We start from the raw sequence: 72,089 nt of genomic DNA, 5'->3' as shown, positions 1-72,089 counted from the left end.
GGGGAAGTGAATCCATTAATGGTCATTCTAGCTTTAGGATTCTGATAGAGCAACGAAACCTGCTTGATAAACCTTTCCCCAAAGCCGAAAGCCTGTAAAACTCCCCATAGGAAAGGCCATTCCACCGAGTCGAAAGCCTTGTTCGCATCAAATGATGCGATCATTGCTCCCGACTCTCCCTGTTCCGCCCTTTGCAGGTAGGAGTAGGCCCTGCGCAAATTAATCATTGTAGATTTCCCCGCCATAAATCCCGTCTGATCAGGGTGGACTATTTGCTCTATTACATTCTTCAATCTATTTGCTAATATTTTGGCATATATTTTAGCGTCGGATGATATTAAGGATATAGGCCTAAAAGAGTCCACCCTGGTCGGATCTTTTCCGCTCTTCGGTATTACAATTATTGCGGCATCAGACATCAACAGGGGTATACTTTCTTCCATTTCCATGTGCTGAAAGACACTCAATAACTGGGGGGCCAGCTTATTGACATATTTCTGGTAAACCTCCCCGGGCAGGCTATCCAGGCCTGGTGCTTTCCCCCCTGGGACTAAGTTAATTACTGTTATTACTTCCTCCAGTGTCAGTGGGGCTTCTAATAAATCCCTAGAGCTTGGCAAGAGATTTGGCAAACTTATCCTCCCCAGGTATTCCCCAATTTCTTCTTTACTACAATTTAGTTTTGATCTATACACCTCTTCAAAATGTGTGGAGAAAACTTCCGCTATCCTAGGGGTTTTTATTACCTCTTCCCCTGAGTCTAGCTTAATCATGGAGATTATATTAGACGGTCTATCCTGTTTCATCAAAAATGCTAGAAATTTCCCTGTTCGGCCAGAGTTTGAATACCATTTATGAGCCCCTGTGACCAACCTCCTTCACATCACATCTTGAAGGTGCTCCACCCATTCTTTTTGGGCTGTCTGCCATGTGGAAAGAGCTAGTTCTGATTTATTTAAAAGAAAATTATTTTCTAGGTTAATCATCTCAACTTCCAATTCGTTCATCCTTTTACGGTTTGTCTGCTTCAGAAAGGCAATTCTTTTTTATAAAAACCCCTCTTAAGAAGGCCTTAAAGGCGTCCCACACCACAGTATTTAATGATGAACCTAAATTCTCATCAAAAAACTTTTCCATCATAACCTTTATTTCCTCCTGTTCCCCCATGTGTGCCAGCCAGTATGGCTGCAATTTCCAGTATCGGAACCCCGTCGGGGTCTCTAAGTCGATCTGGATGGTTACCGGTGAATGATCCGAGATTCCCCGGGCTTTATATTCCACCTGACTGATCTTATTAAGACCCTTCTCAGAGACCAGGATCATATCGATTCTAGAAAATGCTTTATGGGAAGATGAATAACAAGAGAACTGTTGGAGGCCAGGATTCCTCAGCCTCCAAGGGTCCCTCCACCCTATCGCCTCTATAAAATCTGCAAACCTATTACCTTCCTTAGCAATTTCTTTTTCCGTCCTATTCCATCTGTCTAAACGAGGCAAAAGTACCTTATTAAAGTCGCCCAGACAGATTACCATACTGTCTGGAAAAGAGGCAGCAAATTCAACCGCCATTCTTATTACATCATAGGAGAACGGGGGTGGAATATAGACTGTGAGAATACAAAAAAGTGTATGTTCAATAGCACATTCCACAAATATATATCTCCCCCCAGGGTCTATCTTCAGAGAACCAACCTCAAAAACCACCGACTTCTTAATCAACATTGAAACGCCCCTGGAGGTTGAAGAAAAAGGGGCATGGTAACTGTGACCAATCCAGGGACGTTTCAAAGATGCTAGACGTTCCCCTTGCAGGTGGGTCTCTTGCAAGCAGATAATATCGGCATCTGTGTTCTTGCACTGCTTAAGAACTAATGCTCTTATTACCATACAGTTCAGGCCTCTAACATTCCAGGACATTAATCTGACCATCTAGACTGGACATAATGGTAAGGCGGATATTTAACATTTACCCAGTGTTCTGCCGGGCATTGGACATATATACCAAAAGCGGTTCTTATTGCTGAGTATTCCAAGTTTATCGAGTACATGCTATGGGACAATCTTATCATATACTTGCTGTGAGCAAACAAAAACAAACACACATATACACACCCTACCTCCCTCCTCCCCCTCCCTGTATAGCCTATTTCCCACGGCATACCTGTATCCCAACCCTCCCCTCAACAAATACCCCCCTTTACACTATCGCCAACTGGATTAACTCATGGAGCAATAAACTAATGGCCACCAAAAGAGGGTACCCCCGTCCTCCCCCGTGCTCTCACCGCCGCCTAATACATTTTATTACATCATAATGATTCCAGTCCCTCCCCCCATGTTTACCGACAAGCAGAATTTCCCCTTGTTCAGAGACAAATACCAAAGACAACAAAATATGGCACATAGCTTAATGGAAACAGCAGACCAATCTGAATTAAAAGGAAAATATCCTTTCAATTGGACAGTTTAACTGGGAGACATGTTTTCTTCCAGGATATGTGCCGTCCAGCCAACTCGCCGCCTCCCCAGGAGTGAAAAAAAACTTTGCAGCTCCCACCGCCACTATTCTCAATTTGGACGGATAGAGCATAGAATATTTTAAATCCAACTCCCTAAGGCGGACTTTAATGTCCTTGAATTTTGCTCGGTCCTTCTGAACCTCTAACGGAAAGTCCGGGAAGGCAGAAATCCTCCTGCCGTTGTAAGAAAAGTCCGCCTTATCCCTAGCCAGTCTCAGCACACAGTCCCGATCTTTGAATTTTAAAAATTTAGCTATTAGGGTACGAGGTGGACCACCTGGGGTGGGGCGGCCTGGGATGCGATGAGCTCTCTCAATTGCAAACTGCGCGGAGAAGGCCTTGTTGCCAAACATCTGAATTAGCCATTCTTCCAAGAATTTTTCCGGAGCTCCCTCTATACGCTCCTCAAAGCCGATAAAACGAATATTATTCCGTCTAAGCCTCCCTTCCATGTCAGACATTTTTTGGCGCATGTCAATCATTTGACCACTCATAGATTTCACCTGTGTTTGAAGTGGGGCTATCTTCCATGGCCGAAATGCGATTTTCCACCTCAGTTACTCTTTCGGGGATTTTTTGCGCATCATTTCTCAATAAAGTAATATCTGACTGTACTTTATTGATTTGTTCAAGGAGGCGAGTTTCACAGGTATTAATCGCCTCAAGGACTTGCTGCAATGTTACTTCTGGAGGTGGCGGATTTTTACTCTCCTTGGTGGGAGTCGATTGAGGGGTACCTGTCTGGGAGCTATTACCTGCTTGAGACCGAGCATACTTCTCAAGTCTGGCCGCCGCAGTATTTTGGCCCGTTTTACCCATAGCGTTGTATTTACTTGTGCAGTTAATAATCAGAAGAAAGTCCCTGTGAGTAAGCTCACACTTAGTCAACTGTCCTCAGAGCCTAGTGCACCTTGTCCTCTTGGCCTAAACTAAGTGTACCATATAGTTTAATGCACACAGTTCCTGTGGGGTAACCACTTGTCTCTTTTTGGGATATCAGGGATCACATATAGCACACAGTTGTTTTTAGCTGCACTATTACAGTTCTGCAATTGGGCTTTGCCCAGTGAGACTCACCCACAGGCTTCTATGTCCAAGCTGCCCTTCAGGGAAGTCAGGCCATCCTCCCTCTCCTTTGGCTCCCCTGGCCTGCTTCTTGGTGGGTAGGCAAACAAGTAGGCACACAGAAGGTCCACCCGGCGCCTCTTCTTACACACGTGCCCGGGCTGTTTTTTCCTGCAAGCTGGGATCTGCTGTGCACCCGACTTTGCTGGCTCTTAGAGCCTTCTTCCGGACCGGCACTGTCACTGGGCGCACACTGGAGGACCCCTTTACATCAGCTGGGATCTGTCTCAAAAGAGACTGTCTCTCATCAGATATTTGAAGCAATACATGCTGATATCAGACAGCAGAACAGTCACCGCTGACTAATATCTCTGAATCATTTCTGAAAAGACAGGGATATAGGCAATCCCTGTCTCCTGTGAAATTTCCACAGCAAGGCACTCTCAGTCAGATAGCCGAGCATATACCTTGCACTGCTAAATTGAACAACAAGGTCGCTCTGAGCAATCAAAATTGACAAGCAGAAGCCAACCCTGTGCTCTTATTCTAAATCTAGTGTATGGAAACACTATATTTCCTCTCTCTCATCTAGCATCTGATACTAACTTATGATGCTAGAAAGCAGAAGAGGAAGTTAGTGTAACAAAAACACACAATCTCAGCTCTCTTTCTTATAAATTCTTCTAAAAAAAATCTTTGAAAGCAGGTATTGAAATATACATAAGGAAAATAATTGTGGGAAGCGAGCAGGAATTGCCTAATAAAGACTTGATATAAAATAAACGCAAAGGGGGGGCGTGGCTTGGCGGCCATTCTGGGAAGAAGCACCTGAACGGAGCTCCGGGCGACGCTGACCTAAAAACCCAGCTAACTGCCCGATCCAGTACAACCGGTGACTCCCACCATCTCCGGAGCATCCCCAGAGCCTGCCGAGCTAGCCGCAGAGCCGGGGAGGGTATAAAATCCCTCCTGCAGGCTGCGACGCTCGAGGCCACCCAGCAGCGCCCGCCATCTTGAAAGGCCGCGACGCAGACGGCAGCACCTGAGAAGGACACAGCCTTCTTGTAAGAGACGCGTGAGGAAGCACAAAATCGAGTGGGGACACATCTCTGCACTCCTATCACCCAGCACAGCCGAGCAGCAGGAAAAAAGGTACTGAACATCGCCCTCCCTGCAGTACTGCAGGACAGATACGTGGGACCAGCTACCACACGCGCAGACACACTGACGCTGAGGTTACAAGCACCTTAGCAGACCAGCTGAGGCTTGGAATAAGGCTGATTCAGGTACCTTTATATAAAAGACCAGGCACAAACACCTACAGACGAAGGTGCAAAGCACCCCTGAGGAAATCATCTCCCCCCACAGCACCTCATTACCTCACTACCTCAGTGCCTCAGTACCTTATTTATTTACCATCTAACATTAAAAAGCCAGGACCAAGAACTGTGCACCGGGCTATAAGCAAATAAACGGATGCAGAAACTTGTCCCTAACAAAGTTAGTGCTGCAAACCCCTAACATCTGCTCCTCTGATCCTTTGGATGCCCATAGCAGCTCAATAACAAGAGGTAAATACAAACCATCAGAAAGGAAAAGGTTCAGTCAACCCTTTGAGTTTGGCATTTAACAGTACTGACATGGAATCGAAATAAACACCATCTAAAATCCCATCCGGAATTGGCTACTAATTACAGATATAAGCGTAGACACCGACTGACATCCACTATACCCACCCCCCCCCCCCCTCTCCCCCAAGACGAATCTGTCATGGAAAAAATCAAATCAACTCCCTCGCCTCAACGCTCAGCGCAACAGAGCGGGATTCAAGTTAAGAGAGGCCCGGGAAACTCTAAATTCTCTGAAACAGAGACATCCTCCCCTGCACAAAAAAAAGCTATTCCAGACAACCAAGAAGAAGACACAGGAATACATCAATCTTCCAATCTGGTACCATTAACCTATGATGACATGGTCGATGCAATCACATCAACTATGGCTCCATTACTGGCTAAAGCAGTGAGTGACATTACATCTCAGCTCCAAAACCTTACACATAGGGTGGACACTGTAGAAAATAATGTGGGAGCCATAGCACATGATCTGGCTGGAGCCATGTGCGAAATTAAGAGATTGGAGAAGGAAAACTATAATATCATTAACAAACTCGAGGAAATCGAGAACCGGTCCAGACGGAGTAATCTAAGACTAATAGGTCTCCCCGAATCTGTTAAGGGCCCGGCTCTTGACCTTTTTGTTGGAAACACCCTCCCGCAACTACTTAATGTCAAAGAGGAGTGCAAATCAATGGTCATAGAAAGGGTACACAGATTAGGCCCTCCCCCACGTCCTGGGGATACTAGACCTAGAGTTCTGATATTTAAATGCTTAAGTTATGTACACAAAATGTCACTATGGAGAGCTTCAAGGAAAATCTCTAATCTACAATGGGAAGGCAATAACCTTCGATTGTTCCAAGATTTTTCGGCGGAAGTGACTAAAATGCGTAAAACATTTTCCCCAATCTGCAGCAGACTGGTTGCTGAGAAAATCAAATTCGCTCTTATGTACCCCGCGAAGTTGAGAATTTTTCACAAGGACTCTCAATACGATTTTACCTCGCCAGCAGATGCCATTGACTATCTTCGGAGGGAAATACACAACAATGGGGACAACATTGCCGATACTCCCTAACGTTCCCTTACACAGGGATAGTATCCTTTACTTTATGGAAGATATCTGAATATATCTGGACACCATTATTAAACCCGGTTATCTTCCAGGAGAAACCCAAATGTTGAATAAAGTTCGGCACAATTATTCTGTGCAATTACCAGTTATAATAGTTATAGCAAAATGTATAACCTTGTTCTCTTCTGCTTATCACCACCCCTCCACAAATATCTGACCTTTTCTCCGTTCCTTACTCTCTATTATCCATACCCAACCCTCTCCCCCCCCCCTCCCCCCCCCCCCCCCCCCTTCCCTTCCCTCCCTCCCCCCCCCCCTTTCTCCTCTTCTGACCTATTCCCTCTACATGTGAGGCAGACGGTTAGCTTTACTTAAGTTCATGTTCAAGCCATTCCGGAGGGAGATTGACTCCGGATTTATATGATTAAGTGTGCAGGTCACACTTTTGTTCTCTATATAATGCTGTTTTTGGGCCGTGGCCTGACAGGTGGCTTTAAGAAGGTAGCTAGCTCGACTAGCGAGCTCCAATTGTTTAAATGTAAATGTAATTATACTTTACTCTGTTGTCCTGTCACCCCCTCCCTTTTGTGCTCCCCCCTCCCAAGGTGTAGCGATGCATCCAAAGCCAAAAGAAGACTACTAAGCAGGTATGTCAACGAATCACCTCATCACTTACACGCAACATGACAGAAATAAAAATCGGAACCATTAATGTGGGCGGTTTCAACTCCCCCGCCAAAAGACGAAAAATTTTGGTGTATGGAAATAAATTAAAATTAGACATCATGTTTATTCAAGAAGCTCACTTAGTTCCCTCAGAAATGGTTAAGCTGCAAATGCTTGGATGGAAATTGATAGCCGCAGCAAGCTATAACTCAAAATCTAGAGGAGTAGTTATTCTAATCAGAAAGAATATCCCATTTGAATTAATTCACAAAATTGAAGACACGGAGGGAAGATATGTTATAGCCCAGATATCTTTACACACACATATCTACACTTTATGCAATATTTACGCCCCCACGACTTATAAAAAAACCTTCTTCCACAGCTTAGTCAAGAATCTAACCCCATACATAGATACTAAGCTGATACTATGCGGAGATTTTAATCTAACCTCAGATACGCACTTAGACAGATCCAACCATAACGCACGGGCTTTATCGCTCCCTAAACTAGGTGTCCCACAATTAGCATCCACACTAAGACTCATGGACATATGGAGGGTGCTTAACCCTACAGCCAGAGAATATACCTGTCAATCGGCGGCCCATCATACATTTTCAAGGATCGATTATGTTCTGGGGTCGGAGACCTTGCTCCCGAGAGTCACAGCCACAGAGATCGAGCCAATAGTAGTATCTGATCACTCACTCGTCTGGTTTAGGGTCTTAGTAACAGAAGAGCCTTCAACTAGATCTGCCTGGCGATTCCCGAATCATCTTCTTACATCTACCACCTTCACTGACAAATTGAGGAAAGACTGGGAAGATTATTGTTCAAATAATTTATCACATGCCGATTCAGACCCAGCTCTGTTCTGGGTCACTGCTAAAGCGGTACTGAGAGGGAATATCCTATCTTACGTAGCCAAATTGAACAAAAGTTACTCATCCGCTTTTATATCACTCCAGCAGAAATTAACACTAGCATACACTAGATATCAACAAAACCCCACAACAGGTAACCGCCAACTCTACACATCAGCCAACACACACTTAAATGAATACCTACACAATAGAGGCAACAAATACTTATACAGCATTAATTATCGCTATCATAATTTTGGAAACAAAACGGGCAAATTATTAACAAATATGCTTAACGGAACTAGAAACCCAACCGTAGTTCAACCCCTTAAGCTTCCTAATGGACAACTAACTACCTCCAACACTCAAATAGCTCAGGTCTTAAAAGACTTTTATTCGCATCTATATGCAAACAACCCCCCTACCAAAATAACAGTAGATGTACAGGAGGACTTACCCTCTTCGCTGTACACGTCAATAATATTTCCCAAAATCCCAGCTGACAAAACCAACTCACTCCTAGATCCCATCACAACAGAAGAAGTGGCATTGGTAATAAAAAATCTAAAGAAAGGCAAAGCACCGGGCCCAGACGGATTTGGGAACAGCTTTTACAAAATAATGAAAAACCAGGTTATACAACCCCTGACCAAGGCCTTCAACCACATACTACAAACTAAGTCCCCCCCTTCACTTTTTAACGCAGCTTTTATTAAAACGCTCCCAAAAACGGGTAGAGATTTGACAAACCCAGGGTCTTACAGACCGATCTCTTTGTTAAACTCCGATTACAAGATATTAGCAAAAATACTGACTGATCGTTTAAAACCCCTAATGCCTTTAATAATCCATCCTGATCAGACAGGTTTTATAATGGGCAGGCAATCAGTAGTGAATGTGCGCAAAACAATAACAGCTATTCAAAAGATGCAAAATACCTCAGATACCCTTCCACCAGGCATAGTTATCTCTATCGATGCAGAAAAGGCCTTTGACCTTGTATTGTGGCCTCACTTAATCAAGACAATGGAACTTTTTGGTATTCCCAAGGAGTTCATTGAATATGTAAAATTACTGTATTATAAACCAGTCTCCCAAATAGTAACCAACGGGCAGATATCAGAGTATTTTCAACTTTTTAAAGGAACCAGACAAGGCTGCCCCCTATCCCCTCTTTTGTTCGCCATAGCCATTGAGCCCTTGGCCCTCACCCTGCGTCAATCCAAAGATTTCACTGGAATCCACATAAATAGACATGAACTAAAGCTATCACTTTTCGCTGATGATATGATCCTCTACGTCACAAACCCACAAAAATCAATACCAGCAATTCTCTCCCTAATTCGTCAATTTAGTCTAATATCGGGATATAAAATCAACTTAGATAAGTCGGAACTACTGTATGTAGGAAAACACACAGCAGACACGTCCAAAGACCCCATCTTCAATAAATTCAAACTAGCTCAGACCCAGATAAAGTACCTAGGGGTAAACATCACAAACAAAACCGAAAATCTATATAAAGCAAACTATTCACAAATTATTACAAAAACCTTAACACTTTTAGAAACATGGAACCAAATGCCTCTCTCGCTACTTGGGAGAGCAGCGGTAATCAAGACCATTATATTCCCTAAAATATTTTATTTCATACAACTCCTTCCCTTGGCCCTTAAACAAATAGATATACAAAAAATAAACTCAGCACTCACTAAATTTTTATGGAAAGGGAAAAGAGCGAGGATTGCACTTTCTAAATTAATGTTACCCAAATCGCATGGAGGACTCCGAGTACCAGATTTTAAGGCTTATACTGCCTCGGTTCTATTCAGATATGCCAGTGACTGGCTGTTGGAAAAATCTATATACACCGATTATAATCTGGACTGTGCAAATTTCTATCCATTTTCCCCAGCAGCATTGCTCCACCAAAAATATGCTAACATACCGAAAACACTGTTAGATAACATTATTTTCAAAGATACGTATCTCAATTGGATCTACTTACACAAGAAACTCAAGCGAGACCCACATACTTCCCCTTATATACCACTATGGGGCAACCCTAGCTTCCCCCCCTCATTGACTAATGCTACGATCTTGAAATGGAAACAAAGTGGCTTGTCTCTCGTGACCAAGGTCTTCGACCCGGGAGGAGGGATCCTACCCTTCAACACATTGGCACAAACATATGCACTACCGAACTCCCAGTTTTATCTATATTTACAGGTAAGACACTATGCACAAACATTGAACCTCACACCAAGCAATAGTACGCCCCCCCATCCAATTCTCAAAATTTTAACCTTCAGAACTACAGGGAAATACAGATTAAATCTATTATACCCCTACCTTGTCGAAACTACCACTACACTTGAAAATCAAATTAAAAATCTAGAGAACAAATGGCAACCCGAAATAACTTTTGAAAGGGACATGCCGACAAACACTATAGAAAACTATTGCGCACTAACCAGATACTTGACTTCGGCATATCTTCAGGAAACACATTTAAAATTTATATACAAATCCTTTATTACCCCAGCTCAAAGGAAATATATGGTAGCAGATGACCCAGGACATTGCTATAAATGCTCAATGAGCAACGCAAAATTTATCCATTGCTTTTGGGAATGCTCGAAAGTGCGCAGATTCTGGTATAAAACCATCAAATATACTAATGATATACTACAAACTTCAATAACAATGACTCCTGAGGTTTGCCTTCTATTAGACTTCCAAAAAGCTGGGGTAAACCACACTTTAAACGCTACCTTAAAGCAATATACTCCGATATTAGTACTAATATTCACCTTAGCGAAGAAACTTATTTTAAAGCATTGGATAAAAAAGACAGCACCCAGTATTCAGGAACTAAAATCTTTATTACTTCAATATTTGTACTTCGATCTTAAGTCTACAATGGTACAGGAAAATAGTAACATACATAGATTCCAATTAAAATGGCAAAAATACATATTATCCCTGGATCAAGATTCCAGACATACCATTATGAATTACTTTGAAACTTCCTCATGGAACAGAGTCAATCCCTTGATCACCGAAAGCATAGCAGGGAATTGAAGTCATAATACCATTTCCTAATGGCGTGTAACTTGGAGCAACAGCAAGGACTCAGAACAGCTTATTTAGAACCCTTCAAGGTAGACGAGCTTCTATGATGAGTGAGGCCTATGGTGGGGAGAGATGACAAGAGGACATGATGATAAGTTGACATACAGACTTAAGCTGGCAAACTTGGACAGAATATCTCAGTCCATTATTAATACATGTTGATTCCTGCTACACACTAGGAAAAACTACTCTAGGCGAAAGAGACACTGCTACCCCTTGCATACCCCCCCCCCCCCACCCCTTTCCCCCTCTGTCTTCGTCAATGTCAATTGTATGTTTATGTATATGTTATGTCTATACATGTAGTAGCTCAACACATAGGTGTCAAATACTCAGTTAACTAACATGGTGAACATTGCGAACTAAATTCTAACTTGAGAGGCAGCAAGCTTCTAACCTGATTCTTCTCCCAGATAAGTTAATAGGTCTGGAAAAAGTATTCTAGAAATTATCTACTTAAGCTAATATTGAAGTTAAACCTGCATTATCCTTTATTATCTTTTCCTACCCATGATTGAAACTTAGATAGACAGCAGTTCTAGAGCCACTGACTAGTTAAAGTGACAATACTCATGTATAGCAGAGAAGGTTGTAATGTCTTATATATGCAAGTTCCGAAAACAGAATATGAAACAATATTGTAAAGAGCATTCTAATGTTTAACCAATGACCAACAAATGTACAACCAATGTATAACCATGGTCAGACACTGTTCAGAACGACACTATTGTTTTTTGTTTTTTTCTTGTCGCATATTGCTTTGTATTACTTGAAAGAAAAACTAATAAAAAGTAATTAAAAAAAAAAAAAATAAACGCAAAGGGGGTATCGTTGATTATGTCACAAACCCCTAAAAGGCTACTTCCTTTTTGACATCTGATATATGTTGATAAATCTTCGCCAATGGGGGAAGAAAATGTTTTCTGTGTTTAATAATTAATGAGCATATTTGTATCTAAATGATTAATGCAGATATCTGTGTGTCATTTTTTAAGTAATTATAGACTAGCACCTGAATTTGTAAGGTGCAGAATAGACATTGGGGATACGGATACCACTTAAATCAAATATCCCCAACCAAAGTGACAATTGTCACCCCTCCGTTTAAGCAACAAGAATTAAAAGTTACATTTTAATAAAATACAATAACACAACATACATCTAATTAAAGTGTGCCCCAGGTAAGACTGATTCAGTCTTTTCTTGCATCTTACCGCAAGGCCCCTCCTTTTCCAGTAAAGTTCTCTGAAACTTGTTCTGGGAGCACCACCAACAGGTTATACCAAAAATCAACCTTTAATGACAACAATGTTCGTTTAACAAATAACTAACAGCTTCATGAGATTATGTGCGGATTCAAACAAACCTTTCCTTAAAATTTCCTAAAATACATCTGTGTGCAGAAACCTGTGTGTCCTTGTATCTCTTCTATTGTTTTAATAATTGTTTTAATTAAAAACTATTTTGATATGATATACAGACAGATCTAATCTATAAAATCAGTGTCTGAATTACAGGGTAGCAGCCCCTCTATTGTCTATATCACATGTTGTAATATCATGTATATCTTTCCTCCTGTTGTCGGCCATGGATCAGACTATGGAACAGGATTTTAAATATGGCTGTGCGTTCCAAGAAGGTTTAGTATGCGTTCCAACATCGGCACAATAAAACATAGTCAAATGTATATGTCACAGCATTAATATTAGGAACATGCATTATTTTCATACATACTAGTTATATTATATGTACACAAAAAAACTGAATAAGATCAATTGCATAAAACACTGAATAAAAAAAAATATTATTTAAAATAATAAAATTGTATAATAATATAAGCTGTGCTGCCGCAAAATGAAGGTGTGTGCCAGTGGTGTCCAGGTGTGCACTACTGATGCATCACCTCTCCAGGCACCCTTCCATCCATCAAGGTGATTGTACACTGGAGCTCCCCTGACCCCACCACCATTAGTTCTAGTAAATAGCAGGCGGCAGGCTCGGGATGTTCAGCGCGGCTCGGGTGGACTCGGGATTTCAGGTGCCCGAATCCTCCCAAGCCGCCCTGAACAACCCGAGCCAGGCACATATTATGATCGTGGCAGGGGCTGGGGCAGGGCACAGGAGCTCCGGCGTTAGGTGCCGGAGGAGACATGAGGGGGGGGGGGAGATACAGAAGAGTGGCCCACAACTCTGTGGTGGGTTTTGCTGGAGCAGGACAATCCTGTCCCGGTAGGTTTGTCCTTCCCCAGCAAAACCCACTGCTCAAGGGGTTAATAAGGTTTATATCTTTAGTAAAACACTTGCTGCACTCAGAGCATGGATATGGCTGATCCCCTGTGTGATTCCTTTGCCGTATAACAAGTTTTGGGGGTTTTATTCTAATTGTATTGCAAGGTTGGGAATTCGCAGCCTTGTGAGTCCACCAAACCTTGCCTTCAAATCCCGGGCTGCTCACCCCAACTTGCAGCAGGTGTTCCCACGCACAGGCTGTGAATGGATGTTTAACATAAACATCCATTCGCAGGCTGTGGGGAAACACCTACATCATTTGGTGGTCACCGACCATTGAATGATGTGGAAGGCACACGCACATCTAAGGTTACTCAGAGCAACCATAGATGTGTGTGCATTCTGAAGGAAGTGGACAGGCAGCTGACATCTGGTGCTAATGCTTCATCATTAGCATGAGAACACCCAGCGTTCTCATGGGATCACCCATGAAGCGCTGGGTGTTCCCATATGAAAATGGACCAGTTTGCGCCCCCTGTCTCCCCCAGGTTGTTCGCTATGGTTGCACGCACCCAGCGTCTGCACATGAGAAGAAATTACCCTGCACAAGTGCAGACACATAACATCACAGCCACCCGGCTCTGCTTTAAAATGTCATCTTATGCTATGCCAAAAGCAAAACATCGGACCATTGCGAATGAAGGGGTCGAGGAATGGACATGAATAAGGTCCCTTGTTTCTTAGTGAAACACTTGCTACATTTAGAACATTAATGTGTTTTTATCCTGTGTGAATCCTCTGATGAAGAAGAAGATTTCTCTTTTCTGTAAAACACTTTCTGCATTCAAAGCATTGAAACGGTTTCTCTCCTGTGTGACTTCTCTGATGTTCAGAAAGATGTGATTTCTGGGAAAAACACTTTCTGCATTCAGAGCATTGAAATGGTCTCTCTCCTGTGTGACTCCTCTGATGGATGAGAAGATGTGATTTACGTATAAAGCATTTGTCACACTCAGAGCAAATAAATGGTCTCTCTCCTGTGTGAATCCTCTGATGTATAATAAGAATTGACTTACAGGTAAAACTCTTGCTACACTCAGAACATGTAAATGGCTTCTCTCCAGTGTGACTCCTCTGATGTCTGAGAAGATGTGAGTTAGATGTAAAGCATTTGTCACACTCAGAGCACAGATGTGGTCTCTCTCCTGTGTGACTCCTCTGATGTCTGAGAAGATGTGAGTTAGATGTAAAGCATTTGTCACACTCAGAGCACAGATATGGTCTCTCTCCTGTGTGAATCCTCTGATGGATGAGAAGCTGTGATTTACATGTAAAGCGTTTGTCACACTCAGAGCACAGATGTGGTCTCTCTCCTGTGTGACTCCTCTGATGTATGAGAAGCTGTGATTTATATGTAAAGCGTTTGTCACACTCAGAGCACAGATGTGGTCTCTCTCCTGTGTGACTCCTCTGATGTCTGAGAAGCGCTGATTTACATGTAAAGCGTTTGTCACACTCAGAGCACAGATGTGGTCTCTCTCCTGTGTGAATTCTCTGATGGATGAGAAGCTGTGATTTATATGTAAAGCGTTTTTCACACTCAGAGCACAGATGTGGTCTCTCTCCTGTCAGACTCATCATGTATTAGATAAGATAGAAGTTAGCTGTGGAAGGTTTCTCCCATGCAGAAAATGAGAATGTCTTTAGTGAATCCTTCAGAGGTGTATAGAATAACACTGTGTATAGTTGGCTTTATCAGAGAATTATGTCCATTCATCGATGTCTTCTAATGTTCTTAGAATTTCTGTATTTTATCTGTAACACGAAAAAAATCAATATTTAAAATATAGAAATGACCGGTGTAGATCTAGTTATTTTTATTTTCAAATAAGCACGACATGTAATAATAGATTATTCAATGCATGTGAGACTGATATATATCCATGGCAATAGGCAAACATCCAAATGGTATATTATAGCAAATACAGTGGGTAAGAAATAGCACAATATAATAGTCAGTAATGTCATTCCATTAATATACCACATAAATATGATGCCGCTTGTCATAAATGAGGAATAAATACATGAAAAAACTTCCAAGAAACCTTTGTGGAGATAATAGCAGTATTGCTGTCCATAAATATATCATAAGCCAATGCATGAGAAGATAAGAAAGGGGCAGGGGGTGAGAGGAGCCGCACATGAGAAGGCTGAAATTACCCCCTGTCATATGTTGTATCATGTTAATCATAATATATGTTAATAGTATTTTATTGCAATAATCTTAGTGAATCATCATTCCTTTATTATATTTGTACAAACAAAAAACTGAGAATTATATATATATTATAATAAATATGTTTTTTTTTTATAGAAAAATAATATATTTTTTCCAAAATGCAAGTTATTTGATCTTGTATTATCTAATTATATTAATGTAGAATGTATAATAACAGTATACACTTTGAAAACACTGCCCTGGCATAGAATATAGAGGTATTACACATATGAGCACACAGCAATTAGAGAAATATATATACATATATATATATATACACACAAGTAACTAGCCAATATAACAATAATGTCAGCTCCCAAACAGGGCAAAACGTGAAGCTCCATTGGGCGCCATCTAGTGACTGCCAGCATGCACAACACTCCAATTCCCCCATAAAGGTGAGGAGCAGCATTATCCTTTTATTGTGTCAGATATATTATACAAATGATCCCACAGTATGATAGAGAATATATAGATATAGTCCATATGGTACTTATACATGATATCATAGAACTGATGAAGAACACATAGAGATATATATTGTACATATTACTGATTATATATATTGTATCACATATGGTATTATACAGTATAATTATGTGACATCTAAATGATTCCTGCCCCTACATTACTGACACATACAATTGTGATGTAAAATGATAAAGTCCCTTTAATATATTTATATATATATAATGTGAGCTTTCATGAATTTGTATATTTATTTATGAATACTTAACTGCAATGTCACACATAGAATATGGCCATATTATTCTATTATATAGTAATATTAACTAATTATATATTGGCCGAATAAAATGTAATTACTAATAACAAGGCAATATTCACAAAAGAATTGTAAAACTGATTGTGTAATTATCAGCATAATCTTATGTATAATATAATTACCTTACTCTGGGGATCCTTCCTCTGTCTCTCTCTTACTCCTCCGTCCTCCCAGCTCTCCAACCAGTAACTGATCCAGCAGCTCCTCCATCAGCTCCCAGTGGCCTGATACAGCCTATTTATAGTCACTCCTCCCCATCTCTCCCCAGTAGTTCCCAGGATGCCCTGCAGGAATTCTTACACTGAGAGGTGACATGTAAATTAGGGTCACATAACACTAGTATACAGTCATTCACCACAGCAGCTCCTCCTGCCCAGCTCCTTGTCTTGTAAATGAGGTGTAAATATTCCTAAAGTCACTTACTACAATGGAAAATGCTAATTACACCCTGGCAGGGTAACACCTTGTATTCTAATTAGATCACAGCAGCCTCTGGCATCCTGTTATGTCACCAAAGGGGCCTTTTGTTTAGGAGTCACCTATTGTCTGGCCAGAGTTTCAGCAGAAAGACTTGTTCTACATATCAGTAATAGAAGGAAAAGCACTCTCTTTTTATTTGGGCACTTTTTTAAATGTATCTCCTCTATTCACATAATAGAAGATATCATTTATACTGCAAAACCAGTGTGATATTGCAGTGTAAATGATTGCCACTTTAAGAAAAACTGGAGATCTATTACCAAATCTCTCATTTTCTGAATCTCTCACCCTATTACATTTCACCCCTATGTATCACTTATGCTGTGTACACACGGGGGCGATAGGGGCTGAAATCGCTGGGAATATGGTCGCTGAGCAACCATATTGCCAGTGATTGGAGTGTGCACCAGCGATAAATCACCGGGTGCGCGCTCCCGGTTTCAGCCCCTGAATGGTCGCTGGACAGAGGAACATACTCCTCCGACCAGCGACTTCCATTGCCTCTTCTCCCGGCAGTGTGACATTTTCATCTGCGACCATCTCTGGTCGCAGATGAAAACGGGACACTGAGCAATATGATAATATATATAGTTAGTTTCACAGTCTGTACAAAAGTGAAACACATATATGTTACCAGTGATAATCTAATTAGGTATAAACAGTGTGTTTATAGTACATCACATACGGGCGGGTGGCAAAAGACAATGCTAAGAACACTTCAGCAATAATAATAGTCTTATTTCATGTTTGAATGTTGCCTTCAGCCCGAGAGTAGTCACGTGACTTGATATGAGAGCACACAATTACTGGTGTAATTATACAATTATCCCAGTGAATGTGCTTTTAGATGGAAACATCACATTTCTAGTGCAAGACAAGTAACTATGACAATATCGGGATATAATCTCACACTGTACTGTCTGCTGTAGGTATATCTTTTTCCCAAGATTGTCAATCAGTGACTAGTATAATGTAAGATGATTAATAAAACAATTTCACATCATTTGTATGGACAATTTGTATGTTACATATCCATAGAGGCAGGTAGCCAGGGAATATATTGTCAGGTAATGCAAGAGGTATAATGGCGTCAGTGTCCGCCTTATTAACTGACAGCAGCTTTTATATAACACAGAGTATTCTGTACTGTTCTTCATGGCAGGTAACTATCCATACATCTGTGTCTTATTGGTTCAAGGTATGAATAACTGTCTCCCCTTAGTAAATTAATAAGAGACAGTGTAGTTATAGGAGAACAGTCTCCCCGGTGTGACCCTAATTTACATGTCACCTCTCAGTGTCCAATGTATCTCCTTATGGTCTCTCTTCCACTTTTCAACAATGAATCTAAAACACAACTTGTGCAATGTAAAAGACATAAGGACCTTATCTAACCCTTTACCTAATAGACAAATGATCAGCATCTATCACCCAGAACACTTCCTTCTGGCCCCAAATCTCTGATTTACTACATAACCAACTGCTAGCACACACTTGTTTTCCCAAATTAAGGTCATCCATCTCTGCTTGGACCAGACCAGGACCAGTATGGATGCAGTTTTTATTGGGACTCCGATATTGGCATTGGGACTGTTATTATTATATATAATTATAGGATCGACCATCATTTACATCACAAACATCACTAAACTTATCCCCACGTGGTTATATACTGTAACAACATATGCTTGGACTGTGCTTCTAGGAGTCAGACACCATCGGTTGTCCCATAAAATCGGTCTGGTGAGAATCACATGGACAAGCAGAGACATTTCCTAATATACATCTGTGTGCAGGAACCTGTGTGTCATTTTATCTCTTCTATTCTTTTAATACTTGGTTTAATAAAAGCTATTTAGATATGATATACAGGCAATCTATTCTATAAGTATTCTATCAGTGTCTGAATTACAGGGTAACAGCCCCTCTATTGTCTGTATCACTGGGTGATCACATGTTGTAATATAATGTATATCTTTCCTTCTGTTGTCGGCCATGGATCAGACTATGGAACAGGAGCTGGATCCCTTGTTTTATCTCCCTATATATGAGACCAATGTATGTCTCATATGTATTGGGTAAAAGAGTGAAAGGAAGACATATATTAGTGTAATGTCTTAGTGACACAAGGATATATACGAAGGGGAATGAGATGGTGAATTCCTGGGTATATAGGAGATCCCGTACCCTCACTCACTCTAAGTGTTTGTTATGCAGTCACATCAAGGTATCTTTAGATTTTTTCTCTTGGGACACCACTGTGCTCAAACAAAGAAGGAGTCAGTGCGTACCGTACTGACATGTACGAATATAATGCCTCTCCTATCAAGGTATCTTTTGGTCCACTGGCTGTCCTTGAGTCCCCTTTATATCAAATGGTGCTCATGCGTTCCCAGTGGTCCCAAAGAAAGGAGGAGAGTACAGATGGACTCAATAATAAAGTTTTATTTAGGTGACAAAAAATGGGTGCATCAAAACAAACTGCCCCCAAGCTGGTAGGTTAAAGGATTACCTGAAGAGACGGTGCGTGGCCACCCACCACTAACCAGGCAATTCCAGGGGTACAGATGTAGTCAGCACAGGTCCTCTCCACCAACGCGTTTCGACAGACAAGCTGTCTTTGTCAAGGTTGGAGGTTAACTGTGCTAGGTGGTGGTATTTATACCTGTGGCATAGATCAGCAATGATAGCTGGAAGTCCGCCTCAAAAAGGGGAGGGGGAAATACCGGAAGTGTACATAATCAGATTAAACTACATGTTCCGAGAGGTATACGCAGATGGACACACGCAGATGGACCGCATGTGTCACTTCCGCCTTCCTATATGTGCCCAGGCTTATTTGGGCACATATAGGAAGGCGGAAGTGACACATGCGGTCCATCTGCGTGTCACCCGCAACTTCCGGGACCAATACACATTGCCACAGTATGGGAGGCGGCGGAAGTGACGTTTATGCATCTTGGATGCTTGTCACCCGCCGCATCTTCCGGACAGCACTTCCTCACAATGTCAAAGTATGCGAGGTGGCGGAAGTGACGATTATGCGCTCTGGACGCGCATCACCCGCTGCCTCCTATGGACAGTCCTACACAAACGGAGGTATGCGGAAGTGACGTTTGCGTTCCAGATGCGCGTCACCCGCTACTTCTGGGTACGGAGAAAATGCTTAAAAAGCATTCTCCACATACACTATATATTTCAACTAGGTGATTCATCGCGCCCTCCGGGCGCTCTTCACACCGTCGTGAGGGGCTTTGCCCCATTAGAAGTAGGAATATATGTGAGTGTGAAATGTAGTGTAATTTGCTGAATAATGTGCTTACAGTGCATTTGAGAGCATAAATGTTTTTTAATGAAAGTGCATATAAGGTACGGATGTGTGTGTGTGTGTAGTTGTGAGTATAGGAGGCACGGAGGGGTGTGTGAGTAGTTGTGAGTAATGGAGGCATGGATGGGTGTGTGTATTTTTGAGGCATGGATGGATGGGGGTGTGTGTGTGTGTATTTGTTTGTATTAGAGGCATGGCTGTGTGTGTGTGTGTATAGTTGTGAGCATTGGAGACATGGATGTGTGTGTGTATTGGAGGCATGGATGTGTGTGTGTAGTTGTGAGTATTGGAGGCATAAGTGAGTGTGTGGCTAAACGCACACTAAATAGTGTGCAATGAAATGTTTAAGGGAGCAGAGCTGTGTTTGAAAAGGCGTTGGTGGTGTAGTGGTATGGGGTGGTGGGTGGTACTTACATATGGTGTTGGACAGTGAAGTTTGGTGGCAGCAGGTTGTGGAGAGTGTAAATAGATGTGGGGATGTGTTAGGTGCAGTAGTGCGAGGTGCATGCGTATTGCAGATGTGAGTGTAAAATGTGAGGTTTAGTGAGTGGTGTAGGGTGCTGGAGTTAATAGAGATATAGGGTAGGTAGTGTGAAGGGTGTGTGATGTAGGTGGGAGTATTAGAGGCATAGATGTGTGTGTGTGTGTGTATGTAGTTGGTAGTTTTGGAGGCATGTATGGTTATGGGTGTGTGTGTAGTTGGGAGTATTGGAGCCATGAATGGGTGTGTGTAGTTGGGAGTATTGGAGGCATTGATGGGTGGGTGTGTGTGTGTGGGTGAGTGGGTGAGTGAGTTGGTAGTATTGGAGACATGTATGGGAATGGGTGTGTGTGTGTTTAGTTGTGAGTATTGGAGGCATGAATGGGTGTGTGTGTAGTTGTGAGTATTGGAGGCATTGATGGGTGTGTGTAGTTGTGAGTATTGGAGGCATGAATGGGTGTGTGTGTAGTTGGGAGTATTGGAGGCATTGATGGGGGTGTATATGTGTGTAGTTGTGAGTGTGTTGGAGAGTGAAGATTGGTGGCAGCACGGCGTAGAGAGTGTAAATAGATGTGGGGATGTGTAGTGGTATGGGCTGCTGGGTGGTACTTACATATGGTGTTGGAGAGTGAAGATTGGTGGCAGCACGGGGTGGAGAGTGTAAATAGATGTGGGGATGTGTTAGTTGAAGTAGTGTGAGGTGCATGTGTATTGATATGTGTGTGTGTGTGTGTGTAGTTTTGAGTATTGTTGGCACGGATGGGTGTGTGTATAGTTGTGAATATAGGAGGCATGGAGGGGTGTGTGAGTAGTTGTGAGTATTGGAGGCATAAGTGTGTGTGTGTGTGTGTGTGTGGCAAAACGCACACAATATAGTGTGCGATGAAATGTTTAAGGGAGGTTGTGTTAGAAAAGGCGTTGGTGGTGTAGTGGTATGGGGTGCTGGGTGCCATAAGCCTACCCAAGTAGTACATGGTTAGTGAGAGTGCAGCGTGATCAGGTTATGGAGGGTGGGGCTGACCGGCACCCCATAGATAGAGAGGCGTTGGTAGTGTAGTGGTATGGGGTGGTGGGTGCCATACGTCTGCTAAAGTAGTAAATGCAGCACGGTAATGTTTAAGGGGTAGCTGCTGTTTTACTACTTTAGCACACATATTATGGCACCCACTACCCCATGGTGGTGTAGTGGTATGGGGTGGATGGCATAGTACTTACAGTCTTGTGCAGTGGTGGTCAGCAGCAGTCCGTGGGTCCGGGAGAGTGCTGCTCTGCGTCATCTATGGGCGGCTTGCGGTGTAATTAAGGTGGCAGTGGCGGGCGCACGGCAATGTAGTGTGCGGCTCTGTAGATCCTGGTGGGTGTTGGGAGACGGGTCTTCCTCTGGAGCATGGCAGTGTACGGGCAGCGGCTGGCGCATGGCAATGTCTTGATTTGCCGGGTATGTGGAGACGGCAGTGGGTGGGCAGGGGCGGGTCTTGTGGCGTGCGCACGGCAATGAGCTGTGTGTCTGTGACAGATGCGGGCGGGTGTGGGGGGACGGCTCCTCCGACAGAGCGAAGGCACTGGTTGGCTGGCTGGGTAAAGAAGGTGCCAGCGGCGGGCGCACGGCAAGGCTGTGCGTCTGAGTGATGCTGGCGGGTGTGGGGGACGGGATCTTCGACAGTGAGGGCAGGGGGGGGGGCAGCTAGTATCAGGGCGTGTAGTGCTGGAAGGGGTGGTGAGGACGGGCCGAGGGAGATGCAGGCTTATTGGTGAAGGGGGTGCGGGTGTGGGCGTGCTGTGCTTTGGTGGGGCGGGGGGTATGGCGGTGTTTGTGCTGAGAGGGGGAGTGGTGCTTGTTAGCAACTACATCTGTTATGAGAGTGAGGGGGAAGGGGCGCGCGGTGTGTAGCGGGGGGGGGGGGTGGTGGCAGTGTATGGTGGGGGGGAGCACGGTGTGTAGCCTTGGAGCTGGCCGTGTATGGGCGGCCATAGGGGGGGTGTTGGGCTTGGAGGGGGTGGGTAGTGCATACTTGCCGACTTTTGAGCTGGGCTTTGCGGGAGAGAGCAGCTTGTTAGAGGAAATAGGGGGCGTGGGAGCTCTCAAACGTAATTTGGATAGCTCCGCCCATGGTCCCGCCTCATTTACGGCATGTAAATGGGGCGGGCCATGGGCGGAGCTATGCAAAGTACATTTCAGAGTGTACATTATAGGTACATTTTGCAAATTTGAAAATCTTTCCTTCTTCCCTCCCTCCCTCCACGACGCTGCTGCTTTATAAAAAGAAATGTTCCTCTCCTCCTGCACCTTATATGTTATAAGGTAGTGGGGACTGGGGAGGGGAGCAATTTTTATGAAGCTGCAGCGGCAGCGGCAGCGTGGGGGTCTGTAGCGAGGGGGGGGAGAAGAGACAGCCTGAGCCCGAGCCCTATTAAAGAAAACAGCGGGGAGCAGAGGGAGAGAAGCAGGAGGGAAGCCTGCCGCTAGCTTACCATGTACTCTGCGGCGCTGCCCTCTGCTGCTCCCGTGTCTGCCCCATGCTGTCACTGTGCTGCCGCTGCCAGGGCTATGACGGTGACCTGACCACGTCCGGTAGTACAGAACCCCAGCCGGCATGTAATAGGAAAGCCGCGAGGTCACCGTCAGCCCCTGCGCTTTGTAACTTGCGCATGCGCAGTCACTGGGGTTTTTTTTTTTTGACAGGCAGCCTAAAAGGCGGGAGGATCCCATAGATTCCCGGGAGACCGGGAGAAGGGATCAAAAAGCGGGATACTCCCGCTAAATGCGGGAGGGTCGGCAACCCCATACCCTCCAACATGTGAGGGTCAGAATTCGGTACAAAAAAAAAAAAAAAAAAAAAAAATCCGGGAGGGGCGTGGCTTCGGGAAAAGGGGCGTGGTCTTGCCGATAGTTTCAATACCCACCGTGTGTGAGTTGAACATAATAATTTACCTGCCCCGCTGGTCCTCTCCTGCTGCGCTGCGCATCGATCAGGTCTCTGACTGACAAACAGCATGCATAAGTGAAGTTCTTCTCCCGTCTATCCCCGAGCAGGAGGAGACCGTGTCCTCCCTTGGTGCACCTTGGGAGTTGTAGTCTGGTTCGGCGGCTCCCCTTCAGGCTTCCTGGGGAATAGCCGGCAGTCTGAAACTACAACTCCAAGAGTCCCCCTAGCCTCCTCGGCTGAGACAGAGAAGTGCAGGAAATGGAAGGAGGCGACACGCTGCAGCTGAAGCCTGAAGGCTAGAAAACCGGTACAATAGGTACAGGGTATGCAACCCTGGGGTAGTGTGTGAGGTTGTGTGCCGGCCGGATGATGTGTGTGTGTGTGTGTGTGTGTGTGTGGGGGGGGGGGGCGCGGTGTGTAGCCGTGGGGGGGGGGGGGGGGGCGCGGTGTGTAGCCGTGGGGCGGGGTTAGTGGCCGAGGAGGGGGCGGATTGTGTGGAGAACAGAGGCCAAGGGGGGTGGTGTGTATTACGGAAGTGGCCAGGTTTTGCAGTGTGGCTGACGGTGGACGGGCCTGTCAATCACCCGTGTAACCCCGCCCACCGTTTGCCACACTGCTTTGAGTGACGGATCTGGCTAAATATATAAGAGATATCTAAGTGTAGACGTTTGGGACCCCAACATAGACCTGCATTATTTCAGTTTATTTGTATACCTCTCGGAACATGTAGTTTAATCTGATTATGTACACTTCCGGTATTTCCCCCTCCCCTTTTTGAGGCGGACTTCCAGCTATCATTGCTGATCTATGCCACAGGTATAAATACCACCACCTAGCACAGTTAACCTCCAACCTTGACAAAGACAGCTTGTCTGTCGAAACGCGTTGGTGGAGAGGACCTGTGCTGACTACATCTGTACCCCTGGAATTGCCTGGTTAGCGGTGGGTGGCCACGCACCGTCTCTTCAGGTAATCCTTTAACCTACCAGCTTGGGGGCAGTTTGTTTTGATGCACCCATTTTTTGTCACCTAAATAAAACTTTATTATTGAGTCCATCTGTACTCCCCTCCTTTCTTTGGGACCACTGGGGATGCATGAGCACCATTTGATATTAAGGGGCCTCAAGGACAGCGAGTGGACCAAAAGATACATTGGGGTAGATGTATCAATCTCCCCTTAACGTTTGTATTTTAACGTTTGCCACTTCTCCTGGCATAACGCTTAGGAGCAGGGACAGATTTCACCCTAATGTATGTAGCTGGCGCTACTGAGTATCGTTAATCGTTAACTCACCTCCTCATTGCCTTGTCAGACGTTAAGCCGCTGCTTGTCTTCGCCAGCCCCAGGCTGGCGTTAGGTTGATTTTGTCCTTTTTTTTTTTAACACCTCCTCTCCCCCCCTCCGATCCCGCCAGCATGCCGACACCTTGCTCTCCTGTCAGCATGCTGGCTCTGTCGGCTTCCCTGCTCCTCTCCGTCCGTTCTTTTTTTTACTTGTTTTTTATTTTATTTTTTACAGCTCCTTTCCACCCCTCCAATCCGGCCAGCATGCTGACTCCTGCCTCTCATGTCAGCATGCTGGCTTCGGCGGATTCCCCGCTCCCGTCCCCCCTTCCATTATTTTTTTTCCTCGTCTCCTCTGCCCTCCTCCGATGCCGACCAGCATGATGGCACCTGAGTAAGTAGACAGCATGTTTCTGATGCTGGCTTCTTTTTTTTTTTACATCTGCTTTCCCACCCTCCCCCCCAACCCCCTTCTAATGCCACAAGAAATCGGGCCGTATAGAAGAAATTTTTTCCCTATCACTGAAGGGACCCCGCCGAGTGAAATCACTTCACTATAGGGACCCTCAGAGCAGGGATCCCGGTGGGGGTGTAGGCGGGAATCTTATTCAAAAGACCGGCCGCCAGCTGATTGGTTGAGCGCTCAGCCAATCCGCGGCCACTCTGACTTTTTAAAAAGGATGCTTTGTACTCTCCCGCCGCTACCATTAGCCTGATCTCTTCCCCGTGGTCCCCTCCAGCAAGCGGGAGAATAGAAACCATCCTTTTCAAAAGACTGTGCTGCAGCTGATTGGCTGAGAACTGAGCCAATCAGCTGATGGCCAGGCTTTTGAAAGAGGGTCCCTCTTACTCTCCTGCCGTGCCACCGCTCTCCGTGGGACCCTGCAGCGTTTCATTTTAAGGAAGGTACATGGTGAAATATCCTTCCTCTCCTCCTCCTCCCTCTCCCTCCAAATCCACCAGCATGCCAAGTCTTGCGGCTATAGACTTGCTGCCACTTTCCCGTACCTCTTTCTTTTTTGTTTTTTATTTTATTATGGGCAGGCGGTTGCCCCACTCCGCGACCCCCCCAGACGACACTTGTCTCTACTGTCGGCATGCTGGCTCCGCTGGCTTCCCCGCTCCAGGTTAACATTTTTTTGGCAGCGCATCTCCCCCCCCCCCTCCTCCGATCCCGCCAGCATGCCGGCAGTAGAGACAAGTGTCGGCATGCTGGGATCGGAGGAGGGGGGGGGGGGAGATGCGCTGCCAAAAAAATGTTAACCTGGAGCGGGGAAGCCAGCGGCGCCAGCATGCCGACAGTAGAGACAAGTGTCGGCATGCTGGGATCGGAGGAGGGGGGGGGGAGATGCGCTGCCAAAAAAATGTTAACCAGGAGCGGGGAAGCCAGCGGCGCAGCATGCCGACAGTAAAGACAAGTGTTGGCATGCTGGGATCGGAGGAGGGGGGGGGAGATGCGCTGCCAAAAAAATGTTAACATGGAGCGGGGAAGCCAGCGGCGCCAGCATGCTGAGTAAAAAACAAAGGGGTAGGCATGCTGGTGATATCGGAGGAGGAGGGGGGGATGCGCTGCCCCCCCCCCCCCCCAAAAAAAAAACAGGTATAAAAAAAAGAGGGGGAAGGGGAGCGGGGAAGCCGGTGGAGCCAGCATGCTGACAGTAGAGCAAGGTGTCGGCATGCTGGCGGGATCGGAGGGGGGAGAGGAGGTGTTAAAAAAAAAGGACAACATCAACCTAACGCCAGCCTGGGGCTGGCGAAGAGAAGCAGCGGCTTTAACGTCTGACAAGGCAATAATACATTGCCTTAGACGTTAAAGCTTATAGCTTCAAGCCGGAGGACAGCGCCTGAACGTTAAGTTCAGGGCTGCCTCAGGGGGACGTTAAAAGTCCCATTCATACATTTAAACAAATCGTAAAAAAGTCATTTTACTAGCGTTAAGTGCTACATAAGCACTTAACGGTGGTTAGTACATCTGCCCCCTTGATAGGAGAGGCATTATATTCGTACATGTGAGTACGGTACGCACCGACTCCTTCTTTGTTTGAGCACAGTGGTGTCCCAAGAGAAAAAATCTAAAGATACCTTGATGTGACTGCATAACAAACACTTCGAGTGAGTGAGGGTACGGGATCTCCTATATACCCAGGAATTCACCATCTCATTCCCCTTCGTATATATCCTTGTGTCACTAAGACATTACACTAATATATGTCTTCCTTTCACTCTTTTACCCAATACATATGAGACATACATTGGTCTCATATATAGGGAGATAAAACAAGGGATCCAGCGCCCATCTTACATTGGTTCTTTCCAAAGAATATCGACTACCAGAGGATTCCGGTGTTCCTCATCTTCCACTATACGGCAGCAGGATCCTGGCTTTGCGCCTTGGGACTATACTTTTCTGTCTTTCCAGTATATGGAACAGGAGCGTCCATGTACTATCAGTGACAGCAGTAGCGCTGATTCCAATTCTAATATTAAAATAAATATGTGGGAAAGTGTAATATAGGACAATACAGGATCAGTGTTGGATAATCTCATTGAAGCCCTAAGCTCAACCTATAATGCTGCTTTCACACTGCAGAGACAGGTAAAGACCCGGCATTCTTAAACGGCACTTTAAAAAGGGTCTGAGCCTTAACACCTTTCACATTGCAGGTGAAACCCATTTTTAAAAAACATTTAATAGAATTCACACATTCAACCCCCAAGGGACACGGTTCAAGCCATAGAAATAGAGCCTTTCACACTGCCAAAAAATGACTCTTAAATGGGTAGAACCCTGATTTTTACCTATTTAACAAATACCGGTATATGTTAAATGGGTAAAGCCCCCTGGAGCTTTCCCACTGCAGCTCTACCCGTTTAAAAAGGCTAAAAAAAGGCAATTTACCATTTAAGAGCTGCAGTGGGAAAGGGGTATGAGCAGTCGGTTGATGGTGAGATGTGTCTGATGGTTAAACATCTCACCAAGAATCTCCTCTTTTATATGGGACTGGTCTTGCTGGTATATAATGCCATATACCATGCTGTGCTACTTATGGTTGGACAAACGCCATAGGCAGGCTAGATGGTGGTGGCTCCATCTGTATCTCTCATGTTCCCATCTTCTAATATGTAGAACAATGTACAAAAGGATTTAATACTTATAAAATATATTAGATCAGCAGCCAAAAACAGAATCATATCATTTATAAGGATCATTTTTTATTCAACAACAAGTATTATGGGGATAACTGTCAGTAACATAAATAGTAGTTACTGATATTGTTTGATTATAATCACTAAGTAATTTTAATTATGTTCTTGATTTAAAACGGGTCTGAGCCTTAAGACCTTTCACATTGCAGGCGAAAACCATTTTTAAAAAGCATTTAATAGCATTCACACATTCAACCCATTTAACCCCCTGGGACACGGTTCAAGCCATAGAAAAAGAGCACTTCACATTTCCCAAAAAATAAATGGTGGGATAACTATCAGCAGCGCCACTGTGACGCACAAATGTTTGTTTGCGGGGTACTTGTTTCCTAGCACGGCCACAATCGCATTGATCTTGTGCCCTTAATAGTGGTATGCGATGGCCCCCGACGCGATGGACCCGATTTCCCATTGAAATGCATTGAAAAGTTAAAAAATCGCGTCGGTCGCGTCGCATGCGGCTAAATAAGCATTAAATGGTCCCGACGCGATGCCCCCGATTTCCCATAGGGAACAATGTTAAATGGCTCAATTTACCCAAATCAACAGGGAACAATGTTAAATGGTCCAGAAACCCCCAAAAACACCCCAGAACAGTGAAATGGCCCCCCAAAATTAGTTAACGCCACCCCACGATCAACGTGAACCCAAAGCGTGGTGAGCGCAGCGAGCCCGCGAGGGGCGGCGGTACGCGTCCTCCGACCTTTTCATACCCCCACTATCCACGTCGGCGTGGAGTTGAGAATAGAATAGTGTGGCGAGCGCAGCGAGCCACCGAGCCCGAAGCGTGGCGAGCGCAGCGAGCCCCGCGAGGGGACGCGGATACCTTCACAGGTAAACGCGTCCCCTCGCGGGCTTCACAGGTGTCCGCGTCGCCACGGACACCTGTGAAGCCCGCGAGGGGACGCGTATAACTGTGAAGGTATCCGCGTCCCCTCGCCACGCTTCGGGCTCGGTGGCTCGCTGCGCTCGCCACACTATTCTATTCTCAACTCCACGCCGACGTGGATAGTGGGGGTATGAAAAGGTCGGAGGACGCGTACCGCCGCCGCTCGCCACGCTTCGGGTTCACGTTGATCGTGGGGTGGCGTTTACTAATTTTGGGGGGCCATTTCACTGTTCTGGGGTGTTTTGGGGGGTTTCTGGACCATTTAACATTGTTCCCTGTTCATTTGGGTAAATTGAGGCATTTAACATTGTTCCCTATGGGAAATCGGGGGCATCGCGTCGGGACCATCGCATGCGATTTTTTAGCACGCATGCGATGCGACCGATGAGATTTTTTACCTACGATGCCCCCGATTAGAATCGGTGTGGCCGTGCTAGGAAACAAGTACCGTTTGCGGTCTTCAAAGCAAAGACAGAACATCCTCTATCTGTGATAACTTGATCTGTTCTTAATCTATTTTTGAGTTTTACATCAAGTTTTATATCAAGAAAAGATATCTTAACATACATTTAAGACCCAACATATCCTTTTATATCATTGCTGATTGGCATTAGGCATTTACAGTCAAAACTGTTTATAAATACATTGCAGCTCAACAATTCCTAAAATTTTCTTATTTTTATATGAAAACAGAATGTTTATGGTTTTGTCTATAACTGTTATCATTTAAAACACTGTCATTTTCCTGCTGTTATGTCGAACAAGTTTTTCTGCTGAAACTCTGCCCAAACAATAAACAAAAGGTTCAATAAATCTAATTAGAATACAAGGTGTTACCCTGCCAGGGTGTAATTAGCGTTTCCCATTGTAGTAAGTGACTTTAGGAATATTTACACCTCATTTACAAGACAAGGAGCTGGGCAGGAGAAGCTGCTGCGGTGAATGACTGTATACTAATGTTATGTGACCCTAATTTACATGTCACCTCTCAGTGTAAGAATTCCTGCAGGGCATCCTGGGAACTACTGGGGAGAGATGGGGAGGAGTGACTATAAATAGGCAGTATCAGGCCACTGGGAGCTGATGGAGGAGCTGCTGGATCAGTTACTGGTTGGAGAGCTGGGTGATCGGAGGAGTAAGAGAGAGACAGAGGAAGGATCCACAGAGTAAGGTAATTATATTATACATGATAATATACTGATAAATATACAATCATTTTTAGATATTATTTTAGAGATTTCTTCTTATCAGTAAGTCATGTTTTATTTGACCAATATATAAATAGTTACTATTACTATATAATAGAATTATATTTAAAAGTTGGATTACTGTGAACGTTGGACCTAATTCAACATGGGTCACTATTTATTATAATTGCAATCCTACCGATTATTGAATAACTGCGCATGTGTAGCATCCACATTGCACATTGCCACATGCAGTTTGTGAATAAATATCCATATACATAGCCGTCACAGATTGATTGAAAGGAAGACACTGTTTAGCAGTGGAAACATGGGGTTCTCTGGTTGTGCTTGTGAATATGCTGGGGTGGCAATGTGATTCTGTGGAGGGTCTCTGATGTCAGCGATGACCACTTCCAGCCTGGCTCTTTATCATATTGTTGGAAGCTTTGGGCAACCCATACAATAGGGCAATATCACATACAATCCTTCGATTTTGATCGCATCTGTGCGATAAATCGAAGGACAGTATGCAAAATAATGGGTCCCTCCGGTTGTATGTTGCATCGAAAAATATTATGTCCTGCACATAATATTTATTAAAATGCATGAACAATGTGGTTTTTAACAAACATTGTTCAGGTAGGTTATTGCTTTTAATTCAACACCAAAAAATATTTTGAAATATTTTCAATAGCTCCTATTTCACACCCCGTATATAGCATTTATCAAGTATGACATCACATAACTGTCTATGGTGTAAGGTTCCTCAAGTAGACTTCCTCCATTATTTCTGGTCTGGTATTTTACTAGGTCAGTTGTGGCTTTGAGTTAGGAAGTTCTCTCTAGGTTACCTAGTCAATTATATTCCATACACAGCTGATGGGCAATCTTTGGGATAATACCTACTACACATAGGACAGCTAAGGTTTGTAGAAAACAAATATTAGCAATTTGTGCTGCTGCTGCCCAGAATTAAATATTACATGTTTTCCATGTTTTCTCCATCCCCCATCCAACAGGGGATCTTGTTGGTAAGGCAGCCCCCCAAAGCAAATATTTATTCAACTGGGAGCACGAAACAAGGGTCTGTTCTACAATATTAAAAAATAATTACATTTTTCTGCCTTCCTTACAGATGTTTCAAAACAGATTATTCCATGTCTTTTTTTAACAGGGACTGGATTGAGTCCTCTCTAAATAAGGATGTCTTAGCCCCAAGTTTTGTTTACATGTGGGAAAGTTATGTTTATAATATACTGAGTAGAATACAGATACTCTATAATATACCACATGGCATGAACAATGGAGAGTCTTGTGAGATCTTCCCTTCAACATTTGAAAGGGATTTAATTATAGCCTTACCTCTGGCCCAGAGTAGATACCGGAGGCCAGGGCTAGTTGTCCTGTGTGGTCAGGCTTTGTGGCCCTCTTCTTTTCTTCTCATGTATTTGTTCATAATATTTTTTTCAGGATAGCAGTACTGGATCTTGGAGGTTTTGTCAATAATGTAATTCATTCCCCATTAATGACAAACTGCATGCTTTTTATTTGGTAAATAGGTGGAATGACATTACTGACTCTTATATTGCACTGTTACTTGACCGCTGTATTTGCTATGATATACCATTCAGATATTTGCCTATTGCCCTGCATATATATCACTCTTGCATGTATTGAATAATGTACCATTACAATAGAGTTTAATTTAAAAAATCATTAAATCTACCCTAGTAATCTTTATAATTAATAAGTTGACTTTTTCTTGTTACAGGTCAATTAAAATACAGGATATTAGAATACATTGTTGAATGGACAATCTCTAATAAATAAAACCACAGAAGTAATTTCTTCTTACACCTCTGGAGGATTCGCTAAAGTTACTCTTATATTCTGCCTATTTGTATCTCATATAATACATGATGAGTCTGACAGAAGAGAGACCACATCTGAGCTCGGAGTGTGATAAATGCTTTACATATAAATCACAGCTTCTCATCCATCAGAGGAGTCACACAGGAGAGAGACCACATCTGTGCTCAGAGTGTGATAAATGCTTTACATATAAATCACAGCTTCTCATCCACCAGAGGAGTCACACAGGAGAGAGACCACATCTGTGCTCTGAGTGTGACAAACGCTTTACACATAAATCACAGCTTCTCATACATCAGAGGAGTCACACAGAAGAGAGACCACATCTATGCTCTGAGTGTGACAAATGCTTTACATGTAAATCATCGCTTCTCAGACATCAGATGAGTCACACAGAAGAGAGACCACATCTGTGCTCTGAGTGTGACAAATGCTTTAGATGTAAATCACATCTTCTCATCCATCAGAGGAGTCACACAGGAGAGAGACCACATCTGTGCTCTGAGTGTGACAAATGCTTTACATGTAAATCATCGCTTCTCAGACATCAGATGAGTCACACAGAAGAGAGACCACATCTGTGCTCTGAGTGTGACAAATGCTTTACATGTAAATCACATCTTCTCATCCATCATAGGAGTCACACAGGAGAGAGACCACATCTGTGCTCTGAGTGTGACAAATGCTTTACATGTAAATCACATCTTCTCATCCATCAGAGAATTCACACAGGAGAGAGACCACATCTGTGCTCTGAGTGTGACAAACGCTTTACACGTAAATCACATCTTCTCATCCATCAGAGAATTCACACAGGAGAGAGACCACATCTGTGCTCTGAGTGTGACAAACACTTTACCTGTAAATCAGGTCTTCTTAGACATCAGATGAGTCATACAGGAGTGCAACCATTTACATGTTCTGAGTGTAGCAAATGTTTTACTTCCAGGCCAAATCTTGTTCGACATCACAGGACTCACACAGGAGAGAAGCCATTTACATGCTCTGTATGTACCAAGTGTTTTACCCAGAAGTCACAACTTCTTAGACACCAGATGAGTCACAGAGGAGAGAGACCACATAATTGCTCTGAGTGTGAGAAAAACTTCACATGTAAATCTCATCTTCTCATACATCAGAAGATTCACACAGGAGAGAAACCATTTACATGTTCTGATTGTAACAAGTGTTTTACCCAGAAGTCACAACTTGTTAGACACCAGATGAGTCACACAGAGAAAATGCCCAGAATGCAGCAAGTGTTTAACAAAGATAACACTTATTAATCACATAAACCCATCTTGCTAGAGACAGAGCTGTGACCAGTAAGCTGGGTGCTGCTTTTCCCTTGGGACAATCTCTCTGCTGGGAAATAGAGCTGCAGTATAACAGACAATGACAATGTGGCTGCCATTACTGGGCCCTTTAATATGCAGCTGTAATAAACATTCTAATGTTGGGGTTTATAATTGACTTATGCTATTTGAGATTTATCTCTTATTTTCATCACCTTTCACATTAGGCTCACAAATTGCCCTGTTGTGTGACTATTCTATGATGGTCAGGGGTGCACCCCCGAGTTATGTGAAGTTACTATATAACAAAAAGGAAAAAAGAAACTTAGGTGGGGTGCACGCTAGATTCCCAAACATATTTTGTGAACACATATTTCTGTGCACTCCTTTCAAATTAAACAATATGTCCAAACAAGGATTTTAAATGTCTCATTGTCCAGTTGTTTCAAAGGCCTGGGCTATTTCAATGCTTTTGCCACCTGTTGATCTAAATATGCCTCAGTCTCTGATGGGGTAGAACAATCATTGTACAGTTCACCATCAAACAGCCACAATCGCACTGGATACCTAAGGGCACATTTCCTGTTCAATTTGATTAGCATTGTACATAGCAGACTAAATTCTCTTCTGGTCCTTGACACTTCAGATGTGTAGTCCTGAAATATTAAGTTATGGTTTTCTTCCCATTGTAGATCTTGCTTTCTCCTAGACGCTGTCCATATTGCTTCCTTGAGAAGAGAACTGCTCTTGGGCATATTTTTTCAATATCTCCATCTCTGGGTTTGGCCAATCGTGTGCCCTCTCTATTATTAGGTCAGAGCAACTTGTTTGAATATTTAGCAGTTCTGACAGTGTAAAAAGAAGAAGTGGTCACCAGAAATGGCGCTTCTGACAGTGCAGTGGATACCTGAATTTATATTCTGGACCAAATAAGGGAAGTTTTTATTACCAGAAACAAATGACATTTTACACATGAAAAATTATTTCTCATAAACTGCAAATACAATCAGGTTGTTACAATATAAAATATAAAAGCATACAACCATGTAAAAGACGGGGGCAATTCAAAGTCTCTATCTCACCATTAGAGGGTGGTGCGGTGGGCTGTGGTGCTATGAGATGGTAAGTCCCGGGGTTAGCATAGACGTGCGCACCACCGCACAGGCTTAGATGGCAAAACAAATGTGAAACACCTTGCGCTGATACAGCAGCTAACAAATCTCTGGGTGTCCGCCCAAGGGCACCCAAAATCCCACTAGTGGGACAACAATACTTGTAACAAATTTGAGATAAATCAGCGCTGGAGGTCTCTGGGAGATACGATGTCACAATTCCGAAGCTTTTAAGCGCTTCCAAATTGCTTCATCCTCTCCATGCAGAAAGCCTCCGGACAGAAACTCACATCCAATTTCTGACTGGTGTGTGTGTAAGGTATCTCTCAGTTTTTCAAACTGCACTCAGTTCACAATGCAGCGTGTGGCGGAACTTACATTAGAATTCAGCCCTGCGTACACTGAAAGGTATCCTTCACCACCTCAGGATAAACGATAATTCCAAATTTCTATATATAGAGGATAGAAACTTACATTAAATTTCTGCTCCGCGTTCCTCAAAAGGTTTCTTTATATGCCAAGGAGACTGCACTTCCATTCAGAAGAATTTGTTCACAGCACGGCAAACAAAGGATAAAAAGTTTTAAAAGGTGTAAAAGTACATGAGCCGGGAACCACAGGACGCCGCTGGCGGAGGTCAGGCACAGAGTGCTGCAGACACAAATGGACCTTCTCTGGCTGCTTTGCGGCTGGGTGTAGATCCGGTCCCGGCTGTGTGGCTTCTTTATGATCAACGCGTTTCTGGTGCCGACTGCACCCTTTTTCAAGATGAGCCACTACTCTCTCCAGGTGATTTTTAAAGGATCATCCATCAGTCACATGGTATTACTTCATCCAATCATTTGCACCTAAACCCGGCTTTTTTTGGATGCTGAGCATTAACCTTTTAAATACTAGACTACCGTCTATAAGCATATATGTCCATTTATACAAATACTAAAACGTGTCAGTTAAAGTCAAGTGTTAAAAACATTATGCAAGAATAAAAACATAATATCTTATTATAAAAATATAAAGGAAACATTATAAAAACATTATATATACATATAATATAGACCAGATAGCAATTCTTATTAGGTTAGCACAGAGGTTGAAGCGGGGCATTGGGAGCAAACAAGAAACAAATGTTAAAATAGGTTAAAAGCAACACTGAATATGACATAACATTTATATAAACCCTTTGTACTCATAGTCCACATTCAATCCATGTGGAACAAAGGTTTGTAAAGAGAAAATGGTTGTCATCTCAGATAGTGCCAATCTCCTGTCAAGATCATTAACCCTCCAATTGGGCTTACATACGCTGATCCCACAAAAACTCTTAAGACCCCCAATCTTACAATCATGGTGGGTTTTAAAGTGCATAGATACATTGTGCAGATCATAACCATTTTTTATGTTTCTCACGTGCTCAGTAAGACGTTCCTTGAGCATTCTGCTCGTTCTGCCAACATATTGTTGTCCACATTTGCATTCCAAAATATATATCACATTTTTGGTTGCACAAGTGATGAAATCTCTAATTGGATATGTTTTAGAAGTCACATTAGATTTGTACTAGATAGTTTTGCTATCTGTTTTACATGACTTGCACATAGCACAGAATCCACATCTATAGAAGCCCTTGGACAAAATCCTAGTGGTCATTTTATTGACAGGTTGAGCGCTCTTTACCAGCATATTCTGGAGGTTCTGTGCTCGTCGGTAGGTAAATTTAGGATTTGGTCCAATGTATTTTTTAAGACTTGGATCCCTAGTGAGTACAGACCAGTGTTTCTTTATAATGGCTTCAAATTGTTTGTGTTGGCTTGTGTATTTGGTTATAAACCTGATATCTCCATATTCAACATTAGTATTCTTGGTCTTAACCTTTAGGATATCAGATCTTACAAGATTTTTACTCTTCAATCTAGATTTCTGCACAATGTCCGATTTATAGCCTTTTTGAATGAACTGGTTTTCCATCAACTTTGCTTGGCTTTCAAAGACCTCTATGTCAGTGCAATTTCAGCGAAGCCTTTGAAATTGGCTGTTTGGGATGCTTTTGATCCAGTCTAGAGAGATGTACATTTAAGCCAGCAGGCGACTTAAACCTTTCAAAAAGATCAACTCATTTCAAAATAATTATGCAAACATTTTTTTATATACATATAAACTCCATACATAATCTGAAAATAAACATAAGTTGTCCTTGTGGCCATTAGTATTAATAGAAGTGGGCCAGGATTGACTTAGTCAGAGGTGACACACTGGGTGTCACTCGTGTAAGTGACGCTATAGTCCATACACACTGAGCAATTTGTGCTGAATTTCTAAGTTATTCAATCAAATTACTTAGAAAAGCAGCCCAAATTGCTACGTGTGTAGGCCCCATATTTCCAGGAGGCTTGTGAATCGTGTTAAAGTGGGGACACAGTTGTCCTTGTGGCCATTAGTGGTCCAGGATTGACTTAGTCAGAGGTGACACAAGGATACACAGTTTAGGATTTTTCTGTCCAATCTGTTTGGTGGTAACAAAAATCTGGAAATGTATTGGAGCAAATGACAATCAATAATTTGCTCTCAAATGACGGAAAACAGACAAAAAAATCGGGGAAACGGTTAATTGGTCGACAAGCATTAGGTCGACACCACTAGGTTGACACGCTGCAAGGGTGGGAACAAAGGTGTTGCTCTTCAATTCAAATGTATTTTTAAAACATAATATATCATTTGTATTACTGGGAATTTTAATGTAGAAATGCTCAATACTTTTTAAACAAATACAAACAATTTTATATTATATTTACTAACGTTAGAATATTTTAGTTTGTTTTATAAGTTGTGGATTAATTTGAAGTTTATCAGCTTCCGATGCAAAATCAGACCTATCTTGATTGATGCATCCTTGTCCACAACATTATCAGCCAGGTAGCAATCAACAGTTAATGCTTTTAATTCCGGTTTGAGTATGCTTTACATTAATAATACAATATTTAACATTTAACTGTCATATGGTTTGAGATACGGTCAGTAGGTCTACAAGCATTAGGTCAAAACAATTATGTCGACATGCATTAAGGTCAATATGTATTATGGTAGACATGCAGGAAGGTCGACATGACTGAAGGTCAACATGGGTTAGGTCGACACTGTCATTAGGTCAACACAAGCATTAGGTCAACACCGGGCCGGTGTAACCTCTTGCAGCGCCCAAGGCGCCTGTCCTGTCCCCCGCCCCCCTCCTCTCTGACCCGGTCCCGGGGGAGGGGGGGTGCACCCGCCGTCTACCTGCTCCATGGCAGAGGGCATGCGGCACTCTCCAGCTTCACTCCCCCCCTCCTCCCCACAGCGCGTCCAGACCAGGTCAGAGGCGTTTAAAGTGATCCACGGGGTGCGCGGATGCGGCACTCTCCGGCTTCTCCCTCCTCCCCACAGCATGTACAGACCAGGTTAGAGGCGCTTGCTTGATCCACGGGTGGCGCGGGTGCAGCACTGTTCATCTTCTCCCTACACTCCCCCCCATAGGATCGATGTCCAGGGAACAGGGGAACGCTCACCCTCTCCTCAGGGGGTGCAGCGGCTGCTGCTTCCATACGGTACTACAAAGTACCGCCCTCCAGAGGCCGGCGCCCTAGGCAAATGCCTAGAGCTGCCTAGTGGTGGTGCCGGCCCTGGGTCAACATGGGGAAGGGCGACAGTCAAAAGGTCAACAAGGGGTTTTAAACTGTTTTTGAGTTAACATGTGCCGACAGGTGGTATCTCATGCCCTACCATCTACTAGGATGTGGTGGGAGAATAAAATAGTGTGCCGAGTGTAGCGAGTCACTGTGCCCGAAGCATGGCGAACAGGGACGGATTTAGGGCCTAATGGGCCTTGAGCTGAAAATGTTCAAGGGCCTGTTATGAAAAGTGGAGGAAATGAGGCCAGTGTCACTTTTCATATTAGACCCCGGTGTCTCCCTAATGATAGAAATGTACAACAATGGCATAAATGTGTAAAATAGGAATGCGATTCTAATACTTATGATTAATGGGCCTTTCTTTTGGTGGAGGCCTGGAGCCGCAGCTCCAGCCGCACCATTGGTAATCTGGCCCTGATGGCGAGGCACCATGCCGAAGCATGGGGGAGTGTAGCGAGCCATGCGAGGGGACGCGGTGCTACATTTCAGTGTCCATGTCGACTGTGTCGAAATTTGGGACAATTAAAAAAATAAAACATGTCGACCTTTTGACCGTCGACCTTCCGTATGTCGACCTAATGCTTGTGTGGACCTAATGACCCTGTCAATCTAATCCATGTTGACCTTTCTGCATGTCGACCTTAATGCATGTCTACCCAATGATCCCATTTCTATGGTTTTATTGGTTAGTTTTATGATGGCAATTCATATTTATTATTATAAACTTTATTGCTCTCTGTGATATAAAATTGTATTATTATTTTAGCAAATGCTTTTGTATGGTTCAAATATTAAATATAGTTGTTGAAATCTATATAACAATCACATTAAATAAAAATAATTGTGATGTAGTGAGCTATTTTGATGAACGTTTAATTAAATATTCTTAACTAGGTGATTCATCGCGCCCTACGGGCGCTCTTCACACCGTCGTAAGGGGCTGCGCCCCCTTAATTTGTGAACATTTGTATATGAGAAAGATGGTTAGAATTGTATGACAGATGCCTGTATTGCAACTTGAGTTATAGGTGAAATGTGTTACATAGAGAGCATATGATGTGGAGGGGGGTGTGTATTGTTTTGTTTAATTAAAAAGCAGTTACAGAGTAAGATGTACATTGATAGTGTGGAGGGTACAGTGACATTTGTGGGTGTGGGGGGGGGCTGTGTGTGCATGTTGTTTAGGTGTGTGTGTGTGTGTGTGTGTGTGTGTGCAATAGTATAGTAGGGTGTTTTTGAGTCAGCGGCTCCCCACTGGCTGAGGTCACGACACAGGAAAACAGAAGCCTGGGTAGTGATAGGGGTGTGTGGGCATAAGGGGGACTAAAGAGGAGGGTGGGAGATACTGTGCAGCTTCTGCCAGTGGGTGAGGGTCCAGCGTGGCAGTACAGAATGGTGGCCCTGAGTCAGTGTCTCCTCCTACTGGGTGGGAGTTAGGGTGCATGAGAGCAGGAGGCTAGGCTATAAGGCATGATAGGGGCATGTGGGCAAAACAGCATCAGCGACTCCCCAGTGATGGAAGTTACGGTTCAGGAGAGCAGGAAGCTGGGTAGTGATAGGGGTGTGTGAGTATACGGGGGACTAAAGAGGGGCTTAGGGGTACCGTGAATTGCGGGAGGGGCATGGGGGTGCCGTTTATCAAGGGAGGGAGGGAGCGCAGGTGTCAGCAAATCGCGGGAGGGGGCGTGAATTGCGTGAGGGGGGGTTGCGAATTGCGGGAGGGGGGTGCGCGGGGGTGACGTGAATCGTGGGAGGGGGGCGTGAATCGCGGGAGGGGGGGTGCGCGGGGGGTCCGCGATTTGCGGGAGGAGGGGCACGGGGCGCGATGAATCAACCTAGTTGGTTATATATTCTTGTAGAAGGATGGAAGGATGTTGCTGTCATTCAGAATGCATTTACATAAACAGTAATAGTAGCAGTAAAAGATCTGACAAAACACCTACAGTAAAACAGAACAGGTGTTATATATTATACAAAGAATTGGTTGATGATGTCTAGGTTGACGCACACATAGTTGTCACTGGAAAAAAATTGCCACAAGAAAAAATCAACACAGAAAGGTCAACACATGTAAATGTTGACATAAGTGTGGCACTTCATTGGTGTCCATGTCGACACATGAGAATGAATATGAAAACATTTAAAAAGTGATAAATAAATCTTCAAAAATTTATGTCAACCTTTTTCATTGTCGACCATAGCCATGTCAGTGTTTTGCATGTGCCATTTAATCGTGGGGCTGCCGTGAATGGGGGGGGGAGGGAGGTGGGGGGTGTCTGCGAATTGTGCGGGGTGGGGGGGTCGCGGGGGGTGCCGCAAATTGCTGGAGGGGGGGTCGTGGGGGGTGGGTGACGCGAATTGCGGGAGGGGGGTCGCGTGGGGGGGGTACCGCGAATCACGGGAGGGGGACGCTGGGGTGCCGCAAATTGCCACAAGAAAAAATCAACACAGAAAGGTCGACACATGTAAATGTTGACATAAGTGTGGCACTTCATTGGTAACCATGTCGACACATGAGAATGAATATGAAAACATTCTTAAAATGAAACATAAATCTTCAAAAACTCATGTCAACCTTTTTCATCGTCGACCATAGCCATAGGTGAGGGGTGTCCGCGAATCACGGGAGGAGGGGTAGTGGGTGGATGCCGTGAATTGCGGGAGGGGGGGTCGTGGGGGGTGTGGGTGCCGCGAATCGTGGGAGGGGGGCGCTGGGGGTTGCAGTGAATCGCGGGAGGGTGGATCGCGGCTGTGGGGGGTTGCCGCAATGACAGGAGGGGGGGTCAGGGGTGGGGAATCGTGGTAGGGGGGGTCGTGGGAGGCACCATGAACCGCGGGAGGGGGGGCCCGGGGGGTTGGCGCGAATCGTGGGAGGGGGGGCGCGGGGTGCCGCAAATCGCAGGAGGGGGGGGGGTGTCACGGGGTGGGGCCGCTAATCACGGGAGTCACCGGGGGTGCCGCGAATTGCGGGGGGGGGTGCTGCAAATCGTGGGAGGGGGGTTGCGGGGGGTGCCGCGAATCGCCACAAGATAAAATCAACACAGAAAGGTCAACACATGTTAATGTTGACATAAGTGTGGCACTTCATTGGTGTCCATGTCGACACATGAGAAAGAATATGAAAACATTGAAAAAGTGAAAAATTTATCTTTTTCATTGTCGACCATAGCCATGTCAGTGTTTTGCATGTGCCATTTAATCGTGGGGATGGGGGGGGGGAAGGGAGGTGCATACCCAACATGACCCTCTCCAGGAGGGACACATTGCTCTGTTTCTGGACTTTCTTCTTAATTTATTGATTACCATCACCTGTGCTTAAACACCTTTCTTATCAATCACCCTGTTTAAAACAGGTGATGACAATCATAAATTAAGATGGAAGTCCACAAACAGAGCATTCTGTCCCTCCTGGAGAGGGTCATGTTGGGAGGTATGTTGGGCGCTCACCTGGTGTGTCTGGTGAGTAGCTGTGTCTTTGCTGTGTAACATGGAGAGGCAGAGGGTGTTTGGCACTGTCTGTGGGCTCACTGGGCTGGTTCTCTGTCATGTGAGTCAGTCATGTGAGTCAGCGTTACAGCTCCAGACACACTTTGAGTGACAGATGTAGCCAAATATATAAGAGATGGTTTGTTTGATTGATTTGGCCCAATTTCTTTCTATTTTCTATTTCTATTTCTTTTTTTTTAGCTTTTTAAATTAATAAAGGTGACTGTAGACTGCTGTTTTAACAAAATGCATTTTTCTGTTTATAAAATTTTGCGGTTTGCGATTATCTAAAAAAAATAGATATTATTGTGTATATTGTTTCGTATGTTTTTGTGACCAGAACCTGCTTTAAAATTGTGTATTGTGTCTGTGATTGTGACACTTGTGATGAACATAGTGTGTAATGTACTTTTTTTTTTTCATTTTAGAGTCATTATTTAAAAGTGCGTCTAAGGTTTGTAATACTATCTATCCTCTGTCTCATGGACTGATTATATGTTATTTGATGTAGATTTACTTCACCAATTCCAACCTTAGTAAGTTTATAATCCATTTTTATCTATTTCATTTTTTTTATTGTTATTATTTCATGCTCAAAGTGGGACGGATTTATCGGTACTTGTTTCCTAGCATGGCGCCCATGATTTTCAATCGTATGACATCTTATGAATTGTATCGCATTGCATGCCATATAGCCACATGCGATGCGATTTAAGCATTTTTTTAATTGTTATTATTTCATGCTCAAAGTGGGATAGATTTATCAGTACTTGTTTTTAAGCACCCTATACTATTTTTAAATGTATAAGCCTTACAATGTTAAATGGACCCCCACACCACCCCCACTCAATGCCAACCCGAAGCATGGTGAGCACAGCGAGCTCGCGAGGGGCGGCGTTACGCGTCCTCTGACCTTTTCATACCCCCACTATCTACGTCGGGGTGGAGTTGATTTTATATAGTGTGGCGAGCGCAGCGAGCCACCGAGCTCAAAGCATGGCGAGCGCAGCGAGCCCCGCAAGGGGAAGCGTATTACTTTACCGCTTCAGGTTGCCGTTGATAGTGGGGGTGGCATGGGAGTGCTTTTAACATTGTAAGCACCCCTTACGGTGCTTATTAAATTAATAATCTTATAGGGGGGCCATGTAACATTGAAAACACCCATTAAGGTGCTTATACAATTTAAACTCGTATCCCATCACATTGTATGCCATTCTATGCCATATACGATGGTATACGATATTAAATTGTATAACATCGGGTGCCATCGCGTAACATCGCATCACGTACCATTGTAAGGCTTATGGTATACAATGCGATAGGTGCCGGGCTAGGAAACAAGTACCAATTTATCTATATGTCCTGAACATGGAATGAGAGGTGGAACTATTTATTGATCTTCCAATGTATCTACTTATGGTCTCTCTTTCACTTTTCCCAAAAAAATCTAAGATCTAAAACACAACTTGTGCAATGTAAAATACATTATCTAAATCTTTACCTAATAGGTAAAGGATCTACATATAGAGTGTCACCCAGAACAATTCATACTGGCCCTATATAACACACTCCTAGTACACACTTGTTCTCCCAAAGGTCATCCCTCTCTGCTTGGACCAGACCAGGACCAGTATGGATGCAGTTTCCATATAGGACATCATTGGGACTCCTATATTGGATTTGAAACTGTAATTCAAGCATAGCACAGAACCAGTGAGGATCGACCATCGTTTACATCACAGACATCACCAAACTTATCCCCACGTGGTTAGATACTGTAACAACATATGCTTGGACTGTGCTTCTAGGAGTCAGACACCATCGGTTGTCCCATAAAATCGGTCTGGTGAGAATCACATGGACAAGCAGAGACATTTCCTAATATACATCTGTGTGCAGAAACCTGTGTGTCATTTTATCTCTTCTGTTGTTTTAATACTTGTTTTAATAAAAAACTTCTTAGATATGATATACAGACAATCTATTCTATACAATCAGTGTCTGAATTACAGGGTAGCAGCCCCTCTATTGTCTGTATCACTGGGTGATCACATGTTGTAATATCATGTATATCTTTCCTCCTGTTGTCGGCCATGGATCAGACTATGGAACAGGAGCGTCCATGTACTATCAGTGACAGCAGTAGCACTGATTCCAATTCTAATATTAAAAAAAAAAAATCTGTGGATATAGTGTAATATAGGACAATACAGGATCAGTGTTGGATAATCTCATAGAAGCCCTAAGCTCTACCTATAAGTAGTCAGGTGATGGTGAGATGTGTCTGATGTTTATACTCATTGGAGCCCTGAAAGCCAAGAATCTCCTGTTTTATATGGGACTGGTCTTGCTGGTATATAATGCCATATGCCATATACCATGCTGTGCTACTTATGGCAGGACAAACACCATAGGCAGGCTAGATGATGGTGGCTCCATCTGTATCTCCCCTGGTCCCATCTTCTAATATGTAGAACAATGTACAAAGGGATTTAATACTTATAAAATATATTAGATCAGCAGAAAAAACAGAATCATATCATTTATAAGGATCAGTATTTATTCAACAACAAGTATTATGGGGATAACTGTCAGTAACATAAATAGTAGTTACTGATATTGTTTGATTATAGTCACTAAGTCATTTTAATTATGTTCTTGATCATAAACATGGTAAACAATGTGTTATCAATGGGATTTTATTCATAACATGGTGTAAAAACAAAATATGTGCTGTTACCCACAGCAACCAGATATCAGCTTTCATCACCTAGTGCCAGCAAGCAAACAACTGTATAATCATTGATTAATATGGGATACAGGGGACTGATGTCTTAGTTGCACCATTATACAATATAATACATAGTATATGAATCAGAGGGAGGTAAGACAGCAATAGGAATGTATGAGGGACAGAATACGGAGGTATAATAGGGACTGGGAGGAGATGCTGGAACTCTGTAATGGATATACAGCTCTTTCATGTACTAGCCCCAGCACCAGTGTGAGCAGAACAGCTGTATATTACAGGGCACAGTAATGGCAGCCACATCGTCATTGTCTGTTATACTGCAGCTCTATTTCCTAACAGAGAGATTGTCCCAAGGGAAAAGCAGCCCCCAGCTTACTGGTCACAGCTCTCCTGTCTTTAGCAAGATGGATTTATATCAACTTATTGCCATATTCATACTGTAACATTAAAGTTACCTTCCTGAAACACATAATGTGTGATACAACGTACTTATGAAACACCTGTCTCAGAGTGACTATGTATGTGATGAACCACTTGAGTGGCGTGCCCGGATATTTTCCGGCTCAGCTGTGCTGCCACAAAATGAAGGTGTGCGCCAGTGGTGTCCAGGTGTGCACCACTGGTGCATCAACTCTCCGGGCACCCTTCCCCCTTCCATCCATCAAGCTCACCTCAGCTCCGGCGATTGTACACTGGAGCTTCCCTGACCCCACCACCATTAGTTCTAGTAAATAGCAGGTGGCAGGCAGCAGGCATCAGCCACAGGTATGTTAAGCGCGGCTTGGGGGAACTCAGGATTTCAGGTGCCCGAGTCCTCCCAAGCCGCCCTGAACAACCCCAGCCTGGCACATATTATGATCGGCGGCTGTAGCTGGGGCAGCGGTAGGGCACAGGAGCTCCGGCGTAAGGTGCCGGAGGAGACATGAGGGGGGGGGGGAGAGAAGCTGAGGGGTGGCCCACAACTCTGTGGTGGGTTTTGCTGGGGTAGGACAATCACCCATGAAGCGCTGAGTGTTCCCATATGAAAATGGACCAGTTTCCTGCCCCCTGTCCCCCCCCTGCCCTCTGCGTGCAAGGTTGGGTGTGAGCACATGGTTGCACGCAGCCAGCATCTGCACATGAGCAGAAATGACCCTAAATATCATAGCCATCTGGCTCTGCTTTAAAATGTCATCTTCTGCTGTGCCAAAAGCCCAACATCGGACCATTGCGAACGAAAGGGTCCAAACGAACGGACTGGAATAAGGTCCCTTGTTTCTTAGTGAAACACGTGCAACATTTATAGCATTAATGTGTTTTTATCCTGTGTGATTCCTCTGATGAAGAAGAAGATTTCTCTTTTCTGTAAAACACTTTCTGCATTCAAAGCATTGAAATGGTTTCTCTCCGGTGTGAGTCCTCTGATGTTTAACAAGTTCTTGCCTGGTGATAAAACACTTGCTACATTCAGCACATTTATATGGTCTCTCTCCTGTGTGACTCCTCTGATGTCTGAGAAGATGTGATTTACATGTAAAGCATTTGTCACACTCAGTGCACAGATGTGGTCTCTCTCCTGTGTGACTCCTCTGATGGATGAGAAGATGTGATTTACATGTAAAGCGTTTGTCACACTCAGAGCACAGATGTGGTCTCTCTCCTGTGTGACTCCTCTGATGTATGAGAAGCTGTGAGTTACATGTAAAGCGTTTGTCACACTCAGAGCACAGATATGGTCTCTCTCCTGTCAGACTCATCCTGTCATAGATAAGATACAAATTAGCTGTGGAAGGTTTCTCCCATGCAAAAAATGAGAACGTCTTTAGTGAATCCTCCAGAGGTGTATAGGAAAACACTATCTATAGTCGGCTTTATCAGAGAATTATGTCCATTCAGCGATGTCTTCTAATGTTCTTAGAAGAATTTCTGTATTTTACCTGTAACACGAAAAAAAAACAATATTTAAAATATAGAAATGACCGGTGTAGATCTAGTTATTTTTATTTTCAAATAAATTTGTATTGCATAAAACATTACAAGTAATCATAGATTATTTAATGCATGTGAGACTGATATATATCCAAGGCAATAGGCAAACATCCAAATGGTATATCATAGCAAATACAGTGGGTAAGAAATAGCACAATATAATAGTCAGTAATGTCATTACATTAATATACCAAATAAATATGAGGCAGTTTGTCATAAATCAGGAATTAATACATGAAAACTCTTCCAAGAAACCTTTGTGGAGATAATAGCAGTATTGCTGTCCATGAATATATCATAAGCCAATGCATGAGAAGATAAGGAAGGGGCAGGGGGTGAGAGGAGCCGCACATGAGAAGGCTGAAATTACCCCCCTGTCATATGTTGTAGGGAATATTTCCCAAGACTCTCTGTTGTTCACACCACGTGGAATATTTTAGAATATCTGCTATTCTGATGGGTGATTACTATGTTAAATGCCCCCCCCCCCATTGTTAACGCCACCCCCACTATCAACGCCAACCCGAAGCATGGCGAGCACAGCGTCTTCTGACCTTTTCATACCCCTACTATCCACGTCGGCGTGGAGCTGATTCTAGATAGTGTGGCGAGCGTAGCGAGCACTGTGAGGGGATGCAGAATACATGTGAAGTAATCCGCGTCCCCTCACGGGGCTCGCGGCGCTCGCCACGCTTCTGGCTTGGTGGCTCGCGGCGCTCGCGGCGCTCGCCACACTATATTAAATCAACTCCATGCTGACGTGGATAGTGGGGGTATGAAAAGGACGGAGGACGCGTACCGCTGCGCTCGCCACTCTTCGGGTTGGCATTGATAGTGGGGGTGGCGTTAACAATAGGGAGCATTTAACATAGTAATCACCAATCAGAGTGCCTGTACAATTAAAAATCAGGTCTATTCGCATTGCATGTGATGCGATGTGATGCGACCCGCTGTGATAGACCTGATGCCATAAGATTAAAAGTACCTTTTTTTTTATTGTGACTATTTGATGCTAAAAGTGGGATAGATTTATCTATATATCCTGTATATGGAATGAGAGGTAGAACAATGTTTTGATCTTCCAATGTATCTCCTTATGGTCTCTCTTCCACTCTTCAACAATAAATCTAAAACACAACTTGTGCAATGTTAAAGACATAAGGACCTTATCTAACCCTTTACCTAATAGACAAATGATCTGCATCTATCATCCAGAACACTTCCTTCTGGCCCCAAATCTCTGATTTACTATATAACCAACTCCTTGCACACACTTGTTTTCCCAAATTAAGGACATCCATCTCTGCTTGGACCAGACCAGGACCAGTATGGATGCAGTTTCTATTGGGACTCCGATATTGGCATTGGGACTGTTATTATTATATAGATAATTATAGGATCGACCATCATTTACATCACAAACATCACCAAACTTATCCCCACGTGGTTAGATACTGTAACAACATATGCTTGGACTGTGCTTCTAGGAGTCAGACATCATCGGTTGTCCCATAAAATCGGTCTGGTGAGAATCACTTGGACAAGCAGAGACATTTCCTAATATACATCTGTGTGCAGAAACCTGTGTGTCATTTTATCTCTTCTATTGTTTTAATACTTGTTTTAATAAAAACTATTTAGATATGATATACAGGCAATCTATTCTATGCAATCAGTGTCTGAATTACAGGGTAGCAGCCCCTCTATTGTCTGTATCACTGGGTGATCACATGTTGTAATATCATGTATATCTTTCCTCCTGTTGTCAGCCATGGATCAGACTATGGAACAGGAGCATCCATGTACTATCAGTGACAGCAGTAGCGCTGATTCCAATTCTATTATCAAAAGAAAATCTGTGGGAAAGTGTAATATAGGACAATACAGGATCAGTGTTGGGTAATTTCATAGAAGCCCTAAGCTCTACCTATAAGTAGTCAGGTGATGGTGAGATGTGTCTGATGTTTATACTCATTGGAGCCCTGAAAGCCAAGAATCTCCTGTTTTATATGGTACTGGTCTTGCTGGTATATAATGCCATATGCCATACACCATGCTGTGCTACTTATGGCAGGACAAATGCCATAGGCAGGCTAGATGATGGTGGCTCCATCTGTATCTCCCCTGGTCCCATCTTCTAAATTGTAGAACAATGTACAAAGGGATTTAATACTTATAAACTATATTAGATCAGCAGCCAAAAACAGAATCATATAATTTATAAGGATCAGTATTTATTCAACAACAAGTATTATGGGGATAACTGTCAGTAACATAAATAGTAGTTACTGATATTGTTTGATTATAGTCACTAAGTCATTTTAATTATGTTATTGATCATAAACATGGTAATCAATGTGTTATCAATGGGATTTTATTCATAACATGGTGTAAAAACAAAATATGTGCTGTTACCCACAGCAACCAGATATCAGCTTTCATCACCTAGTGCCAGCAAGCAAACTGCTGTATAATCATTGATTACTATGGGATACAGGGGACTGATGTCTTAGTTGCACCATTATACAATATAATACATAGTATATGAATCAGAGAGCGGTAATACAGCAATAGGAATGTATGAGGGACAGAATAAGCAGGTATAATAGGGACTGGGAGGAGCTGCTGGGACTCTGTAATGGATATACAGCTCTTTCCTGTACTAGCCCCAGCACCAGTGTGAGCAGAACAGCTGTATATTACAGGGCACAGTAATGGCAGCCACATCGTCATTGTCTGTTATACTGCAGCTCTATTTCCCAACAGAGAGATTGTCCCAAGGGAAAAGCAGCCCCCAGCTTACTGGTCACAGCTCTCCTGTCTTTAGCAAGATGGATTTACATCAACTCATTGCCATATTCCTACTGTAACATTAAAGTTATCTTCCTGAAACACATAATGTGGTGATATAACTTACTATTGATTCGCATGCAACAGTCAGACCCTCAGAGTGACTATGTATGTGAGTAATAAGGTTGATCTCTTTAGTAAAACACTTGCTGCACTCAGAGCATGTATATGGCTGATCCCCTGTGTGACTCATTGGATGTATAACAAGTTTTTGTGGTTTCTTTTAGTTGCTTCCACCAAACTCCACCTGAGAATGCCGGGCTGCTCACCCCAACTTACAGCAGGTGTTCCTACAATGATGTGGAAGGCACACGCACATCTGCTTAGAACTACCTTAGATGTGTGTGAGAATTCTGAAGGAAGTGGGCAGGCAGCTGACAACCGGTGATATCATCTGCCTGCCCCTGTACCCGCATCATTGGCACATTAGCATGATAATGCCCAGTGTTATCTAGGGATCACCCATTAAGTGCTGGGCGTTCCCATACGCCAATGAAGTTTTATGCAAAGCACTATCCCAGCGCAGGTTGTAATATTTTGCACCACAGCTGTTTCGAGGGGAGTTACCAAACCCCTAGAGTTCAACACAGAAAAACAAAAGGATAGAAACAGCGCTTGTGCAAAATAGTTATAACAATTTATTGTAAATATTTCATATACATAAAAAGATATACTTTTTAAAATTTGTATAAGACAAAAAGACAAAAAAAAAAAAAAAAAAACATATAGTAAAACTTCAGACAGTGATAAGCCGGTTTAGTTGGCATAAAGCTGTTAGTGTCCCTTTAAATGGCCATGGTAGTTGTTAGCATGCATGCAGTTAGTTCTCAGCAATAGCTTACTGGGTTAGTAAATCAAATGGGTTATTCCAAGCATTAGTCCCACCTATGTGCACAAGGTTTTATACTTATGTAAATCTGTGGGCATGGGTTCCGGCCTCCAGACCCCGATGGTAAACTCCGACCGGCTGGTCCAATCCTAATTAGTGCACGGTCATATCCAAGATTTCTCCACCGGTTCCAGATAGTAGCTGCCAGAAGATTTCCCCTGCACTCCTCTACGCGTTTCTCCGCCTCTTTACAGTAGTCAGCGGCTTCCTCAGGAGGTAGATAGATTTACTATATGTTTTTTATTTTTTTATTTTTCTTTTTGTCTTATACAAATTTTAAAAAGTATATTTTTTTATGTATATGAAATATTTACAATTAATTGTTATAACTATTTTGCACAAGCGCTGTTTCTATCCATATGCCAATGGTCCGGTCCACCACCACCTGCCCCCCCTGCCCTCAAGGTTGTGTGTGTGCACCCATTGAACAGTCCCCTACAGATGACAATGCACATGTACAGACACATAACATCAGAGCCGCCCGGATCTGCTGTAAAATTTCATCTTATGCTGTGACAATAGCCCAACATCGGACCCCTTGCGAACGAAGGGGTTCAAACGAACAGACATGAATAAGGTCCCTTGTTTCTTAGTGAAACACTTGTTATGTTTATAGCATTAATGTGTTTTTATCCAGTGTGAATCCTCTGATGAAGAAGAAGATTTCGCTTGTCTGTAAAACACTTTCTGCATTCAATGCATTGAAATGGTTTCTCTCCTATGTGACTCCTTTGATGTTCAGAAAGAGTTGACTTCTGAGAAAAACACTTGATACATTCGGAGCATTTATATGGTCTCTCTCCTGTGTGAATCATCTGATGCCGAACAAGTGCTTGCCTGGTGATAAAACACTTGCTACATTCAGCACATTTATATGGTTTCTCTCCGGTGTGAATCCTCTGATGGATGAGAAGCTCTGATTTCCATGTAAAGCATTTGTCACACTCAGAGCACAGATGTGGTCTCTCTCCTGTGTGACTCCTCTGATGGCTAAGAAGATGTGATTTTCGTATAAAGCCTTTGTCACACTCAGAGCACAGATGTGGTCTCTCTCCTGTGTGACTCCTCTGATGTCTGTGAAGATGTGATTTACGTATAAAGCATTTGTCCCACTCAGAGCACAGATATGGTCTCTCTCCTGTGTGACTCCTCTGATGGCAAAGAAGATGTGATTTACGTATAAAGCCTTTGTCACACTCAGAGCACAGATATGGTCTCTCTCCTGTGTGACTCCTTTGATGGATGAGAAGATGTGATTTACATGTAAAGCGTTTGTCACACTCAGAGCACAGATATGGTCTCTCTCCTGTGTGACTTCTCTGATGGATGAGAAGCTCTGATTTACATGTAAAGCGTTTGTCACACTCAGAGCACAGATGTGGTCTCTCTCCTGTGTGACTCCTCTGATGTCTGAGAAGATGTGATTTGCGTGTAAAGCGTTTGTCACACTCAGAGCAAGGATGTGCTCTCTCTCCTGTGTGACTCCTCTGATGTATTAGAAGATGCGATTTACATGTAAAGCATTTGTCACACTTAGAGCACAGATGTGTTCTCTCTTCTGTGTGACTCCTCTGATGGCTAAGAAGAGATGATTTACATGTAAAGCGTTTGTCACACTCAGAGCACAGATGGGGTCTCTCTCCTGTGTGACTCCTGATGTCTGAGAAGATGTGATTTACGTGTAAAGCGTTTGTCACACTCAGAGCAAGGATGTGGTCTCTCTCCTGTGTGACTCCTTTGATGTATTAGAAGATGTGATTTACGTGTAAAGCATTTGTCACACTCAGAGCACAGATGTGGTCTCTCTCCTGTCAGACTCATCATGTATTCGATAAATTACAAATTAGCTGTGGAAGGTTTCTCCCATGCAAAAAATGAGAATGTCTTTAGTGAATCCTCCAGAGGTGTATAGGAAAACACTATCTATAGTTGGCTTGATCAGAGAATAATGTCCTTTTAACAATGATGTCTCGTAATTTTCTTAGAAGAATTTCTGTATTTTATCTGTAACACAAAAAAAAAAATCAAAATTGAAAATATAAAAATGACAGGTGTAGATCTAGTTATTTTTTTCTTCTTTCAAATAAAATTGTATCGCATAAAACTTGACAAGTAATAATATATTATTCAATGCATGTGATCCTGATATATATATATGCATGGCAATAGGCAAACATCCAAATGGTATATCATAGCAAATACAGTGGGTAAGAAATAGCACAATCTAATAGTCAGTAATGTCATTCCATTAATCTATATAATTAGTTGAAGAGTCTGTGTGCGTGCGTGTGTGCGTGTGTGTGTGCGTGTCCGTTGCATTGCGGACACACCGTGGCACTCAGAGCCACCAAATTCTGCAACAAGATACCTCTGTACCCAGTGGTGTGCACCTCCAAGCCGTTTTTGGGAAATTTCACTTAGAAATTTAAAAAACACCAAGTTTTAATTTGCCTTAATTGATGATCTGGGAAAAGAATCGACGATCTGGGAAACCGTTGCGAAGGAACAACTCCACACCTGATTTCATTGCTGTCATTGAGTATGAATGACACATTCTAACACTATGGTGGAGACTTTAAACAATTAGGAATAAATGAGGATATACATAGACCACACATCACACACAAATGTACACATTGTACACGTGCACACACACAGTACACCACATACGCACACATAGTACACAACACACACATATATACGAAGCGAGTTTCACACACTTACACATTGGACAGATACACACAACAAAACACACACATAACACACCACATGCAGTACATCACAAACCCATATACACTACAACACACACCCAAAAACAGTACAACAAACACACACACTTAAACATTGTGCAGATACAGAAACACACACAAACATTGCCAGGATAGGCACAGCACACTACACTACACACACATGTATACGTAGCGCACCTCACAAACTTACACATTCGGCAGATACACACAACACACACACACATAACACACCACTCACAGTACAACACACACCCACATTCACTACAACACACAGCCAAAAACAGTACAATACACAGATCACACACACTTAAACATTGCACAGATACACACGGAACACTACACACATACACATTTATATGTAGCACACCTTACGCACTTACACATAGGGCAGATAAACACAGCACACACACACACATAACATACCTCTAACAACACAACACACACCTACATTCACTACAACAAACAGCCAAAAATAGTACAATACACAGATCACACACACTTAAACATTGCACAGATACACACGGCACACACATTTATACGTAGCACACCTTACGCACTTACACATAGGGCAGATACACACAGCACACACACACACATAACATACCTCTAACAACACAACACACACCCACATTCACCATACACACCCAAAAAACAGTACAACATACACAAAACACACACTTAAACATTGCACATATACACAAAGACACAACATACACATACTGTATATACATAGCACACCTCACACACTTACGCATTGGACAGATACATGCAACACACACAACCACATACACTACATCACACACACAAAAACAGTACAACACACAGAACACATAAAAAATTGACGTTTATTTAACAGTCTGTACCAGCAAATAAAAACTGTACCTAATGTACCGTTTTTTCTTTTTTCCGCATATCCGTCTCTCCAGTCCTCCAGCCTGTCACTGCGCTCCCCAGCCAGTTGCACTGAGAAATCTTTGTCCAGGCCAATGCACCCCTTGATCAATACAAAGTGGGTACACTGCAATCACCCTGTCAGTTGTATGTTAGGCACTGCTCTGCCTTGAGGGTGTCCCAGACTCTTTTGGTTCATAGATAATGTTTGGTCGATGGGCATGAGCACTGCATGTATTCGTTTGAATGTTATAAGTGTAAGAATTTGAAGAATAATACTGAGATGAAGATTTGCCACGTTAAAGTGTACAATTTACTCAATAAATCGTGAAAAAAATATATGTACATAGAAGTACAACCAAGAAATAAAAGTAGGTTTAAAAAATAAATTCTAATTCAAACTGATAATTGTTTGGATGGGGTGGGTTGCCAAACAAATATATAAGTGGAGAGGGGTATGGATATTGTGGGCATAATTGGTGTTTGGTACACCTACAGGGGGTCCCCAGTTGATGAGAATTTTTTTTTTTATTGTATCTCTATGTACACTTATATCTTTTCATGATTTATTGAGTAAATTGTACACTTTAACATGGAAAATCTTTATCTCAGTCTTATTCTTCAACTTCTTACACACAAACCTTATCAATGCACACATTGATGTAATGCCCACCCCGGTCTCCACGCACTCAGCACCTGTATTTACACATCCTAGAAACTGTACCATTGAAAGTATAGAAATGGAGGTGTGGCCACATCCCTTTCTGATTTTGTACCGATTTCTGACCCTCAGATGTTGGAGGCTATGTCATAGGTGCTAAATCTCAGGAGTGGATGTAGAATTCATCAACTCAGGATCGTTGTGTTTCAAACAACACCACCACACCTGAATTCATTGCCGTCATTGAGTATCAATGCAAACACATTCTAACATTATGGTGAAATCTACAACAAATTACAATCTTAGGTCTTTGGCACAGCATACTGTAAGATTACATTTTTCAGCAATTTTGGAAATAAAAAAACCCCAAGGTTTTCCCGGGCAACGCCGGGCGGGTCAGCTAGTATACCAAATAAATATGATGCAGTTTGTCATAAATGAGGAATTAATACATGAAAACTCCTCCAAGAAACCTTTGTAGAGATAATAGCAGTATTGCTGTCCCTAAAAATATCATAAGCCAATGGATGAGAAGATAAGGAAGGGGCAGGGGGTGAGAGGAGCTGCACATGAGAAGGCTAAAATTACCTCCTGTCATTTGTTGTAGGGAATATTTCCCAAGACTCTCTGTTGTTCACACCACGTGGAATATTTTAGAGCATCTGCTATTCTACACTGGAATTCCCTTGGTAGAGTGGAAACATAACCTTCCTACATATCAAATACACCTGGTGTTAAGTGTTCTTCATTCAGAGAAGTTTCTATCCAGTCCCAGACAGAAATTGGGCCCAGGATTATAGTCTATAAAGTGTAATTTGTCATAAACAAAGTTCCCATTTCCCATGTAGCAATGTATAGATTGAGTAGTGTGGCCAGTGCTGCTGACTGTCTGAGAAAGGGGAGGGGCCCTGTCTATTATGTCAGTCCTGGGTCCCACATATTCTGATGGCAGCCCTGATCCCAATGATTGCCCATCACTCATACAATTTAGATGAAAAATGATAAAGTCCCTTTAATATATTTAGAAATATAATGTGAACTTTCATGAATTTGTATATTGATTTATGAATACTTAACTGCAATGTCACGCATAGGATAAGGCCATATTATTCTATTATATAGTAATATTAACTAATTATATACTGGTCAAATAAAATGTAATTACTAATAGCAAGGCAATATTCACAAAAGCATAGTAAAACCGATTGTGTACTTATCAGCATAATCCTATGTATAATATAATTACCTTACTCTGGGGATCCTTCCTCTGTCTCTCTCTTACTCCTCCGTCCTCCCAGCTCTCCAACCAGTAACTGATCCAGCAGCTCCTCCATCAGCTCCCAGTGGCCTGATACAGCCTATTTATAGTCACTCCTCCCCATCTCTCCCCAATAGTTCCCAGGATGCCCAGAAGGAATTCTTACACTGAGAGGTCACATGTAAAATAGGGTCACATAACATTGGTATATAGTCATTCACCACAGCAGCTCCTCCTGCCCAGCTCATTGTCTTGTAAATGAGGTGTAAATATTCCTAAAGTTACTTACTACAATGATAAATGCTAATTACACCCTGGCAGGGTAACACCACCTTGTATCGTAATTAGATCACCGCAGCCTCTGACTTCCTGTAATGTCACCAATGGGACCTTTAGTTTAGGAGTCACCTATTGTCTGGGCAGAGTTTCAGCAGAAAGACTTGTTCTACATATAATTAATAGAAGGAAAATCACTCTCTTTTTGTTGGGGCACTCTTTTAAATGGATCTCCTGTATTCACAAATAGAAGATATTAATTGAAAATAGTATGAGTGGCTATCTACATTAGGACATGTGATAAAGCTAGGCAAGTTCTAGAGTTTGTAACCAGTAATGGACAGGAAGGGGAGTTTTTCCCACCTATACAAGGTTACACTAAAACTAAGCTTTCCATATGATATATTAAAATATTGCACATATACACACACATATATAACTGTCACAGAGATAAACAAAACATCAATGTTAAAGAATCACATTCAGAGCGATAGAAACAAGTTTGTATATCCCAGTAAGGTGATGTAAAGGGCACTGTTGTTTAATACAATGTAATTAATTATGTTGATACTATGGGGGAAATTTAATAGAATGAGAGATTCAGAAAGTGAGAGATTAGGGGGGAGATTTTTTAAGCTAAAAATGCGGCAAAAACCCCGTTATCGGGGTTTTTACCGCATTTTGGGATGCTGTAAGCATCCCCCGCCGGGTTACGCCGGCGGGGGTCATCGCCAGAAAAATCTGGCGATGCCCCATAGAAGCCAATGGGCTTCTATCGCAACCCTCCGCCGCCCCGTGCCGACCCCCCGCCGCCCCGCATCGCCCTCTCCCCCCTCACCTGTGTCAGCGCAGCGCAGTGCTGCCCGGACCTGTGACCTGCTCCCTGCACTGATCCTCTTCTGGGTACAGGGAGGAGGAGAGCCCGGCGCAGCAGCAGCAATGCCGGGTGTGGGAAGGAGGGGAGAGCCACCGGGACCTGCTGGGACCCGGCGACTCTCACCGCAAAGGACAGCTCGTAACGCAAGAGCTGTCCTTTGCCTTAATTATCGCATACGTTACAGCATATGCGATAATTAAATATGCGATAGGCATAGAGAATCTCCCCCTTGGTAAGAAAAGGCAATCATTTATATTGCAAAACTAGTTTGATTTTGCAGTGTAAATGATTGCCGCTTTAAAGAAAAACTGGAGACTTCTTACCAAATCTCTCACTTTCTGAATCTATCATCCTATTACATTTCACCCCTATGTATCACTTAAGGCCCCCATACACTATGCGATTTTGGGCCGATTTCACCCAATATCGGCACTTTTGGCCGATAAATCGGGTAAAATCGGCACAAAATCGGATGTTTGTGACATCTGATCCAATCTGATGCGCGTTCCCGTGCGCATCGGATTGGATCAGATGGTCGCACCTGCTGAACATAAGATACATCGGAATCTAACCCATCATGGGCACATCGTGGGTGCTTTTTAGCACCCACGATGTTTCAGATCTGATATATCTATGTGAAGAACTCCTGTACCTCTTTCCGGTGTTCTGCAGTAGCAGCAGCCGCAACACACATCACCGGAAGGGGCATGCACTATGGGAGAGAAGAGGAAGCATTGAGACTCTTCCCTGCTGCTGGTGGAGTTCGGGCGACCATAGCAGAGCCAGGCCCCCCTCCCCTGCTGCTGGAGTTCAGGCGACAGCAGCAGAGCCAGGCCCCCCTCCCCTGCTGCTGGAGTTCAGACGACAGCAGCAGAGCCAGGCCCCCCTCCCCTGCTGCTGGAGTTTAGGTGACAGCAGCAGAGCCAGGCCCCCCTCCCCTGCTGCTGGAGGTCAGTGGGCAGCTGAGTCCAACACCTCCCTCTCCCCTGCTGCTGGAGGTCGAGGTTGGCACTGACAGCAGAGCCCGACCCCCCCTGCTGCTGGAGGTCACTAGGAGTGACGGAGTGTCTTCCTCCCCTCTCTCTAAGGGCCTTATTCTGGTCGATGCGTAAATTTCCGAATACTTTCGGATGGCTTTTTTTAGCCGTCTGCGCATGCGTGGGCAACGCTATGCGCATGTGCCACGCTTGGTCTACGTACTTGTTCTCACTAATACCGTACAGAAATGTGCACCGCAATCACTCGGGAAATATGGGCGTATTATGGGCGTCATTCGGAAGTACACAGGGGCGTAGTTTCAAAGTGGGCTAATCTGGGCGTAAACATGGGCGGACACGATGGAGTGCACTCATTCTGGTAGGCGTGCATTCGGACAGCACACCGACTGCACGCGAACAAAAAGGCAAGAAATATGCGGTGTCCATAAGCAAGTATTGTTTTGCGGACACCACTCGTTCATGTAATACCTAAAAATTTACACTATTTGCTAGTCCTGGAGATGGATTTGGGGCACGGCCCCCCTTGGGTTGGTGTAACCGAGTTGCTTTCAGGGTGGCACACCCTAACATTTATTTAGCACTATTTATTTTCACTAATATTATACTTCCTAGCACTACACTTTTTAACCTCTAGCTCCTGCTTCTTTCTTATTAACACAAATTTATAGCTTAGTTTTTCACTTGTGTGCTGCCCTGGGGTGACTGGCTTATGCTGGCCTTCTTGGGGTTCCGCGCTCCAGATTCTTAGTATTAGGGACCCACCAGAAATGAAGTTACCGTGAAGCTGGTTGGTGGGCAAATATTTCTTGGCCAATGAATATACCAAGAACCTCTATTATTGATTGATTTTGATTAATAATATGGAGTGTGCATCTGCACCACATGTCTTTCTTTGCAGAACTACAAAACCCAGCATGATAGCACCTCATGTAAATCGGGTGTGCATTCTAAGATCCCCCCCATAAGCTAACATTGTGTACACTTGTACACCTGAAGGTTGGGACTCCTTCAACTTAGAGTAGCACCCCGCCCACCTGATCTGAACATTAGTTCACCAGTTTGGTCCCTGGTAGCCACAGACTGCAAACTGAGGGCACAATGAAGGTAAGACCTAAAAATTTACACTATTTGCTAGTCTTGGAGATGGATTTGGGGCGCGGCTCCCCTTGGGTTGGTGTAACCGAGTTGCTTTCAGGGTGGCACACCCTAACATTTATTTAGGACTATTTATTTTCACTAATATTATACTTCCTAGCACTACACTTTTTAACCTCTAGCTCCTGCTTCTTTCTTATTAACACACATTTATAGCTTAGTTTTTCACTTGTGTGCTGCCCTGGGGTGACTGGCTTATGCTGGCCTTTTTGGAGTTCCGCGCCCCAGATTCTTAGTATTAGGGACCCACCAGAAATGAGGTTACCGTGAAGCTGGTTGGTGGGCAAATATTTCTTGGCCAATGAATATACCAAGAACCTCTATTATTGATTGATTTTGATTAATAATATGGAGTGTGCATCTGCACAAGGGGCGAAATGTAATAGGGTGCGATTTTTGGACGAGTTCCAAACTTGCCAGAAATCACACCTTTAAAAATAGCGTTTTTTGCCGCGAATTCGCATATGTGCGAATTAGCGAATTAGCGGCAAAAAATGCGATTTGCCGCGATTTCGGACGATTTTCAGTCATGAAAATGTGCGCATTTTCAGTCATGAAAATGTGCGCATTTTCGTATATGCAATTTTGGGTAAAAAATAAAATAAAATAAAAACTGCGTGGGGTCCCCCCTCCTGAGCATAACCAGCCCCGGGCTCAAAGAGCCGGTCCTGGTTTCATAAAATCAAAGGAACAATCAAGTTGGGGTTCCCTGGATTTTATAAAACCAGCACCAGGCTCAAGGGCCGGTCCTGGTTCCCAAAATACGGGGGACAAAATGACTGGGGGTCCCCCGTATTTCAAGAACCAGCACCGGGCCCAACCAGCCAGCAGGGTAATGCCACAGCCGGGGGGAGACTTTTTATACAAGTCCCCCCGGCCAAAGCATTCAGCCCTCTGACTGGTCAGCATGGGCAGGGGCCCTGGGGGAGTGGGGACCCCCCCAAAGAAGGGGTCCCCCCCCTCCAGAACTTACCAGCCCATGCTGAAGCCCGGGGCTGTCCTCGATGCCCCTGGGCTGTGGGCATCGAGCTGATTAATGGTGTAAAAAATAGATAAAATCCTATTGTGTATTGCTGTGGAACTATGAGTCCCAGCAAGCCTGCACCACATGCAGGGACTTTGAGAACCACAAGTCCCAGCATGTGGGGCAATAAAGGGCCCGCTGGGACTAGTAGATCCACAGTAGTACAAATAGTTAAATAAAAACACACACACACAGACAGTACAACTTTAATACACACCAAGCCCATTCATCCATACTCACCTATGTTGACACGAAGCTTCGGTCCCCTTGTCCAGTAGAATCCAGAGGGGAGGCTGTGGAGAGAAATCATACTCACCACAGACGTCTTCAGCGCTTCCCCGGGTGCCCAGCAGCAATTTCCCCACGATCACCGTCCTCCGGTGTTCTGTTTACATCTGGGGCTCCGCCCCCAGACCGGGACTTAGCCCCGCCTACCAGCCAATGATGGTCCGGGAAAACCCCCATGCTGGACCATCATTGGCTGGTAGGCGGGGCTAAGTCCCGGTCTGGGGTACTCAGTGCTACAGAGGCTGAGAGCGCGATTGACTGAGCAATGCGTCTCCATGGAGACGCATAGCTCAGCCATTCAGGACTGAGCTATGCGTCTCCATGGAGACGTATTGGCCAATCGCGCTCTCAGCCTCTGTAGCGCTGGAACAGCGCTACAGAAGCTGTTAGAGGCAACGGAGAAAGCCGGTTCTCCCCGCTGCCTGTCAGTGCGGGGGGAGCCGGCTGTGAAGCAGCCAGACCAGCGCTGGATCCAGGAATGGTAAGTAACGCTGGTGTAAAAGTGAGGTGTGTGTGTAATAAACTTTTACTTCTCTGTGTGTGTGTTTTTTATAAACATTCTTTTTACAGGTGGACTACAAGTCCCAGCGGGCCCATTAATGCCCCGCATGCTGGGACTTGTGGTTCTCCAAGTCCCAGCATGCGGGGGAGGTCTGCTGGCACTTGTAGTTCTCCGGTATAAAGCAATGTAACGTATGATCGATTCAACCCTATCAGGCCGGCGTCCACTGGCCACGGACGCCGGTGACAGCCCCGGGCTTCAGCCCTGGACGGGTGAAGCCTGGGGGGGGGACCCCTTTATTGGGGGGGTCCCCACTCCTCCAGGTACCCCGTCCAAGGCTGACCAGCCACGGTTCTCATGTTTTAGCCGGGGGACCTTGTATAAAAAGTGTCCCCCGGCTGTGGCATGACACCGCGGGCTGTTGGAGCCCGGTGCTGGTTTCAAAATACGGGGGACCCCCAGATTTTTTGTCCCCCGTATTTTTGGAACCAGGACCGGTCCAAGAGTCCGGGGCTGGTTTCAGAAATACGGGGGACCCCTATGCTTTTTGTCCCCCCGTATTTTTGGAACCAGGTCCGGCTCAATGAGCCCGGGGCTGGTTATGCTTAGGAGGGGGGACCCCACGCCATTTTTTTTAATAAAAACACTTTTACACATTTTTATTAACAGGACCATGCACAGATCTCAATGATCTGTGCATGGTTCTGTCAAATTCGCCTGTCAGAACCTGGTCTATTTTTTTTTTGCGATTTTTGGTAACATTTACTAAAAATCGCACCCTATTACATTTGCGAGTTGTATACTTTATAATGGGAAAACATCTGGATGCGATTTGAAATGTGACTAAAAATCGCCACTTTCAAAAGTGTGATTTCGTGGTAAAAAGTGCGATTTTTTTACCGCGATTTTCAACCTATTAAATGTGCGATTTTCGGAAAATGTGCGATTTCGGCCGTTTTTGACCAAAAATCGCACATGTCTAAAAATCGCACCCTATTACATTTCGCCCCACATGTCTTTCTTTGCAGAACTACAAGTCCCAGCATGATAGCACCTCATGTAAATCGGGTGTGCATTCTAAGATCCCCCCCCCCATATGATAAATAATTATGTAATATGAAAATATAGATATAGTTTATATAGTACTTATAAATGATATTATATAACTTATAAATAATTATGTAATTATGTTTTTATACATAATTATGTAATTATGTTTTATTTATACAATATATAATAAGTTTATATTACTATATTATAATTCTATAATATAGTAATACAAAATTATTATATATTGTTCAAATAAAACATAATTACTAATAGCAAGGCAATATTCACAAAATAATAGTAAACTTGATTGTGTAATTATCAGCATAATCTTATGTATAATATAATTACCTTAGTCTGGGGATCCTTCCTCTGTCTCTCTCTTACTCATTATTTTGCATACTGTCCTTTGATTTATCGCACAGATGCAATCAAAATCGAAGGATTGGATGTGATATTGCCCTATTGTATGGGTTGCCCAAAGCTTCCAACAATCTGATAAAGAGCCAGACTGGAAGTTGTCATCGCTGACATCAGAGACCCTCCCCAGAATCACATTGGCACCCCAGCATATTCACAAGCACACCCAGAGAACCCCATGTTTCCACTCCTAAACATTGTCTTCCTTTCAATCAATCTGTGACGGCTATGTATATGGATTTTAATTCACAAATTGCAGTTATTCAATAATTGGTAGGATTGCAATTTCAATAAATAGTGACCAATGTTGAATTAGGTCCAACGTTTACAGTAATGCACCATTTAAATAAAATTCTATCATATAGTAATTATAACAATTTATATATTGGTCAAATAAAACTTGACTTACTGATAAGATGATATCTCTAAAACAATATCTAAAAATGATTGTATATTTATCAGTATATTATCATCTATAATATAATTACCTTACCCTGGGGATCCTTCCTTTGTCTCTCTCTTACTCCTCCGTCCTCACAGCTCTCCAACCAGTAACTGATCCAGCAGCTCCTCCTTCAGCTCCCAGTGGCCTGATACAGCCTATTTATAGTCACTCCTCCCCATCTCTCCCCAGTAGTTCCCAGGATGCCCTGCAGGAATTCTCACACTGAGAGGTGACATGTAAATTAGGGTCACATAACATTAGTATATAGTCATTCACCACAGCAGCTCCTCCTGCCGAGCTCCTTGTCTTGTAAATGAGGTGTATATATTCCTAAAGTCACTTACTACAATGGGAAATGCTAATTACACCCTGGCAGGGTAACACCTTGTATAGTAATTAGATCACAGCAGCCTCTGGCATCCTGTCATGTCACTAAAGGGACCTTTTATTTCTTTTAAATGGATCTCCTGTATTCACAAAATAGAAGATATTAATTGAAAATAGTATTAGTGGCTATCTACATTAGGACATGTGATAATGCTAGGCAAGTTCTAGAGTTTGTAACCAGTAATGGACAGGAAGGGTAATTCCCACCTATCCAAGGTAATATTAAAACTAATCTTTTAAAATCATATATTGTAATATTGAACATATACACACATATATAACTGTCAAATAGAGAAACAAAACATCCAGGGGTGGGCTGGGGGCAGGATGCCATCTGCCCCCAGGCCACTCTAACAGGAGTTTTGCGGGCCGCGGCCGTCTTACCTCCGCCGCCGGCTTTCAAAACATGGCCGCCAGCTACAGGAACATGGCCGCCTGCCTCCAGGGCTATGTGGAGGTGGACCCGGCAGCCTGTTCCTCCTGATGCCCGGTGGTGACAGACGCTCGCTGATGACGCCGCCCTGCCCGCCCATGCATCTGTGGAACTGTGGAACTTATCTGGCAGGCGGAGGATGGGGACTGTGAAAGTAGGGCAGAGAAGAGGGTAGCCATAGCAGCACGGAGGGGGAAACATTTCTGCTGTTTCATGTGGTGTCCCTCTTTTAATGTGCAGCCTGTTGTGACCTTTTATTATGCAGGGAGAGCAGCCTGTGGTGTCCTCATTAATGCAGGGGGAGCAGCCTGTGGTATCCTGGTTTTATGCTGGGGGAGCAGCCTGGGGTGTCCTGGTTTTATGCTGGGGGAGCAGCCTGTTATGTCCTGGTTTTGTGCTGGGGGAGCAGCCTGTGGTGTCCTGGTTTTATGCTGGAGGAGCAGCCTTTGGTGTCCTGGTATTATGCTGGGGGAGCAGCCTGTGGTGTCCTGGTATTATGCAGGGGGGAGCAGCATGTGGTGTCCTGTTATAATAATGATAATAATACAATAATATAGGGGTTTTCCAAGCTCCCTGGAACAAATGTTTTCAATTTTGTTGTGTGATCACGCATTGCGATCGTAGATTCGCCCTCGCCCTCTTACTGAATTATTATATGCCTACTTGCGGCAATATTTTATTTTTCCGGGGGGGGGGGGGGGGGGGGGCTAGGGGGGATTTTATGGGCCTATGCTCTCAACTTGCCCCTAGGCTAAAAGTTGCCAGCCAGCACCTGAAAACATCAATGGTTAAAGAATCACATTCAGAAGGATAGTAACAAGTTTGTATATCCAAGTGAGCTGATGTAAAGAACACTGTTGTTTAATACAATGTCATTAATTATATTGATTCTACAAGGAGAATTTATTAGGATGAGAGATTCAGAAAGTGAGAGATTTGGTAAGAAATATAGATTATATTCTGCTCTAAGAAAATTTATTTTTCTTTTTTGTGACTAGAACTAGCTTTGATATTGTGTATTGTGTCCATGATTGTTACTCTTGTGATGAATATAGTGTATTACTGTATGTACTTTATTTTTCCATATTACAATCATTTTTTAATGGTGCTTCTACAGTTTATAATACTATATATCCTCTGTCTCATGGGCCCTTATTCTGATCGGTGCGTACTTTCCCGAATTCTTTCGGATCGCGTTTTTTAGCCGTCTGCGCATGCGTGGGGAACGCTATGCGCATGTGCCACGTATGGTCTCCGTACTTGTTCTCACTAATACCGTACAGAAATGTGCACCGCAATCATTCGGCCAATATGGGTGTGTTATGGGCGTCATGCGGAATGACACAGGGGCGTAGTTTCAAAGTGGGCTAAACTGGGCGGAAACATGGGCGGACACGGGGGAGTACACATATTTAGGTAGGCGTGCATTCGGACAGCACGCCGAATGCACGCGAACAAAAAGGGAAGAAATGTGCGGTGTCCAAAAGGCTAGTATTGCTTTGCGGACACCACTCGGTCATGCGTTAGGCAATCGGAACACCTAATCAGGACGGACGCAACACAACCAATGTCAGCTGAACCCAATACAATCACCTACTTTACTCATTACTTGTTAATGACACGCTTCTCACTGCTACAATTGGAAGCATTGCAGCTTAAAGGGAACATTACATGCTGCACTTGTCACACACTTTTACACAGCAAATAATCAACACAACTTAATATTAATAATATTAATACACATGTCACTTCTGCGTGTATCAATTAATACAGACATTTGTGGGGCCCAAATAACATTTATTAAAGAAACTTTGCCAAAAATGTCAAAAACATCACAAAACAAATGGTACCATAACAGGACTAAAAGTAAATAATATATAATAAATAGCCACAGCAGAATCATTAGGAACACATCAGGTGGCTTCACAACAAAAGTACAGCACCAACACTTCAAGTACAGCACACAGTAATGGTAGCCGAAACAGGGCAACAGGGGAACCAAACATGACATTTGAACCGCGGGCAAATGTGGTGACCCTCGGCACGGATTTTGACACAGGAACCTGACACACACAGCTCAATGGAAGATTTGGGAAGACATAACGGTGGAGATTAATGGGGACACAAGTTCATTTGCGGGCACGTTTGCCCCTGGCAGGCTCCTTGCCACGTGCAGCAGCTCTTCGGCCTCACCCACGGCCACAGTCAGATGGTGGGTCACGTGGAGCACATGCTGGGGAGGGGGTGGATGTTCTTCCCCCTCTGGCAGCAGGGAGTGATGATGTTGGTAAAGCACCAGAAGTGGGTGACATTAGGACCCTATTGGTGGTAACTAGCTCCACCATAAGTTCATTATGCCGGAGGAAGAGTTCATTTTGCCGCAGGGCTTGATCAGCCAGCACCTGCAGGCTAGCAGCAATAGTTTGCTGGCTGTCACTCATAGCTTGCTGGCTGGCACTCATAGCCTGCAGGCTCGCAGCAATACTCTGGTTGCTGGTGGTCAAACCCTGCAGCACCTCCTCGGCCCTACGCACCCGCTCGAATGCCGAGTCTCCCTGCTGCACAATACTGTCCACACGGCCCCACGTGGACAATTCAGCCGCGGACATTTCCGGCTGCTGCTGCACGGGCCTGCTACTGGGGCCAGGTGGCACAGACTCCACAACCTCCTCAAGAGAATCTGGACCAAGCGGTGGGGATGCTGTTGAACGAGAAATTACCAATTACCACACATTCCATGCCAAATTCAAAACATCTACTTATGGCCTGGCAAATAATTACCTTCAAGCGTAGAAGCCATCACTTCCGCTGGGGACTCGCTGTCTATGGTGCTCACCCCCCGGACCTCCTCCACTGCAATGCAGCACTGGGCCATCTCTTCCAGGGGGGTGAGCTTCAGCTTGCCAGGCATGGGGCCAGCCCCAGAGGTGTGGCTGTGTTGCCACCACTCGGTCAATTTCTTCTTGAGGTTGCCTTTGAAGTCGTGCCACCTGCAATCAAAGTGTACATATTAATACATGTAACTCCTCATGTTTGCTGTAGCACCCATTGCAATCTGAAACATAATACAACATGTGCCTACTGACACCAAACTTACATTATATTCATTTTTAAAACCAACCCTTAGAAGATACAACAACAGTCACCCTCCAATAACTATCAATTCAATGTCATGGCCAACATGTCTGTGCCTCCAAGCAACGTGAACACCCATTGACCAACTCCATCTAATATTGAATGTAAACATTACTGGACTTGTACTGCTCAAATGTAACACACATGTACTTGCCTCTTCTTAACGTGCTCCGCCTCACGAACTTGTGGAGCCACTGCATTAATCTCCGCCGTTATCTCCTCCCAGATCTTCCATCTCCTTGTGTGTGTCAACTTTACCGCTGGGCACTCTATTAAATCACGTGCCCGGGTCACCAGGATGTCAAGCTCCTGCTTTATGAATAAATGGAACACTATTCTCAAGAACAATTCCATACAACTAATCAAACTCCTGATAGAACAACATGAAAAGGATTTAGACCACCTAGACTCAGAAATAGACTCAATACACAAGACTTTAGAGCCCCACATCACGGACGGAGAATACAAGGACATAGAACGAATCACGAAAGCGAGGCTTAATAAGGGGGAGGACAACATAATAGCAAAGAAAAAATCCAAATTCCTCAGGGACAAATTGGGTATTAGGAACAAGACGATTGACAAAAAGATCAAGACACCACCCAGAAAACACCAGACTTTGACTCTACATACCCATAAGAGAACGACCACCTCAAATAAAAAATACCTCCTCGCACACCCTCTGAACAACTACAAAAAAGTATACAGACACCCCAGAAATAATGACATACTAACGTACCAACAGTACATGAAAGCTATACACACTGAGAGGGACACTGAACTAGAAACAGAGGAGGTAAGCACAGAGGAAACATGTGCTTCAGAGGGAGATTCCTCCTTCTCAATACATGGAGTAGAGCAAATAGATTATGCGGAGACAGCAAGACAGTCACTGGGAAGAGGCTGCATCACACAGAGAGGAGACACGGCAGAGACAAAAGAGATAGGAGAAGGAGGAGAAATACAAACTCAGGAGGTAGGAGGGGAACACATACAAGAGGATCTCACACAACCACCACAATGGGACATAAATTTTTTAGACATAGAGGCAGGTCTCGCTGCCTGCCAGACACAAACACCAACAAGAACTACAGCACAAAAACGAAAATTAGCAGACATAGGAGGGGATGTAGAGGAGGGCAACATAACAAGACCCAAAAACATCACGACAAACAGGTAGAACAGCCACATAATCCCAACGACAATAAAGGCATTTTCAATTTGAGTAGCACACAACTAACAACACCAGCTAAAAAAGCCCTTCAAAAAGGCCTGAAATTTGCGCCTAATCACAAATTAGACAAATTCGAAACATACCTTGACATCAAAGCATTTACTAGGAAACTGACACTCAAGAAATATTTTGCTAGAGAAACAGTACAGTACACACCCAAAAACACTGAAGACATTTACAAACATACAACACTCAAATAACCATCCAAATTCAATCCAACACACATAAGGGGACACCTCATCAATACATTTGAGACAATGGTAATCAATGACATGGAAAAGATAGACACCACCAACAGAAATAGGACCAAAATCAACCTCACAAAAGCAGAGAGAGAGGCAATCACGACATTAAGAGACAATAAAAATCTGACACTCAAACCAGCAGATAAAGGGGGAGGGCTAGTTATCATGGACACAGTTAAATACACAGAGGAGTCATTGAGACTTCTGGGGGACCAGACAACATATCGCATACTCAAAGGAGACCCAACTTCAAAATACAAAGAGGAACTACAATCACTACTCATTAAGGGACACAGCCTAGACATACTGAACAAAAGAGAATTTGAATACATCAACCCCATCAATCCAGTGATACCTGTTTTTTACCAATTACCCAAAATACATAAGGACACAATAAACCCACCAGGAAGACCTATAATTTCGGGCATTGATTCCATAACAGCTAACTTATCAAGATACATAGACACATTCCTACAGAAACACGTCAGTACACAAAGATCATACCTTAGGGATACCACTCACACATTACAAACACTTTCAGAAATTGAATGGAAGGAGGGAATGTGGCTAGCAACCAGCGACGTCACTTCCCTCTACACCATAATAGAACACACACACGGAATAGAAGCAGCCAGACATTTTTTAGAATCAGACACCACCATACCACAGGAACAGACCACTTTCATCCTTGACTCAATTAACTACATACTCAATCATAATTACACCTGGTTCGACAATCAATTTTACCTACAGACTAGGGGGACCGCGATGGGGACGAGGTTTGCCCCGAGCTATGCCAACCTCTTTATGAGTAAGTGGGAGGAGGAGAACATATGGAGGGGGCATGGCTTCGGGGGGAACCTCGTCCTCTGGCGCAGATTCATAGACGATGTACTGTTCATATGGGAGGGAACGGAAGCAGAACTACTTGAATTTAACAAACACATCAACAATAATAACCTAAACCTTCATTTCACCACACAGTACAGCCAATCAAAGGTAGAATTCTTGGATCTCGAGATATACATCAACAACAACACCATAGCCACCAAAACATTCCACAAACCAGTAGACGTGAACAGCTATATCCTCTCCACCAGTAGCCATCACCCAAACTGGATTAACAGCATACCCACAGGACAATTTACACGCATCAGAAGAAATTGCTCCACATTAGAGGACTACAAACAACAAGGACAGGAACTCAAACAGAAATTCATTGAAAAAAAGTACGACCCACAGACAGTTGAGGAGGCATACACCAGAGCACTTACAACAGACAGGTCAACACTAATCAACAAGATTCACAAGACAAAAAATACCGAAACCAATGAAGGCCCATTTTTCATAACTCAGTACAATGACTCGGCCAAACAAATAAAACAAATAATAAATAAACACTGGCACATTTTGAAGCAAGATGATACACTAGCAGAAAATTTAACTGAAAAACCAAAAATAGTCTACCGGAAAGCACCCGATTTCAAAAAACAATTAATTCACAACCACATACCACCCAAAAACCATATACAGAGCAGATTGGACGGATCAACACACGCACCAGGATTCCACTATTGTGGGACATGCACAGCATGCAAAACAGCAGACAGGAAAGGACAAAGAAAAGTGACAGACATAATATCACACACTACAGGACAAACATACAAAATCAAACAAGAGATGACGTGCCATACCAAAGGGGTGATATACCTTATATCATGCCCATGCAATAAACAGTATATAGGGAGAACGATCAGACCCATGAAAACCAGAATGTATGAACACATCCACAACATCAGAAAGGGATTTGAACAGCATAGCCTATCACAACATTTCAACGAGATACACAATAGAGACCCCAAAGGGATGACATTTACCGCTGTCACACAAGTACCACACAACTGGAGAGGGGGGGACTACATTAAGAAGATAAACAAGGAAGAACTTAGGTGGATTTATTTACTACAGACAATGCAGCCCAAAGGGCACAATATCGACTTCAACATAAGTGACATAGTATAGATATGATACACCGCTATCCCTCACGCCCACCACCATCAATACAGTAACGTGAGAGGAAACACACCTTTAGGGGGACAGCAAGCAGCCTATCCATATGTATAACAATAACAACATAGATATGCCCAATGCAGGTTGTGATTTTATTGTATTTTAATCCAGCTTATATCCTCTTCATTCACCTTTTCTGCTGTAACTTAATTGAACTTCTATCTAGCCCATTCAAACATGCCCTTATCCCGTTTAAATATAACCCAATTTCCAAGCACCAGCCTACTATGTATATACCCCAATCCACACTTGTAATAACGGACAAGGTAGACAGTATAAGCACTCAGACTGCAGTAATCGTAATATTTGTGCTCATACAAGAGCAACAGCCTAACTCTGCGCAACATTACCTAACTACCATGTAAATGCCGGCTGCCTTGCTTTATAAAGCAGAGAAGTCGACATAGTCAACACACCCAGATGTGTCTACACATGAACCAGACAGCACGCAGCCACAAGCTACGTAACCCACATCAGCTTGATGACACAACTGACATGTGACAACCCCGCCCACTGCAGAACGAACAACCAATGGCAGAACACCTGGGCGGGTAGAAATACAGGTAGACCAGAGACATTATTGCATCCTTGATAAAGGCACACACGTGCCGAAACGCGTTGGACACCAGGACAGAAGTCCTGCACCCACACAGCATCCCCAAAGTCTCCTCCGCAAGGAGTCGAGCGCGCGCCGCAGCAGGACCTCCGTTACCCCGGGCAACGCCGTCAAGCTAAACCCGGAAGTGACATGAATTACTGCATCAGCGGTGCGGACCTGACAGCCGGCTATCGCAGCAAGTGAGGACGCCGGTGAAGATTCGTGGAAGGACGCGGCAAGCATCCCCTGCCAGCAACAGAACCAGGTATCGGGTAAGTGAACGGTGCACCACCGGAGGGTAAGGGACGCCAGCCCACCGGTACCACCGGACACTTTCCTTGACCACCATAACTTTGTTCAACAGGAGACTTCCGCTGCCACTCAGCCTTGCAAGTGCCCATTCACAGCTGCGAGAAGCCCCCCCACCACCATACCCCACCTTTTCCCACCCAGCCCCATCCACATTAGCAAACCCTGTGCATTGCCAAACCACAGAGGTGCGCTAAGACAGGATATCGGAACCCAATTTGCAGAAGACACACTGTGAGATCTGCAAGATTGGAGGTCTTTGAGACTTATTCAATCCCCACCCACCCAGCAACTTTTTTTGACAACCACTCACTGTTCAAATGTCAAAATAAAACATTTATTGTTTATCAGTAACAACAGTGTGCAGTACATCATTACCAGCATCTTTTTGTATTTACAAGTGCAACATAAGAGGTCCACTACCAGTATTTACATAGCGAGTGCGCAATTCAACAAAAATTGCAAACAAGCTCCTGCGGTTCATATGCCATGTTTCTTGTGGTTGGTTCCTCTGTTGCCCGACTGCGGCCACGGGCACGGCCACTGGCACGGCCACGGGCACGGCCACCGGTTGCTGTACTTGAAGTGCTGGGCTGGCTACTCTGTTGGGAAGCCACCTGCTGTGTTCCCAATGATTCTGCTGATGCTGAGGATGGGCCAGCTGCTGATTGGCCTGATGTTGATGGCCCATCTGGCTGCTCTGGGTTGAGGGGGACATAGGTGGTGTTGGCTTCCATGTGGGACAAGAGATTCTGCACCACCTGTTCTTCCTCTGAGTCTGAGGCAGCCATGTTTGCAACAACTGTTTGCCTTTCTAGGACAACTTTAACTACTATTTCTGTAATTGGCGTTAATCAGCTGCAACCTGCGTTCCGTACGGCCGCGTTCCGTAGGGGCAGCGTCAACCGTGCGGCGCATACAGGACGCCCCTTGGTGTTGAAAAATATTTATCAAAAACCTGGCAAACTGAGTAAGTCTGATTTAGTAGCTAAATGCAGATTCCAACACCAATGACAAAATAAAACTGAGGTCACACATGAAATGTATATTTGAATGTACATCTGTACTGTGCACTTGTTTGGTATGTAGTACAACTGACACTACCCATTCCATATGTCAATCCAGTCCACCACTTAGCCACAAGTAATCAGTGCTAGCATCCAAATCACATGTGAAAGCACTCCAAA

General features: G+C 43.7%; 1 protein-coding gene across 1 annotated transcript; it reads right to left on the bottom strand.

Annotated features, from left to right (window-relative positions):
* Positions 1-13,948: 13,948 nt before the first annotated feature.
* LOC146073298 (uncharacterized) lies at positions 13,949-57,306 on the bottom strand. Its single transcript, XM_083180476.1, has 4 exons — positions 57,265-57,306; positions 50,653-51,386; positions 45,568-45,614; positions 13,949-14,781 (listed from the first exon to the last, which is right to left on the bottom strand). Exons 1-4 carry the CDS (start codon positions 57,304-57,306, stop codon positions 13,949-13,951), a joined length of 1,656 nt encoding a protein of 551 aa, XP_083036602.1.
* Positions 57,307-72,089: the final 14,783 nt, after the last annotated feature.

Source organism: Crinia signifera, chromosome 4 (genome assembly GCF_055691185.1).
Source record: "Crinia signifera chromosome 4, ASM5569118v1, whole genome shotgun sequence".
NCBI lineage: Eukaryota > Metazoa > Chordata > Amphibia > Anura > Myobatrachidae > Crinia > Crinia signifera.
This window is presented reverse-complemented; position numbering and strand designations above follow the sequence as displayed.

Excerpts from the sequence above, each read along its gene's own strand:
- LOC146073298 (XM_083180476.1), bottom strand. The coding sequence starts at position 57,306 with ATGTGTGTTGCGGCTGCTGCTACTGCAGAACACCGGAAAGAG. Across the intron at positions 51,387-57,264 it reads CTGCAGAACACCGGAAAGAG|AGGAGTCACACAGGAGAGAG; the intron begins GTACAGGAGTTC and ends CTAATACATCAG. Across the intron at positions 45,615-50,652 it reads ATCAAGTGTTTTTCTCAGAA|GCAAGAACTTGTTAAACATC; the intron begins GTCAACTCTTTC and ends TTTTATCACCAG.